The following is a 55,225-nucleotide window of genomic DNA, read 5'->3' on the forward strand; positions in this document are numbered from 1 at the left end:
GCAATTATTTATTTTTTTTTTTGAATTTTTTATCTTTTAATATTATTTTTTTATTCAATATTTAAAAAAAATAATGATATTTTTATGTTTTTCTTGAAATATTTGATTGGAAATACCAAATAAATTATATAGGTATTTTTTTTTATTTTTTAGATATAATATCATATATAATTATACAATTGTAATAATTTTTAAAAATTTTAAAAATAAAAAAAAATATGCAGGTTAGCCCGCGGGTTGGCGGGCTAACCCGCCGCGGGTTGCGGGCCTGACGGTGCAAGTTGGAAAGATTCGTTTACTGGTGAGTTGGCTAAAAAGCCAACCCTAACCCGTTATTTTTGGCGGGTTGGCGGGTTGAACCCGCAGGTTCAACCCATATTACCAGCTCTATGTACCACCTCTAATCCTATTTATAAAACCTTATTTATAATTTATAATGAGATTTTATAAATAAGACAGGAGGTAATATGAATTAAAAGACAGGATACGCCTTCTAGTTTTATAAATAAAAAAATTATTTAGAGATGATATATTTTTATCTTTAAAGAAGTATCGGGAGAGACACAGGGCAGTGCATGGGAAGAAACGGAGACATAGGTCACATGAGGAGGTTTTCATTGGTTCCTTGAATCTCCTCTCCCGTATTAAATATGGCTAAATTACAACGGACCTTAGAACTTATGAGCTCGTGATAAGGATGTAAGGATGCAAACTTGTAAAAATTTATTAGTTTAGTTTTATCATTAAATAGTTATTTAAAGTATATGATTAAATTATTAAAATAAAAAATGGCAACAATTTAGTTTAAATATATTTCAAATTGAATTTATTGAAATGTTTTTTAATAACAATCAATCATATTATAAAGTAGAAAAATAAAATATTCATAATGAAAGTATAATAGATTCCTTTGAATAATAGAGAAAAATTATGGAAAAATATCAAAACATTGAAATTAAACCCATCAATATTAATAATTATTATACTCAACATAGCAATTTACATTGAATTCAAAAGTTGTACTAATAATATTAGTTCTTGTCTTTTAATTTGTATTTTCCCTTGAATTGGACATTCCTAAACATTATATAAACTAAGTTCTACCCGGCACATGTTTGACATGCTCAACTCGTAAAGATAGTAAATTTGGAGAGTTAATTGGTTAGTTTAGCTGAGTTTACAGCTAATATTAGCTCAAAAACGAATTGATGACCCGGTTTTGTCTCGTAGAAATGCAGAAATATTAAACATGAACTATATCTTTTTAGAAATTTTACAAAATTTAAAATAAATATATAAGAAGAATTTTGTTTTGATTGCATAAAAATATGTTTTAAAAGATAACCACACACCACCTTGCTTTAAGGGTGTGTTTGGGTCAAAACCACACACCACCTTGCTTTTGTAAAATAAATCACTCAAACACCCACCCAAAAACCAAAACCATGGTTTTGGGTCAAAACTATGGTTTTGGAAAAAGTAAAAATTTTTTGCTTTTAGAGAAAAAAGGGAGAGTGTGAGAGCTTATAGGATATGTATTTTATTATTTTTTTATAAACATATTTAGTCTTATATTTTATAAATATATATACATATTAATTATTTATTAATTATATTATCTTATGTATTATTAATTATGTTGGTAAAAAATATATTATTAATAATTTTATTCCTTCAAATTAAAATATATCATAAAATCTATTTTTTCTGTAATTATCATATTAATTTATGTTTTTTTTAGTAATTGTTATATATAAAAAGTGCTTCTGATAACAACTATCCAAACACTCTCACTTCTCAGAATCACTTTTTTACAAAATCTATTCTTCACAGAATCTACTCTCCAGAATCACTTTTCCAAACCACAGTTTGGTTTCATCCAAACACACCCTTAATTAACTCTTGGCTCGATGCGCAAAACGATTCAAGCTTGGGTGATAATTTCAAATCGAGCATGAGTTTGTGACAACGGATGATTGTATTTCAACGATAAGTAGTCCATCCAAGTCAAGTCAACAATTACGGAAAAAGCTACTACCTCCGGTCCTTAATATAAGATCCTGTTTGACTTTTAGTTTGGTCTTAATTATAAGACCCCAATCTATTTTGTCTCTCATATTTATGTATTTTTTCCAAGATAATCCTTCTAATAATGATAGTTTTAGCCAATACACTTAATTAGCAAGGATATTTTAGGAATGACAACACTTATTTATTACAAATAACTAACCTAACTTACTTCCTTAATCTCCTCAAATTAGTCAACTGGGTCTTATAATTAGGACCGGAGGTAGTATTTTATTAGTAAAAAATTATTTAAGTAATTATTTTAACATTTTTTGCATCTGCAAATGAATAATTACTGTGTATGACCGAGGGGGTATTTGGGAGCCATTAGAACTTAGAAGCACTTTAAATGAGCACGTTCGTGTATAAACTGAGACAAAACTATTCTTTCATATTTATCTTAAATTTTATAAAATTATTATTTCTATTTCTAAATATAAGAGCTAATTAATTAATTTAAATGGATTAAGAAAATAAGTTAAATTTATTATTTGTAATAAATATGTATTGTTTTTCTTAAAATATTCTTGCTACTCAAATTTATTAGTTAAAAATATCATTATTTAAAAGACTATCTTTAAAAAAATAACTAAATATAAGAGACAAAATATATTGAGATTTTATATTTAGGAGTAAAACAAAAACCAAATAAAATTGTATATATTAAGAAGTGGTGATCTTATTAACACGATAGAATAACTAAATTATTCTAGTTTATTATGAAGTCGCTCTCTCTCGTAACAGGCATCGATATACATGTGTATGTGCGGTGTGTAGTGAAAATTGTGATCCGTTGAAGCTTGTTAGTGCGCTGCCTTTTGATTCCGCCCATAAGCCATGGCTGCTTCTTCTTCTTCTTCTCCCAGTTCTTCCTGGACTTACCATGTGTACTTGAGTTATAGAATCGAAGACACTCATCGCGGTTTCACTAGTCATCTTTATAACGCTCTGAAACAGAGAGGAATCCATTCTTTCACGAAAGGTGTAGCCGTTGAGAAGGGAGATGATATCTCTGCTAAATCATTTTTCCAGGCAATTGAAGCATCACAAATTGTGTTAGTAATTTTGTCTCGAAATTATGCTTCTTCCCGATATTGTCTGAATGAACTGGTAAAGATAATGGAGTGTCGAAGAAGGCTAGCCCAGCTGGTTATGCCCATATTCTATAAAGTAGATTCGTCTGATGTTCGTCATCTGCAAGGCACATATGGCGAAGCAATGAAACGACACGAGCTAAGGTTGGAATCGGGGAATGACAAGGCGTTGCGGTGGAGCGAGGCACTCCGGGAAATTGCTAACGTTACCGGCTTTCATTTAACAACAGATCGGTAATATATTCTAATTTAAACCAGCTCTCGTTTAAAAAGAAAAAAAAGAAGAAGGAGGAAATGATGATTGGTCGAACTCAAATCAAAATACCTTGCCATACGGACTCAAGTGCCATGAGAAATTGGATATAGCCATATAGGTTGTTGGATTAACCCCTTTCTATTTCATAGTAATTCTCTGCTTTTTGGAACTACTTGGGACATGTTTGCTTGCATAAATTCTTCATTTTTTTGTAACGTTCTACTTGGGAACATCGTACTTAATGTCGCTTTGAGATGGTCTTTTCGGTTCCGTCTTAATTCCAGGTTCGTCCTTCATGCTTAATTATGCCTGGGTATTCTTAGAATTGCGGTCGAGAGAGAAAGTAGCGTCTCCTGTGTGTGTTAGGTCTGGGGTTTCTCCTAGGGGTGTTGAAGCGTCTTCTTCGTTGGTTCGTTTTCATGGCAAATCGTTCTGTGATGGGAGAAGGGGCTTCGGTTGTTCTTTGCATCAGATAACGATTGATGACGGAAGGAGGGTGTTCGGCGATGGGGCTTTAGGGATTTGGGACGTATTGTTCGAGGATCTGAAATAGGAAGTGAGTGCTGTCTTTCCTCTGTGCTTGGGGCTTCGACTTTGTGTATCATAATCTCTGTGAGCGAAGGAGAAGGAAGTCGAGATTTCAAAGCTGTTGATGGAAGACATGGGTTTCGCTGGGTTCTTTTCTCTGAAAATTTTGAAGATGAATGGGCTAATCTCTTGTTTGATATGAGTTTAGGGAAGATGGAAGATGCACATAGCTAGTCTACTGTTTTGGGCGGTCCTCCTATGACTTTTTCTTAGGGGGTTCTGTGGTTTTGCATCTAGATTTTTGGTTGCCCCTGTTTGTTTTCGGTGTCTTGTTTTATGTTTCTCTTATTGTTGGAGTCTGTGGGTTGTTGCCTCTCTTTGTGGGATTTTATTTGTGATGGATGCTGGTTTCTTTCTACCATGATTATTGGTTTGCTGGAGTTTATTCCCTTGTTTCTTTACCCTTCTTGTTTGAAAGGTGTTTTGGGAGCTGCTCTTTTTTTTTTTTTTTTTTTAATTTTTTTATAGCATTGACATCAAAGGGAATGGGTTCGGGAGAGCGCGTCTTAAGGACAACCACCCCTTATTGCTTCTTTGTTTGATCATGGTGAAATGAAAGTTGGCTTCCTCACCTTCAATCTACAGGGTTTGGATTCTCAAAATTTTTCTTTCTCTTTTTCTTATCAGAATCTCATCTCTACTGTTGGATCAAATAATAGATAGTTTAGATTTAATAAGGAAAAAGAAGAATTTTGAGAGGATCCAAACCCCTATCTACAAGTTTTAGGCTTCCGTTGTCCTGGCTTTTGTTCTTCTCTTGGTTTGCTTATGGTATTTGCTCTCTGTTCTATTGGTTTTTCTCTTTGGGTCTTTTTAGTATCTGTATTTTGTTTGTTTAGTTGGAATTATCCTTTTAGTGAAAAAAAAAAAAGATAATTATGCTTGGGTATCTTTAAATTTGCCTCAGCTTTTACTCTTTTGGAACTATTGATAAGGTAGAGGGAGATTTTTTTATTATTTAAAGTCACCTTATTAAATTTTAAATATAAATATATTATTTTATTCTTGATTTATTATAGTATAGATGATTATTTTTTTAAAAGGTGTATATATTAAATAGGAGTAAAGTTGAAAAGTTATTATATTTAAAAAAATAATTAATACAATTTAAGATTTTTCTTCTTTATATGAAATATATTGAAAGTGTATGAGTAGATCACTAAACTGCCACCTTTGAAGCTTCTTTTTTTTTTTTTTTTTACCAGAGAACCTTTGAAACTTCAAAGTCCCATCGGCTTTCGAGATTTATAAAAGAATATTAAAATATGAGCCCATCCAATTATTTTTAAAAAAATTAGAAGTTGATCTTTCTTTCCGATACATCAAACACCCGGATCTTTTTTATGGTACTTCAAACATCCTGATTTTATTTTTTTAGTATATCTAACACCTTGATATTATTATTTTAGGGTGCTGGAAAAAGACCAAGATATTAGACGCATCTACTTTTTTTTTTTTTTTTAATTTTTGCTTGCAAGAAACAAATATAAGCACAAAATTATACAGTTAGCAGTGTACAACCAAACGCTACAGCTATAAATTCGGGCACTGAAAAATGTTGAAGAAATCAGGATTTAAAATAAAAAAAATATATAGACAATAATATAGGACAAATAATTACTTGAGTCTTAATCCTGTATTTATACTACCTCCGGTCCTAATTATAAGACCGAGTCCACAAACTGGGTCTTATAATAATGAGGACAGAAGGTAGTATTTAATGGTCCCATAAACTTCTCCTGTTTGAAAATAAGGGTGTGTTTGGATAGAAACCAAACCATAGTTTCAGAAGTGATTTTACGGATTACGAAGTAAATATGTGGAGGAGATTATCTCGTTTTGCGGAAAAGTGCTTCTGAAACCACGGTTTTAGGATACCCAAACAGGCCCTTATTTGCTGGTTTATTTCTAGTAATGATGCGTGCTAATTGTGGTTTCCCGGATGTTTGATTTAATGTTGACATCAGGTCTGAAAGTGAGCTGCTTGAGAAAATTGTTGAGGAAGTTTCAAGAGTATTATCGTTGGTCGAGGAGCATCCAATGAGAATAGAGCCACAAGTTCATGAACCAAAAGTTGATGAATGGTTCAATTATGATGTGTTCTTGAGTTTTAGAGGTGAAGACACACGTCAGGGTTTCACTTCTCATCTTTATAGGGCTCTAAGACGGTCAGGAATCCATGCCTTCATGGACGATTCAGGGCTTGAAAGGGGAGAACAGGTCTCTGCCTCATTAATGCAAGCAATTGAAAGATCAAAAATTGCGTTGGTAATATTTTCTCCAAAGTATGCTGCTTCCAGGTGGTGTCTGGATGAACTGGTGAAGATAATGGAGTGTCGAAGAAGTCTAATAATTGAGGTGGCTATCCCCATATTCTATGAAGTAGATCCGTCTGATGTTCGTCATCAGAGAGGCAGCTATGGTAAAGCAATGAAACGACACGGAAAAAGGTTGGGAAGGGAGAATGATGGGGTGATGCGGTGGAGGGAGGCACTCAAGGAAGCTGCCAACATTTCCGGCCTTAAATCTTCAGCATATCGGTAATACTCTAATTAAACCAACTCTCATTTAAGAAAAAAAGAAATGATTATTTGTCAAACTCAAAATACATTCCCCTGTGGCTTCAAGTTGTGTGTAAAAATTTCCCCAGTTGCTGCAAAATAAGGACCGGATAGTAGTTGTATTTACCCTAAATAACTATGTTCTCCGACATTTTGCTTGCATAGATAATACAATCACGTGGGTGATGAGAAATTTTAGTTTTATTTTTTTAAACAAAAATTCTGAATGCAGGAGAGAATGTAATATGTTTGGGTAGAGACAATATAATATTTTAAATTTTATATTTTGATATTTGCTTCTCCTAAATAATTACAATTCTTACAAGCTACTTCCCCAATAAACACGATTCTTCCCAAGTCTTTCTGGCTAATTTTCTCATGATAATTTATCATTAAGGTGATGATGATGATGATTATTATATTAATAAGTTCGAGCAAGCAATAACATATAACAAGGTGTCTGGAAGTTGTTGGAAGGAAGTTTATGCGATACAAAACTGATTTTATGTGATTGAGTTAACGCATATTACGTGTTTGTTAAATGAAGGATGGTATTGAGTTGAGTTGTGCTGTAATACTAAAAAAATTTCTTGGATATAACTTCCCATTATTATTGATTTTGATGGAAAGCATTGGTTTGAATGATTGACTGGGAATACCATTTCAAGCCTAAGTGCATGCTACCTGCTGCCTATCATTAATAATTGAACAATTGATGTTTACTTCTCATGTTTACATACATGCTTGAAACATGGTGCTACTTTGTGTATATGCAAATGCATGAGAAACATGAAGTTATAATAGAAGTTGATAACAAACTGTCGTAACTGAAATTTTCATATGAATATTGATTTTCTTTTAATTGAATATCCTTGTTCTATATACGTATCTTTAAATGATGTGAGTATAAATTTAATGAAAGGAGTTTTGAGATATGGATTATGAATATTTTGCAAATCTATAATAAGATTGAATTTTTATAATATACATGAGTAGTTTTCATTTATTGAGATAAATGATTTCTTATAAGACTCTGAAACCTTTTATCAGAGGAACTAGACACAATGCTTGTCAGTCTTAGCGTACAGCCCTTGTTATTCATGACCTCTGTGCCATGCTTGTTATTCGTGGTCTCCATGGCACCTGTATGTGTTGTGCTTGTTCTTCATCGCATATGGACTTTTTCTTCGTGGCATTTGTGCTGCGCCTAATATTCATAACGATGTGCTTGTTATTCGTGGCCTTTACGCTGTATTTGTTATTTGTGGCTTTTGAGTTGCATTTGTTATTTGTTTTGTCTTGGTTCCTCTAATGAAACAAATTTTCAGAGAAAAAATGTTTTCAACATTATTTTGTATTATTGAAAATAAATACTTTTATTAAATTTTTTATTATTTAAATTATACTTGTGACTATTTTCTTTGGTTCCTAATTTTGTTTAATATAAGCGTAGTTATAAAAAGTTTGAAAACAAGGTTTATACAAGCAATAATAAAAAAAATTTATCTCTTTCATATTTTGAAATTTGTGTCAATCACAAACTTGCATTCACACATATATATTTCTAGTGTTTAATAGATTTGAATTATCAAAGTATGGCTCTTAATTAATTGTGATTCATTATTTATATACATGCTCTTAGATTATTTTATTAATAAGTTGTGCATCGGGACTACATTTACTTGCCTTGTTAATTGTAATTCAGATAGTATAAATATCACCTACTTGCTGGATAATTGTATTAGTGGTTATGATAAAGTTGATTTTATGATAACACTGATTTATTCTTTTGTTGTGTATAAAATTTGCTCCACAAAATTTACAGATATGATGTCCCCTTCCTTGTTTGTTTATTTACATATGCCTAAATTAAGGGAAAGGTTCTCATATCTTGTTTAAAAAAAAAGAATTTGTTGATTGATTGCTGCAGATATGTTTGAGAAGCCCAGCGTATAAAGATATCTATGATATTTTATTAATAATGTAGATCTTACTAATTGTAAGTTGAAATTATTAAATTAGACGAACTTACAAAGAAACTGAGCAATGTTAACATACAGCTCCAACACCCATTGGCCTTCTTTTGAAGCCCTCCCTCATTCGGTCCCAGCAATTAATGCCCACTCATTTATCCAATACTTGAAAGTTTTCCTATGATGCCTATAAATATTTAGTAGCTAAGTTGGTCCATCTCCTACTCTCAAAGGTCCACTAACATCTCCTATTTAAAAATAAGTCTTGTGGGTTTTATTTTTGACAGTAATGTTATTTATGTGGTTGATTATATTGTTTTATTGATATTTAATGTTGACAGGTCTGAAAGTGAGTTGATTGAGACTATTGTTGAGGATGTTTCTAAAAGAGTAGACCAGGGACAATTATTTGTTGCTGAGCATCCAGTGGGAATAGAATCACGGATTCATAAATACACAATTGAATGGTTAGAAAAGAGATCTCAAAAACCTCTTATCATAGGCCTCTGGGGGATGGGAGGCATCGGCAAAACAACTGTTGCCAAAGGCATCTACAATACAATTGGTCGTAAGTTTAAAAGAGCAAGAAGTTTTCTTGCAGATATAAGAGAAAATTCAAAAGATGCTAATGGCTTAGTTGGTTTGCAAAAGCAATTAATTTCTGATATCATTAAGACAGATTTTTTTAAGATACCTAATATTGATAGAGGGAAAAGAATAATTCAGGAAAGATTTCCCACCATAAAAGTGTTTGTTGTATTGGATGATGTGGATAGTGTCAATCAACTGAACACATTTTGCGGGAGTATTGACTGGTTTTGTCCTGGGAGTATAATATTCATAACAACTAGAAATCTACGTTTGCTTGATGCTATTAATGCTGACCATAAGTATCAAGTGACAGAAATGAGCGGAATGGAGTCTCTTGTGCTTTTCAGTTGGCATGCCTTTAAGCAACCACAACCCTCTAAAGACTTTTTAAAATTTTCTAAAGAGGTAGTTGCCTACTGTGATGGACTTCCACTGGCTCTTGAAGTCCTTGGTTCTTATCTCTATAAGAGAGAAATTACACAATGGGAGGTTGCATTGTCCAAACTACAAAGGATTCCTAAGGAAGATGTACACAAAAAGTTAAAAATAAGTTATGATGGATTGGACGACCATACAGAAAAGGATATTTTCCTTGACATATGTTGCTTTTTTATCAACAAGGACAGCAACTATGTTACACAGATATTAGATGGTTGTGAACTTCATGCAAAAAATGGATTACAGATCCTCATAGAGCGGAGCCTGGTGAAAGTAGGTAGATATGAAAAGCTTGAAATGCATGCTTTATTACAAGAAATGGGAAAAGAAATCATCCGTGGAAGCCCACCTAAAGATCCTGAGAAACGTAGCAGACTATGGTCTCAAGAAGATGTGCTTGATGTGTTAACAAATCATGCAGTAAGAATTTTCTTAATATACTGATTTATTTTTCAAGTTTTGATGTCAAGGGATGCATTATCTTTTTCTAAAATACAATTACCATCTTCGTTTTTCATTGCCACATCATACGTGTTGCATAGCCTTTGTCATAGCAATCTTGTACATAAAAAGCAAGATCAAGAGATATATACGTATTGGCTATTGATTGGCTTTCTCTCAACATTTATCATATGTTCTTCTTTGCTTATAACTTTTTTTCTCTCCTAAATATTTACAGGGAACTAAAGCTATTGAGGGTATCTCTCTGATGGTACCAAAAAACCATAGAGATCCCATCGATTCTAAGGCATTTAAGAAGATGATGAAACTCAGATTGCTCCAACTAGACTATGTCAATCTTAAAGGAGATTATAAACATCTTTCCAAAAAGCTGAAGTGGGTTCGGTGGCATGGATTTCCATCAAAATACACTCCAAACAACTTTTACCAAGAAAAACTAGTTGCTATTGACTTCAAATATAGCAATCTCAAAGTAGTTTGGAAAGAGTCCAAGGTATATATGTCTGTTGTTACGATCTATGAAGACAATCAACAACACTCACAATATAATTCTTCTTGTCTAAAGTTTCTAATTCTTCACATGCATGTTTTGTAGAAGTTGCCAATGTTGAAGACACTCAATCTCAGTCATTCATCTTCCTTGATACAAACTCCTGATTTTACATATCTACCAAACCTTGAAAAGCTTATGATGAAAGATTGTAAGAGCTTGATTTTAATTCACGAGAGCATTGGGGATCTAAAAACTCTCCTTCATCTTAATCTAAAAGGTTGCAAGAGTCTCAAAGATCTTCCTAGAAGCATCTACAAGTTGAAATCATTGAAGATTTTCATTATTTCTGGGTGTTCATTGATTGACCATTTAGAAGAAGATATTGAGCAAATGGAGTCCTTGACGACTCTTATGGCAGATAACATTTCCATAACACAACTACCCAAGTCATTAGCAAGATTGGAAGGGCTTAAGCGTGGAGATGTATCTTTCGCTGGTCATGAAGGAAAAGGGCAAGATATATTTCCTTCTCTCATATGGTCTTGGATGTCACCTCATGATTTTCCTCCATCCCGTATTGAAGAATCTGTGCAAGGCGTATCATCTATAGTTGCCTCAATTGGATGGAATAGTGGCTTGCGTGGTCTATGTCAATTTCTGGGCGATCTTGTGAAGCTTCCAGGTACGTGGGAGCAATGTCGATCACAGTTTCGATTTAATCAGAGAATGGCAAAACTTTTGGATGCATTGTGTGAGAAAAATTTTATGGAATTTAAATCAACTCAGGATACACCCGAGATCTTAATAATGGAAGCTTCTGCGTCATCTAAGGGCCATGATGACCAAGTTCACAGTGCAAGGTCAGCAGATTCCGTCAATTCTCTTTTACTTCAACTGGGAGAGTGCGACAAAGCAGAGTTGCTAAAAGAGGAAATTTCACAGGTTTGTCTCTTTTTCTTTTTCTTTTGTTTTTTTCCAAGCTATACTTAGCGTGTGTGTGTGTGTTTTATGTGTTGATATAAGGATGAAAAGGCTTCACTTTCGTTTACGGACAATAATAAACAGAAACATGAACAATTACTTCCCTCATGCTCTAATAAAGATTTCTGCTCTTTTCTTTTCGTTTTTGGGCACATTATTATTTAGTTACTGTGTTGATGCAATATAGGGATGGAAGTATGGTGGGTGGGATGATTCTCACCTACCTGGTGATCAGGATTCTGATTGGTTCGTCTTCAAGGGTGAAGGCTGCTCCGTAATTTTGAAGGTGCCACAAGTCATAGGTTGTCAGTTGAAAGCGGTGCTTCTCAATGTTGGGTATTCTTGTATGGATGACACAAGGCCTCAATTTCTCATAAATGTTCTAATCATTAACCACACAAAGGATGCGATTAAACTACTGAAGGGGGACCCAGCAACTTTCCCTGAAGATGCAGAATGGCAGAGTATCATTTCAAGTTTTCAACTTGGTGATATCGTGCAGCTTATTATAAGTATTGGGCCTCAATTTCATGTGAAGAAGATTGCAGCGTACGTGATTTATGACGGTTCTAAGCGTCGCAGGTTATTGAAATAATTGTTGCACAAATTGATCCCGGTTTGTAATATAGCCTCGGTACTTCTGTGGTAGGCTGTAATTTTTAGAAAGGGAAAATAACGATTACGGGCTTTTTAAGCAAGATAATGACAATTGATGAGCCCAAAATTTGAAACTGCCAATTGCCACAGATTTCAGCCAAGATTTTTACAAGTCAGCTGGGGCAATTTGGTTCTTAGAATTTTCCTAATCAGTAAATGACCTTGATCTTCAATTGGCATTTTCAAGTTTTAGGGTCATTAACTGTCATTATCCTGCTAAAGCTGATCCTAACAGTCATTTCCCTTTCAAAATCTGTCGTGATATGTTCGACAATGTTGTGTGTTTGACTGCTTGTGTGTGAAGACTCAGATGGGTGAATTGGACTTTGAAAAGATTATTGTTGTTTTTTAAGTTATCTATTGACCGATAAAAGCTTTCCATTCCGACATCGTGATTTGAAGATCAACTCTCTTAATACAATATGAATGTTGGAAGTTCAGATTTTTAAATTGTCAAAGTAACCAATTTGAAATCTACCACAAACATGGAATATAAAATCTGAGATCAATCCATAAATTTCAAGAAACACGTTTCTGAACAGCAGTTATCATCCTTTAAACAGTTTTTTTCAAGAAAAGCACAGTAGAATCAGAAACCTTGACCTTGCACCACTAATTTCAAGTACGTTGCAGTTTAAATGCAAATGCAATGAGGTGGCTTCACATGTTGGGGGCCTTGTCAAGAAGATAAAAGAATAATGCAGGCGTTTTTATTTTGTTATAACAAGGGAACCTGAATTTATATTTGAATATCATAATCAAACGATAAGTAAAATTCCATTTTGGTCCTTCGAGGTAACTCCTGTATCAAATAACTTCATCAATGACTTCTTGTTTCACTTTACTACTTTGACAGGTTGACTTTATTTCAATCTTTGTTCTGCAAAAATTTACACAGGATACTGAAAGGGTAATGTTAAAACAAATATTACACCTTGGAATGGCCCATGTATAAAAGGATCACAAAGATAGATAGATATGCACAGAGTTTGCTCTGTTTTAGTTAGTTTTCTGATGGATCACAAGGGCAGCCATGGGCATAATAAAAGTACTGCTGTGCTATTTGTTTAAATATAGGCGTGGTCAGAGTCCCTTGCAAATTAGCAACCTACATAAAGAATACCAATATACTAACGCGGCAAAGTCAAATGGTTCTTTATTCTCCAACATTAATTTCTTATTCCCATATCAGACTCTCCTGCATCCTATTTTCACCAGTGAACAAGTAAACTATATTAATTAAATTTGTTTTGCATATATATGTCTCTACGATTTAACTGGATGAGATTTTTCACTTGGATGTCTTCGAGCTTTATTAATATGGATTATTATCCTCTGAAATTAAAGATTTTTACCTTTCAATAGCTGGAAACAAAAGACTTTCCCCCAAGAGCTGCAAGCAGGATTTCAACAAGATATTGGTCTGCTAGCTTTCTTTCACTACCAGCATAGTCACTTATAAACATTTTGCTACCTGATGTTCTCATTTCTATTCCAATGCTGTACTTTTTACATTGTAAGCCTTTTTTTATTATTATTAATGTCATATAATTTTTTTTTAATTTGCAAGATATGATTTATTATTGTAAATATACTAAAATTTAGAAATTTAATTTAATTTTTTTAATAAATTTATTAATTTAACTACAGCTGGCTGCTCTATGATGGTGAAGGGAGTAAGACTCATTTACAAGAGTCCGAGAAGGAAAATCTACCTATACACTACAAAGGTTTAAAAAAAAAAAAAAAGGCCACCCACGTCTTATAAAGCAAAAATTATTCACTCAAATACCATACTTAAAATCATCTAGGTCAAGATCTGCCATTATTTTCTCACACTCACCTCGTCACCTTTCCCGCATTCACGCTGCAATGTCCTCATCATTCTTTATCGGCATGCGCAAAAAATTTGACTGGATAGAGTTAGAGGTAGGGGCAAAAGGAACGTATAATTATTAATTATTATTATTATTATATTTTATATCTTATCTAAATATTTTTTAAAAAATACTTATTATCTATTTGGCGTTTTTAATCAAATATTTGAAAAAAAATTATTATATTTTATTTATATTGTATAAAAAATATTGGGAAAACCATATTGGAGGTACCTATACTTTTTTTCAATTTTCAATTTGGTACCTATGTGTTTTTTATTCTTAATTAAATCTTTATTTTTCCTCTATTAACATCATTAATCCTTATGTAGAGACTAAAAATATCAATAGAACAAAGTTATAAGAGCTAATATTGCTAAAAAGATAAAATTAAATGTTTAATTAAAGGGAAAAAAATACATAGGTACCAAATTAAAAATAAAGAGAAAGTATAGGTACCTTCAATATGGTTTTCCCAAAAATATTTAAAATTAATTTTTTTAAAAAAAGTATATAATAGTTAGTAGGTTGACAAGTCAATCTGTCAATTCATTATATTGGGTTATGATTGGCTATAGAAGACAATCGGTCATCACACAAGTCTTTTTAACTCAATATTGCCTAGTCCTAACCCGTCCCAGTTGCAGGTTACCTCATATTATTGAGTGAATGAGAAAACACTAAAGATACGATATGAGTGAATAATTATATATGTCTAGAAAATAAAAGTAAAATTTATGCATTTAAAAAAAATCAAATGCAGTTTGTATAATTTATTTTTATTTTTAGAATAAATTTATGTGAGTTTTAAAAGCTATCGCTATAAATTCATTGTGCACTTGAAAATGTTGGAGTAATTATTATAATTGTGTTGCCTGTTTTGCTCTTGCAGCCACGGACAAATACTTAATTCTAATATTTTGGACAAATAACTTTTTTTCATAAGGTGGAAACAATTTTTGGACAAATAACTAATTGTAATGTAATTCTGTAATTCTGTGCTAAATATGAGCAGACAATTAAAAATATATGCAGAGCTAAAAACTGAGTGTTAACAGAGCTCCAATAGCCCTGTTGTGCCATTGGCCTTCTTTTGAAGCCCTCTCCTTTCCCGTTCCAGCAGTTAATGCCCACTCATTTATCCAACACTCGAAAGTTTTCCGACGATGCTTATACATATTTAATAGCTAAATTGGTCCATCTCTTATTCTTCATGGCGCACTAAAATTCTTCTGTTTAAAAGCAAGTCTCGTTGGTTTTATTTCTGATAACGGTGCTATTTATGTGGCTGATTATATTGTTTCACAGACATTCATTATTGACATGTCTGAAGCTAAGCTGATTGATACCCGTGTGAAGGATGTTTTAGAGAAAGTAGATATTGGACAATTGTTTGTTGCTGAGCATCCAGTGGGAATAGAGCCTCGATTTTAGAAAGTGGCAAGTAAATCGTCCAAAAAGAGATTCCAAAAAGCTCTTGTCAACAGGATTTGGGGGATGGGAGGCGTTGGCAAAATTACAGTTGCCAAAGCCTTTTACAAATACAATTGGTTATAAGTTACTAATAAGAGCAAGAAGCTTTCTTGCAAGTATAAGAGAAAATTCAAAACATTTTAATAACCTAATTAATTTGCAAAAGCAACTCATTTTTTATATCATTAAAATAGAAGTTTTCAAGATACCTAACATTGACTGAGAGAAAAGAATAATTCAAGAAAGATTTCCCAACATAAAAGCATTTGTTGTATTGCATAATGTGGATAGCGTCAATCAACTGAACGCATTATGTGGAAGTCCTGAATGGTTTAGTCATAACAACCAAAGATCTGCATCGACTTAGTGTCATTAGAGTTGAACACAAGTATAGAATGAGAACAATGAATGAAATTGAGTCTCTCAAGCTTTTCAGTTGGCATGCCTTTAAGCAAGAAGCTCCCCTTGAAAGCTTCATAGAACTTTCTAAAAATGTAGTTGCTTACTATAGTGGACTTCCTCCGGCTCTCGAAGTGCTTGGTTCTTATTTGTTTGACATAAAAATTGAAGCATGGGAGGATGTGTTGTCTAAACTACGAAGGATTCCGAATGATGAGATACAAGCAAAGTTAAAAGTAAGTCTTGATGGTTTAAAGGATGATGCGGAGAAGAATATATTTCTTGACATACGTTGCTTTTTTATTAACATGAATAGAAACTATGCGGCCCATATATTAAATGGATGTGGATTTAATGCAAAAATTAGAATAACAACTCTCATTGAGCTAGCCTAATAAATGTTAATAGGAGCAATAACAAGCTTGAAATGCATGACTTATTATATGACATGGGAAGAGAAATCATTTAGAGAAGCCCACGAAAGGATCCTAAAGATCACAGTTGATTGTGGTTTCAAGAGGATGTAACTAAAGTGTTAATGCAAAATACGGTAAAAATTTCTTTCATGTCCTATTTTCTTTTGCAGGCTTTGATGTCAGGAAATATGCATTGGTTTTTATGCCAAGAAACAAAAGTTATGTACTTCGTTCCTTTTTGTTGCTCCAATTTACGAGTTCCATATACCCTTTGTCATAAACATCATATATAATTTATGCATTGTATTTCTCTTAGTAAATAGGGAATGCCTTTTCTTTTCATAAAGTTTTTATCTTATGTTTTAATAGGAAACAAAACTTATTGAGGGCATATCCCTAAAGAAGCCCCATGAAGTGTGTGAGATTGATTCTGAGGCATTCAAGGCAATGAGAAAACTTAGATTGCTCCAATTAGAGTATGTAAATCTTAAAGGAGATTATAGGCGTATCTTTCCAATAAGCTAAGGCTGCTTTATTGGTATGGATTTCCTTTAAAATCCATACTTGCCTGTTTGTACCTGAAAAACTTAGTTGCTATTGACTTCAATTACAGCAACCTCAGGGTAGTTTGGAGGAAGCCCTAAGTATGAATTTGTCTTTCCTGCCTTTTCAAATGTTTAAGCCGTCAATATTATAGTTTGGGTTAATTTTTCACATTGAACTTCATTTTTTGTAGTTGTTGCAGTGTTTGACAATCCTCATTCTTAGTCATTCACCTTACCTGAGATAAACTCCTGATTTTATAAGCATACCAAACATTGAAAAGCTAGTGCTTAAAGCTTGCCTGAGCTTGAAGATAGTTCACCAAAGCATTGGAGATCTAAAAAAAAATTATTTTGGTAAATCTAAAAGACTGCAAATGCCTAAGGGTTCTTCCTAGAAGCATCTACAAATTGAAATCATTAAAAAATCTCATTCTTTTTGGTTGTTTATTGACTGACCTTTTAGAAGAAGATATGAAGCAGATGGAATCCATGACAGTACTAAAGGCAGATAATACTGCCATAACAGTAGTACCTAAGTCATTAGCAAGATTGGAAGCGCTTAAGCATGGATATGTATCTTTCCCAAGCCTTGCAGGAAGAGCACAAGATATATTTCCTTCTCTCATATGGTCTTGGATGTCACCCACTGATATTCCCCAGTCCGGTAGTGAAGCCTTTTTGCTAAGCATATCTTCTCTAGTTTTATCTTTTGTACAGAATGGCAGCTTTCATGGCCTCTCTCCATTTCTGGGCGATCTTGCCAAGCTTTGAGGGACGTGGGAGGAATGCCGATCACAGTCTCCATTCAATGGAGAAATGGAAAGACTTCTGGATGCCTTGTATGGGACAAATTTCATGGAATCGGAATCCACGCCAAGCACATCACAATTCTCATATGTGGAAGCTTCCGCATCATCTGTCGGTCAGGATCAAGTTAACAATGCAAGACCAGCAGATTCCTTCAATTCTCTTTTAATTCAAATGGGAGAGAGTGGCAAAGTAGACATATTGAAAGACAAAATACTACAGGCTTGTCTCTGTTCTCTTTTCTATCCCCATCATGTTTGGAAATATGAGTTATCTGAAGAACGTGACTCACATCAATATTTCTTACATGCATGAAAAATTTGTAGTTTCATTAACAGACGGTATTACCTGACAGATGCACTATTACTTCCCACAAGTCTAATGAGTATGTGAAAATGAAGGGAGTCGATATTTTATTTTCCCTTTTTTGGGCCATATCGTTTTATAAGTACTTAAATACAAGCTTCTGATTCCTGTGTTGATGCAATATATAGAGATGGAATAATGGTGGGTGGGATGATTCTCACCTAGCTGGTGATCAGTATCCTGATTGGTTCATCTACGAGAGTGAAGGACGCTCGGTAATCTTTAAGGTGCCTGTAGTCATAGGTTGTCACTCGGAGGCGATGCTTCTCAATGTTGTGTATTCTCCTTCCACGGATATCACAATGCATTTCTCATAAATGTTCTGATCATTAACCACGCGAAGGCTACTGTTAAATAGCTTAAGGGAGACTCGGCAACTTTCCATGAAGATGAAGAATGGCAGAGCATCATTTCAAAGTGTCCAACCTGGTGATCTGGTGGAGCTTGTTTTACCTGTGACGAAGATTGCGGCATACCTGATTAAAGGTAAAAGAAACAATCATGGAACTTTTCATTAAAGACAATGAATACTTGAAGACCAGAAAATTTAAAACTGCCGATTGGCACAGACTCCAACCAAGAATTTTGCTAGCCAGCTAGAGCATTTTGATTCATAAAATTTTCCTAATCTGTACATGACCTTGGTGTTTCGTTGGTATTTTCAAATTTTAGGGTCATTAACTGTCATTATCCTGCTAAAATTGATCTCGTCATTTTCCCTTTTAAAATTTGTCGCATATGTTGGATGCATGGGTGCTTGTCTCTGAGTAGTCTTGGATGCATGGGTGAAGTGGACATTCAAAAGTTTATTGTTGTTTCTAAGATATCTTCGGATTGACTGATATAAGCTTTCCATTCCAACAATGATATCTGGAGATCAACTCTCTTAATACAATGTGGATGTTGAAGTCCAGATTTTTCAATCTTCGGAGAAACCAATTTGAAGTCTCTTTTCACCAAAAGCAAGAACAATAAAAGCAGAGATTAAGAATTTTTACCTCAGGAAAAAACAGAGATTAAAAAAAAAAAAAGAAGTAATTCTTTAAGAAAAGTCAGCTTCCCAAATCTGCATGTGACAAGACATACCATCTTCAAATTCACAAAACAGAGTAGAATAAGAAACCTTGACTTGCACCACAAGACACAAATTCCAAATAAGTTTCAATTTAAATGCAATTGTAATTTTTTATAATACTCTGTGAAACAACTTCCTTGAATAACAATCACAAATGACAATCAGATTGGTTCAGTAATCTGTGCGTACTGTGTTAGGACTAAGAATCTCACGCACTACATCCATTAAGATCCAAAGAAAAATATTGATTGCTGTGAAAATAAAAAAGGACAAATAATTCCCTAGCTGAATCATAACTGAGAACATGGCTTTCACTATCTTTGAAATTCAACAAGCATATAACGAAAATAAAATTGAGGTGATAATAAATTCAACTACTGAATTATTTCTGCTTACAAAAAAACATTTCTGCCTAAAAGATGCCATTTGAGGTGGCTTCATATCTTGGGGGCCCTGTCAAGAATATAAAAGAATGACGCAGGCTTCATTATTTAGTTATAAAAGAATTTATATTTGAAGATTAGAGTTATAAAAGAATTTATATTTAAAGTTTATAGTCAAGCAATAACTCAAATTCCATTAGGTTCTCCAAGATACCTGTATCAAATAACTTCTTGAACGACTTCTTGGTTCACTTTACTAATCCGATAGGTTGGCTTTATTTCAATATTCATTCTGCAAAAACTATCCAGAACATTGGAAGGATAATGTTATAACAAATATTACACTCAAGAATGTCCCATGCATTCAAGGATCACAAAGATGGATAGATGTGTATAGGGTTTGCTCTGTTTTAGTTTCTGATGGATCATAAAGGCAGCCATAGCCATAAGCTACATAAAGAATACCAATTAGGCCATGCATGCTAATGCGGCACAGTCGAATGCATCTTCATTCTCCAACATATTGCTTTCTTCTTTCCATATTAGACTTTCTGCATCCTAATTTTCCCGCACATGACACTTACAATCCGATGACTAACATCAACTCTCCTTTTTAAGGGAAATGTAAACTAAAACTCTATCAGACCGTTCAGCAAAAAGTTTTTATTAGAGGAGTATCCCTTATGGATTTATGAAGAATTGAAAAGCTCTTTCAAGCTAGTAGTATTTGTTTATTGGTTTGATTATTTTTATTACTGCATTATGAGGATTAGCCTGTGAAATAAAGCACATGCTCCATATAGTTACTTGTATGCAGGGTCTTATATTACTTGCATTCCCTTCACTTCTGGACAAAGAAGATAGTGTCAATGAACTAAGAAAGTACAAAAAAGGAGGACAAAACATACTGCTACAAAATCTAGAACTGACTTTTCTTATCAGTAGCCCGTATGATTGGTAAAACTAGTACTCCTTACTATTCTTATTATAAACTTAAAATAACTAAAAAATTTTAAAAAAACACTTTGGGTCATTAAATTTACCAAATTTCTAATTAAGTCACATAATTCAAAGAGGAATTTTAAAATTTTAGGAAATAATAATTATGCCTTTTTTTTTATTAGAAGCCAAAAGAAAATTCTCAATTAACATATTCCATTTTATAGTTCACATGTTTTAATTTTAGGGTTAAGGTAAGTCCAGCACCTTAAAGTATTTTGTCAGGTGTGCCCAACATCTTATAGTATTTTGTGGTGCGCTTAGCATTCTGAAGTATTTTTTTCAGGTACATCCAATACCCGAAAATATTTTGTGGTACAATTTTATTCTTAAAGTATTAATTTTTTTTGTCAGAAATGAAGGTGTGTTTTTAAAGTATTGTTTCATGAAGAGTTTTAATTTCATTATTAACTCCTCAAAAGGTCCGTTAAATAAATATATATCAAGCACTATAAAGTATAAAGTATTTTTTAAAATATTTTTAGAGTGTTGGATGTGCCTAAAAGAATATTTCAAGATGCTAGGTACATCACAAAATACTTAAGGTACTGGACACATCTAATAAAATACTTTAGGTTGCTAGATACACCTTAACCCTTACTTATAACTTAACAACTTTATGTCTTCATAATACACTTGTAATAAGCCTTTGAATAAAACTTGATCACAATATAACTTTTAAAATTAAGATGTTTCATTTTGCAGTTAACACATCTCAATTCTAAATTAACAACTTTCTGTCTCCATAACACTTACAATAAATTTTTGCATAAAACTCGATAACAATATAATCTTGACAATTAATAAGTTCCATTTCACAATTAAAATGTTTCAATTTTAAATTAACAATTTTATGTCTCTATAACACACTTACATTAAGTCTTTGAATAAAATTTTATTATAAACCTTCAAAATTATATTGTTCTATTTCGTAGTTAACACATATCAATTTTAAATTAATAATTTTCTTTTTCTATAACACATTTACAAGATTAAAGTAGGAATATTAAATATAAAAACCAACCCACCGTTGTCTCCTTGATTGATTTTCTGACTTTGCAATATAGACGCCGAGTTTTACTCAATAAGAGCACTTACGCAATATGAAAATGATAAAAAATTCTGATATCTCTAAGCTTCTCGTTTCATAAAATTTTAGAATCTTTCTTTGGGTCCTGTGACCTCATTAAGGCTTTAACAAATGCGACAACTCAAATAAGAATTTGGGCTATTTAAATATCTTTTTAAGATATTTTTCCGAGTTAAAAATATTTATAAGCAATAAATGAAAAAAATAATGAAAGAGAATATATGATGGTTGAGAAAATGCAATAAGAGAGTGTGACAAAAAAGAGAAAACAATAATTAAGGACGAAAATAGAAAAAATATATTAAATATTGGGACAAATCTAAACTAAAGCTTATAACACTGCTTCCTAAATTTAAAGCTCATAGATAGAGATGGAGGGAGTATTTATTACAATAACCCTGAACCAGAAATTGTTCCATGCATGAATGATTTTCCTTTCATGTGAACATTTATTTTTTCAATAAAAGAAAAAAATGGAATGATTAGCGGAACGAACGCTTATATTTTAGCAATACAGATCTAATACTTAACACTGGCTGCCCCAGGTACCCCAATACCCCAGATTTTTTATGCCTCCATACCTCTCACCATCTTTTCCCCCCCTTTTCCGTTTTATCATTTTTCCTTTCCATTTTTTGTTTGTTATTAATTCCCTAAAATTATTCTAATTTGATGAACTATTTTATATTTATTTTTCATCTTGCCTGATAAAAGGAATGATATATAATTAAGATAAAAGGAAGGGTTAATCAACTTTTTAATCCTTGATATGAATGATATAATATAAACAGTGTCAAATTATAAAGAAAGAAGTTGACATAACTTATAACCAAAAAAAAAAAAAAAAACTGGTTTAGGAACTAAATTGATTGAGGTAATAATTCAAAGGTTAGTTAGTCGGACTGGGATCAACTAGAGATCAAACAAGTCATATTAAAATAATATAATTTAATTAAAAAAATAACAAAATATAACAACATTAATAATTACTAACAACAAAATACAAGAAAATATAATAATTGTTTGATTGTGCCAATAATAAAGTACAACGACATTGATAATTTTGATCTTTATTATTCATTTATAACTAAAATTAATAATTATTGATAGGAAAATCATCATTAAAATTTATTCAAATTAATAGTGACTGAGATATTAGGAGCTGAACAAGATAAAAAAAGAACAAATAGCAACATAATCATTCAAATCAGTTCATCATTGATTCATACCAGTTTTCAACAGTGCACCCTAGTGTAATCGGTTCGATACCAGTTCAATTCCTGCCCAGTTCAACAACCAAATCAAATCAAACCAAACTATTGACTAATTCACCAGTTTATTTTTGTCCTAAACATAAAATCTTAATTACTTTGCTTTGTAAATTTATATTTTTTTAGCTAAAGTATTTCTATTAAGAGTCAGTATAATCTTTGATCTCTTAAGTTGGTCCTCATTTTAGTTTTGGTTCCTCAAGTTTTGAATCATAGGTTTTGGTCCCTCAAAAAACAAAATGATTCAAGTTTTTATTGGATGATAGGAACCAATATTTTAAATCAAAAAAACTTGAAAACCAAAACCTATGATTTGAAACTTGAGAGACCAAAATCAAAATGAGGACAAATTTAATGAACCAAAAATTGTATTAACTTGTCTGTGAACTACATTTTTTTTTAGCCAAGCCTATTAGTTATATATACTAACGGGTTCTTAATCAAAGAATAGTTCTAATATATATGATTATAAAAGTAGTTTAGAAAAATAAAAACACATTTATTACTTATTTTAATTATTATATTAAAAACAGGAGATATTACTCTTTACGGCATTTGCGAGGAAGATGGGAAGTGGCTTGAGGGTCAATGAAAAAGGCAAAGTAGTGTACGAATACCTAAATAAAGAAGAGTCTTGCAGCTCCCTTCTGGATTACCATAACAGAGGTGAGGTAAGGGTGTTCAAAACCAGTCTGTCCTGGTCCAAGCTTTACTGAGACGGGACGAGGTTGTCCCATCTTGGTCTTTTTTTTTTTCATTTTTTATTATATTTATATAATACATGTTATCATTTTTTTTCATATTTTTTAAAGATTTGAGACTATTATATAGAACTATAGATCTATTTATTTAGAGCTTTTATATTTGCTGATGATTTGAAACTATTAATGATTAGAATTTCCAGTAAGTTTTGATTGTGTTAAAAGCTTTCAGGGTCAAGATGCAAAAATACCTATAACCTCATACCAAAGGTGCACCCATCACCATAGGAACGCGTTTCCCTGCTCAGCGGGAGATGAGCACCGATAGCTCATCTTCCACTCCGCACTGTTTATATAAAATAAGAAGCAATTTTCTTTTTATTTTAAGCTGAAAACTCTGTTTTAATTAGCTAATCTCATTCATCATTTTCCCTCCCCATCTCATATCCCTAAATCGTAAATTTCTTCCTCACCTGTTTTTGACTTTTAGCCCCTCCATAGCCTCCGGCATTGGCCTCTTCTAGTCGTTGACCTCACACACTTTGCAAATGTCTGAAATTCGACACCTTCTTTAATCACAAAGGATGGTAGAAAGTCAAACACCTCATTCTTCAATCTAAAATTTTTTTCTGCACTGAAATTTCAGCTTTTTTTTCAATTTTCAATGGGAGAAAGTTAAAAACTCCTTTCTCTCCAAAGTTGGCGCCGAGTGTGTCAATTATTGTCTCTCATGAGGGCTGAATGGTGCGACAAAAATTTTTCCTTAGAAAGTAGAAACAGAGCAGAGACAACGTCGTTTTTTAGTAAGTTTAAACACATCTCCTGCTTGTTTTAAATAAAACGATATGCAGTGAGAGATGAGCTATTAGTGCTCATCTCCCGCTGAGCAGGGAAACTGATTCCATCACCATAACCTTTTTTGAAGTGCAAAAGTACTTATAAACTTGCGAAATCAAAGCAAAAATGACACTGGGGTTAAATTTGACAAACAACCATTATTTTTTGTAGTGGGGCCACACTAATGTTATGAAAGTGTCAAAATGCCCTTAACGTAGGAAAACAAAAAAGGATGAAGGTGCATAAATACTTATACACTTTTAGTAAAAGTGCGCCAGATACCATATATTTTTTCACAAGTGTAAAAGTACCAATGACCATGCAAATAAATTGTTTCTTTTAGTTTTAGCGAAAAAAAGAACTCTATTAAATTTTATTATATTATTGTAATACTAATAATTTTATGGTTAATATATATCTTTGGTCTTCTCAATTTACATAAAGTTTTAATTTAGCTCCTTAAATTTACAAAGTGTATCTTTAATTCCTTTAGTGTCAACACCGTTGGTTTCATTAACAATCAAGGTTGATCTAGCAAATTTAAATGGTAACTTTGTAATTAAATATTAAAATATTAATCTTTAGTTTAAAATTTGTAAGTTGAAAAATATTTAAAATAAAACCTAATAAAGATGCAGTCTGATTTTTAACATCAACAATCATCTTTCAATATATAAAAATATTAATGGACTAAAAATAAACTTTATAATTTTAAGAGGTTAAAATAAAACTTGATGCAAATTTAGAGGTTCAAAAGTATAATAGTATGATACTTTTTTAAAAAAATGAAATAATCAATTTTTACACGTTAACGGGTACTTCAACAAAGTTATCGTTTAAATTCATTGAGTTAGTATTTTCTATTAATGAGACTAATGGTGTTAATATTTAGTAACTCAAAATATATTCTATATGTTTAAGAAACTAAGTTAAAACTTGATAAACTTAGAAGACTAAACGTAACAATAAAATTATTAGTATTATAATAGTATGATAAAATTTAATAAAGTTTTTTTTTGTTAAAACTGAAAGAATTAATTTATTTTCACTATCATTGGTACTTTTGCAGCTGTGGAAAAACATATGGTATTTAGTGTACTTTGACTAAAAGTTTATGAATATTTTTGCACCTTGTCTTTTTTCTTCTTCTTTTATTTAGGGGGATTTCAGTACTTTGATAATATTAGCATGGGCTCTACTATGAAAAATAATGATCATTAGTCAAATTTAGTGACGATGTCATTTTTGTTCTAATTTTACAAGTTTATGGGTATTTTTGCACCTCAAAAAAGGATACAGTGGTGGTTGCATTTTTGGTATAAATTTATGGGTATTTTTGCACCTTGACCCAAGCTTTTATTTAGAGTTTTTAATGACTATTATATGTAATATTTTGGGTTTTTATTTAAAGTGCCCAAAGAAAATTTAAAAAAAAAACAAAAAGATCTTTTTACGAGGGCTAAGCCCAAAAAACTACAATCAGAAAAAAAAAAAGATTTTATTGCAACAGGTCTAACAACTCAAAAAATATTAAAACAAAATCATATCAGGTAGGGGTGGAAACAGGCCAGGCAGCCTGTCAGGGGCCTACAGCCTGGCCTGTATTTGGCCTGGCCTAGCCTGGCCTGTTTTCCAAAAGAGACAAGCTCAGGCCTGTTTGAAGGGCTGTTTAAGTTAATAGGCCAGGCTTAGGCTCTCTAAAAGGCCTGTTAAGCCTGTTAGGCCGGCCTGAGCCTGTTAGAAACTTATAATTATAATATATAAAAAAATTAGTTAATGATATTGTTAATGTGTACTTTTAATTTATTTTTTAATTTTAATATATAGTTAATAGCTTAGTTTTTCCTTAGATTTTGAAGTTTAGTTGACAAGTAAAAATAAAAATATAATTTAAAATAAAAATATCAATAAATAATATGATCTTTAAATCTTAAAAATATAAATAAAATAGGAAAGAAAATTTTTGTTCCAAGAATGATAGATTAATTAACTTATGTATTATATTAATTAAATTATGATACTCTCTTTATTCATTGTAAAATTAATAGTTTTTTTTATTTATTTGTCTTAATTTTTTTGGTACTTAAACATAGTTTTGTCCCAAATTTTAACATATAATTTGAATTAGTTTTCAATAATATCCTTATAAATTGTAATTAAGATTTAAAACAGTACCTATGATACTAAAATTTAAATAAAAGACAAAACTAAAAAAATTAATTATTATATATACTTTTTTTATTTTAGCTTTTTTCTAAAAAAATATTGTAATTTGAATTTTTTTAAAAAACAGGCTTTTAACAGGCTTCAGGCCAGGCCAGGCCAGGCCTTTATACAGGCCAGGCTCAGGCTGAAAAATAAGCCTGTAACAGGCCACAGGCCAGGCTCAGGCCTATAGGCTACAAAACAGGCCTGGCCTGTTAAGAGTAAAACCTGGCCTGGCCTAGCCTGTTTCCACCCTTAATATCAGGGCGTCTCGGTCTTGTCCCGACTAGAGTCTAATCGGGACAATACTGGGATGTCTCGGTTCTAATCTGTCTTGTAAACAGCCCTAGACAGAGGATAAGACTAGGGGAAAGGAGAATTTATGGTGGAGAAAAAAAAACGTGAGAATGTGGAAATTTGCGCTTATAATTAGGGGTGGAAACAGGCCAGGCAGCCTGGCCTGTATTTGGCCTGGCCTAGCCTGGCCTGTTTTCCAAAAGAGACAAGCTCAGGCCTGTTTGAAGGCCTGTTTAAGTTAATAGGCCAGGCTTAGGCTCTCTAAAAGGCCTGTTAAGCCTGTTAGGCCGGCCTGAGCCTGTTAGAAACTTATGATTATAATATATAAAAAAATTAGTTAATGATATTGTTAATGTGTACTTTTAATTTATTTTTTAATTTTAATATATAGTTAATAGCTTAGTTTTTCCTTAGATTTTGAAGTTTAGTTGACAAGTAAAAATAAAAATATAATTTAAAATAAAAATATCAATAAATAATATGATCTTTAAATCTTAAAAATATAAATAAAATAGGAAAGAAAATTTTTGTTCCAAGAATGATAGATTAATTAACTTATGTATTATATTAATTAAATTATGATACTCTCTTTATTCATTGGAAAAAAAAGAAGTAATTTTTTCGTTCCGCTTCTGAAGCGCTACCTAATCATTAGGTAGCACTGATATATGTAGCGCTTGATAAATGCTACCTATTAGAAATTTTAAGCGCTAGCGCTCAACTTTTATGCAGCAGTAAATGGACTCAAAATAAACTTTATAATTTTAAGAGGTTAAAATAAAACTTGATGCAAATTTAGAGATTCAAAAGTATAATAGTATAATACTTTTTTCAAAAAGTCAAATAATCAATTCTTACACGTTCATGGGTACTTCAACAAAGTTACCATTTAAATTCATTGAGTTAGTATTTTCTATTAATGAGACTAATGGTGTTAACATTTAGTAACTCAAAATATACTTTATATATTTAAGAAACTAAGAGAACTAAACGTATAAGCTAACAATAAAATTATTAGTATTATAATAGTATGATAAAATTTAATAGAGTTTTTTTGTTTTGCTAAAACTGAAAGAATTAATTTATTTTCACTATCATTGGTACTTTTATGCAAAAACATATGGTATTTAGTGTACTTTGACTAAAAGCTTATGGCGATGTCATTTTTGCTATAATTTTATAAGTTTATGGGTATTTCTGTACCTCAAAAAAGTTATGGTGGTGGTTGCACTCTTGGTATAAATTTATGGGTATTTTTGCACCTTGACCCAAACTTTTATTTAGAGTTTTTAATGACTATTATATATAATATTTTGGGTTTTTGTGTAAGGGTGCCCAAAGAAAATTTAAAAAAAAAAAGATGTTTTTACAAGGGCTAAGCCCAAAAAACTACAATTAGAAAAAAAATCAGATTTTATTGCAATAGGTCTAATAACTCAAAAGACATTAAAACAAAATCACATCGAGATGTCTCAGTCCCGTCCCAACCAAAATCAGGACAACACCAGGATGGAATGAGACATAGGATAGTTTTTCTATTCCGTTACTGTTCATCAGGAAAAAATCAGGATGAACCAGTCTCGATTTATCCCATAAATAGCCCTAGACAAAGGACAAGACTAGGGGAAAGGAGAATTTATGGAGGAGGAAAAAAACGTGAGAATGTGGAAATTTGAAAATCATAAAAGTTTTCCACTCACGTCTTCCATTTCAGAAGTTCAAACACTGTCCCCACCAATATTGAATTTTCATTGCAGGTGGGTGGATTTCTTCATATTCCATTTTATTTTCTACTTCATTGATTTTCAATCAATGTTGGCATCGCCTGCCATTTTGTCCCAATCAGAACAATGAGGAACATATTCCAGCCATGATGAGCTTACTTGGAAGCCACGTGAGTATATTTTTCATAGTGTCAACAACCCTTTGTGCCATGTAGGATGAGTCATGTGTAAGAACGGTTACTTTATTAAGCGAGATAGAAATTAAAGAGAGTTTTAACCCAGTTAAAAATTCAAGAATCAAGTTATACCGAGTCATAATTAAAAGACTGAGTTACTAAGTTAAAAGTTGAATGACTAAAAGATTAATTTTTTTTCAGATTTTTTTAACTTTTAAAGTGACTTTTGACCCAAAAAAATCAGCAGCCTTCAAATCCATATCAAAAGTATTTTTTCATTCGACTACCTTTTTTTTTTTTTAATCCCAAGTGGCTTTTGAGGCTGTCCGGAACAATCCCAATAATTCCCAAACAAGCTCTTAGATTAACTTAAAATAAATGTTTTTTAACATTAGTTTTTTCAGTACAAACTGCTCTGATCCGCTCAGACAGGGTGAGAATTACGATTAAATTAAGATGAATTGGTGATAATATAATTAAGAATTTCTTAACTTTCACGGCGGCCAAAAATAAAATATCGAACAGGACTACCGAGTGATTGACTAATGATTATGATAAGCAACAGACTAGCTACGTACAGTCATAGACGAGCGAATTCGGCTTTTTTACTAATATACTGCAATAAAACATATTACCAAAATCCTGAAAATTATTTGGGAAAACCATATTGGAGGTACCTGTACTTTTTTTCAATTTTCAATTTGGTACCTATGTGTTTTTTGTTCTTAACTAAATATTTATTTTTTCTTTATTAACATCATTAATCCTTATGTAGAGACTAAAAATATCAATAGAACAAAGTTATAAGAGCTAATCTTGCTAAAAAGATAAAATTAAATGTTTAATTAAAGGGAAAAAACACATAGGTACCAAATTAAAAATAAAAAGAAAGTATAGGTACCTTCAATATGGTTTTCCCAAATTATTTACCAGAATACTATACTTAAAATCGTTCATGTAATGCGAAGATAAATTTTACCTTTGCTATTTGTCCTATTGTCCTAACAAGTCTAACACATAAATTATTTTGAATAAAAAAGTAAACTTCATCACGCATAGATCGACTTTGCCTTCCTCTCTCCTCTCTCTTCTCTCCTGCCACCGCATCAAACGGAATATTTGAAAAATTGATGAGTAAGAAATAGTTTGAAAAAACACACGGTGATGGCTATTTGGGGGAGGAAAAAAATGATTGATAGAGTTAATGTACAAATTATGGGATGGAGTAAAATAGGAAAATCAAGTATACATTCAGTTAATTCTTAATGTAAGATCTATTTATCTAATTTAAATAAATTAAAGAAACTAAATTAATTACTTGATTATGAATATGAAAAATAAGATAGATAAATGACTTACACTTAGGATCAAAATTTACCCTCAGACTAAGTCCTACATTCAGGACAGGAGGAGTATATATACTCCTGAGGGTAAGTCATTTATTATCTTATTTCTCATATTCATAATCAAGTAATTAATTTAGTTTCTTTAATTTATTTAAATTAGATAAATAGATTTTACATTAAGAATTAACTGAGTGTATGCTTGATTTTCCTATTTTACTCCATCCCATAATTTGTATATTAACTCTATCAATCATTTTTTTCCTCCCCCAAATAGCCATCACCGTGTGTTTTTTCAAACTATTCCTTACTCATCAATTTTTCAAATATTCCGTTTGATGCGGTGGCAGGAGAGAAGAGAGAGGAGAGGGGAAGGCAAAGTGGCAGGAGAGAAGAGAGAGGAGAGGGGAAGGCAAAGTCGATCTATACGTGATGAAGTTTACTTTTTTTATTCAAAATAATGTATGTGTTAGACTTGTTAGGACAATGGGACAAATAGCAAAGGTAAAATTCATTTTCGCATGAACGACTTCCTTACAATCTTAAACTCGTTCTTTACATGAACGATTTTAAGTATAGTATTCTGGTAAATAAGCAGTATATTAGTAAAAAAGCCAGCGAATTCTGAGTATTTGTGGTTTAGATATCTCGACCAAGCATAAAATTATAGATGATTACACTACTGTTTAATTTTGGGTAGTTGATTTGCAAAGAAAGGCTAAACAAAGACTGATTTATACGCCCTTTTTTTTCTATAAGATCCAAATAATTAAATTATGTAAATTAAAAAGCTAGTTAAAAGTGATTAAATGTAATAATATGTAAGAAAAAAATGTAACTTATTTTTCAAAAGCCCACTTATCTGTGAAAAAGGTAGATGTGATAGTACAGGTTGAAACCCCTGCACTGTCAAAATCACAACCTCGCGGGTAATTGGTATTCAATTTTTTTTTCAATTTTATCAATTATTATAATTATATTACTATATTTTATATCCTATATAAAATTTTGAAAAAAAAAACTTATATCATGTTTTCAATCATTATGATAATTCACCTGTACTGTCAAACTCATTATTATCACAGCTTTTTTTTTAAAAAAAAAACCAGTATTGCCTAATCTTAAGCCACCATCATTGTCAATGGTCCCGTATTCCCTGCCCTTTAAAAATATCAATGGGAGAGATAAGCGAAATAGGAAAGATACGATACGGTAAACCTGACTCCTGGGGACCAAAAACAGTAATAATTGACTGACTTGTTTGTGCGAAAAATATTCAGACGTGGGTGATTAATAAAGGAATCAATTATGAAGTCACACTCCTGTGATGAATTGTGATCGATCCGTTGAAGCGTTTTATTGATTGGCCTCCTGCCTGATTCCCTCAATAAGCCATGGCTTCTTCTTCTTCTGGTTCTTCCTGGACTTACGACTTGTTCTTGAGTTTTAGAGGCGAAGACACCCGTGACGGTTTTACTTCTGAGCTTTATAGCGCTCTAGGGCGGTCAGGGATCCATGCTTTCATGGACGATGAAGGAGTTGAGAGGGGAGAAGAGATCTCTGCCTCACTATTGCAAGCAATTGAACGATCACGAATTGCGTTGGTAATTTTGTCTCCAGATTATGCATCTTCCAGATGGTGTCTGGATGAACTGGTGAACATAATGGAGTGTCGAAGATCTGCAGCTCAGGTGGTTATTCCCATATTCTATAACACAGATCCGTCTCATGTTCGTAAACAGACAGGTACATATGGTGGAGCGATGAAACGACACGAGCAAAGGTTGGGAGGGGGCGGTGATCGCCGGGTGCTGCGGTGGAGGCAGGCACTCACGGAAATCAGCAACCTTTCCGGGTTTGATTCCGGAACATTTCGGTAACGAATTCCAAACCAGCTCTCATTAAAGACAAAAAAAAAAAAAAGGAAAGAAAAGGAAATTACGATGTGTCAAACTCAGAATGCTTCCATAATTTTATTTTAAGGTTAATATAATTTTTTTGTCTCTCGACTTCTTCAAATTTCAAATAACAGGTTTTAATTTCTCAAAAGGTAAAATAGTCTATTTTTTTTTAAAAAAATTTAAACCCATTTTGTATAATTTATTTTTATTTTAGAGTAACTTTGTGTGAGCTTTAAAAGTTATATCTATAAATTCATCGCATGGTTGAAAATGTTTTGAGTAATTATTATACTTGCGTTTTCTGTTCTGCTCTTGGCCTTCTTTTGAAGCCTCCTCCTGTCCGGCTCCAATAGCTTCCTTGTGCCCTTGGCCTTCTTTTGAAGCCTTCTCCTGTTCGGGTCCAGAAATTAATGCCCCCGATTTATCCTACACTTGAAAGTTTTCCTGTGATGCATATACATATTTAATGGCTAAATTGGTCCATCTCTTATCCTTAATGGCCCGCTAAAATTCTTCCTGTTTAAAAGCAAGTCTTGTCGGTTCTATTTCTGATAATGATGCTATTTATGTGGCTGATTGTATTGTTTCACGGACATTTATTAATGACAGGTCTGAAGTTGAGCTGATTGATACCATTGTGAAGGATGTTTTAGAGAAAGTAGATGCTGGACAATTGTTTGTTGCTGAGCATCCAGTGGGAATAGAGTCTCGAGTTCAGCAACTGGCAAGTAAATTGTCAAAAAAGAGATTTAGAAAAGTTCATATTATCGGCCTCTGGGGGATGGGAGGCGTTGGTAAAACTACTGTTGCCAAAGCCTTTTACAATACAATTGGTCATACGTTTAGAAGAGCAAGAAGTTTTCTTGCGAAGATAAGAGAAAATTCAAAGCATTCTAATGACGTAGTTAATTTGCAAAAGCAACTCATTTCTGATATCATTAATACAGAAGTTTTCAAGGTACCTAATATTGATAGAGGGAAAAGAATAATTCAAGAAAGATTTCCCAACATAAAAGCATTTGTTGTATTGGATGATGTGGATAGTGTCAATCAGCTGAATACATTATGTGGAAGTCTTGAATGGTTTTGTCCTGAGAGTATAATAGTCATAACAACTAGAGATCTCCATCTGCTTAGTGTCATTAGAGCTGACTACAAGTATAGAATGAGAACGATGGATGAAATTGAGTCACTCGAGCTTTTTAGTTGGCATGCTTTTAAGCAAGAAGCTCCCCTTGAAAACTTCATAGAACTTTCTAAAAATGTAGTTGCTTACTGTGGTGGACTTCCTCTAGCTCTTGAAGTGCTTGGTTCTTATTTGTTTGACAGAAAAATTGAAGAATGGGAGGATGTCTTGTCCAAATTAGAAAGGATTCCGAATGATGAGATACAAGCAAAGTTAAAAATAAGTTTTGATGGTTTAAAGGATGATATGGAGAAGAATATATTTCTTGATATTTGTTGCTTCTTTTTCAATAAGGATAGAAACTATGCCACGCACATATTAAATGGATGTGGATTTAATGCAAAAATAGGTATAACAACTCTCATTGAGCGAAGCCTGATAAATGTTAATAGGAACAACAACAAGCTTGAAATGCATGACTTATTACGTGATATGGGAAGAGAAATCATTTGTGGAAACCCACGAAAGGACCCTGAGGATCGCAGTAGATTGTGGTTTCAAGAGGATGTAACTGAAGTGTTAATGCAAAATACAGTAAGAATTTCTTTCATGTCTTATTTTCTTTTGCAGGCTTTGATGTCAAAGAATATACATTCGTTTTTCCACCAAAGTTATGTAGTTTCTTCTTTTTTGTTGCTCCAACTTACGAGTTTCATACCCTTTTCTTAAAATTTTTATGGTAATGGGACTTCAATTCTTTCCGTAACATTTTTACATATGTTTTAACAGGGAACAAAAGTTATTGAGGGCATATCCCTGAAAAAGCCCCATGAAGTGTGTGAGATTGATTCTGAGGCATTCAAGGCAATGAGAAAACTCAGATTGCTCCAACTAGAGTATGTAAATCTTGAAGGAGATTATAGGCATCTTTCAAATAAGCTAAGGTGGCTTTGTTGGCGTGGATTTCCTTTAAAATCCATACCTGACAGCTTGTACCAGAAAAACTTAGTTGCTATTGACTTTAGATACAGCAAGCTCAGGCTAGTTTGGAAGAAACCCCAAGTATCAATTTGTCCTTCCCCCCTTTTTAAATGCTTTAAGCTGTCAATATTATAATTTGGCTAATTTTTCACATGGAACTTCATTTTTGCAGTTGTTGCAGTGTTTGACAATTCTCATTCTAAGCCATTCACCTCACTTGAGACAAACTCCTGATTTTACAAACCTACCAAACCTTGAAAAGTTAGTACTGAAAGATTGTCCGAGCCTAGTGTTAATTCACCAGAGCATTGGAGATCTGAAAAAAATTATTTTGGTAAATCTAAAAGACTGCAAATGCCTGAGGATTCTTCCTAGAAGCATCTACAAGTTGAAATCATTAAAAACTCTCATTCTTTCTGGTTGTTCATTGATTGACCATTTAGAAGAAGATATTGAGCAGATGGAATCCATGACAGTACTAAAGGCAGATCATACTGCCATAACAGTAATACCCAAGTCATTAGCAAGATTGGAAGCACTTAAGCATGGATATGTATCTTTCCTAGGCCTTGAAGGAAGAGCACGAGATGTATTTCCTTCTCTCATATGGTCTTGGATGTCACCCGCCGATATTCCCCAGTCCAGCAGTGAAGAATTTTTGCTGAGCATGTCATCTCTAGTTTTTTCTGTCATACAGAATGGCAGATTTCATGGCCTATCTCCATTTTTGGGCGATCTTGCCAAGCTTCGAGGTGTGTGGGAAGAATGCCGATCACAGTCTCGATTCGATGGAGAAATGGCGAGACTTTTGGATGCCTTGTATGGGACAAACTTCATGGAATTGGAATCCACACCAAGCAGATCCGTGGAAGCTTCTACATCATTTGACGGTCATGATCAAGTTCAGAATGCAACATCGGTAGATTCCCTCAATTCTCTTTTAATTCAAATGGCAGGGAGCTGCAAAGTAGACTTATTGAAAGACAAAATACTACAGGTTTGTCTCTGTTTTCTTTTCTACCACCATCATGTTTGGAAACATTGGTTTTCTGGAGTACCAGACTCATATCAATATTGCATGCATGAGAAATCCATAGTTTCATTAACAAACAGTGATTACCTTACGGATGCAATATTGCTTCCCACAAGTCTAATGAGCATGTTATAATGAAGGGAGTCGTATTTTATTTTCCCTTTTCCGGGCCACATTGTTGTTTTTATAAGTACTTAAATATGAGCTTTTGATTCCTGTGTTGATGCCATCAATAGGGATGGAATGCTGGCGGGTGGAATGATTCTAACCTACCTGGTGATCAGTATCCCGACTGGTTTATCTACAAGGGCGAAGGACGCTCAGTAAATTTTAAGGCACCTCAAGTCATAGGTTGTCACTTGAAAGCGATGCTTCTGAATGTTGTGTATTCTTCTTCCATGGATAACACAAGGCCTGAATTTCTCATAAATGTTCTGATAATTAACTACACGAAGGCTTATGTTAAACAATGTAAGGGAGACTCGGCAACTTTCCATGAAGATGCAAAATGGCAAAGTATCATTTCAAGAGTTCAACCTGGTGATCAAGTGGAGCTTATTTTAAGTATTGGGCCTCAATTCCCTGTGAAGAAGATTGCAGCATACCTGATCTATGATGGTTCTAAGCGTCGCAGGTTATTGAAATAATTGTCGCAAAAACTGATTTCGGTTTGTAATATAGCCTCAGTATTTCTGATGCAGCGGCAACTTTTAGATATGGAAAATGACAATTACGACCTTCTTAGGCAAGATAATGATACTTGAGGACCCAAATTTAAAGCTGCCAATTGCTACAGACTTGAAACAAGATTTTTACAAGTCAACTAGAGCTTTCTGGTTCATAGAATTTTCCCAATTAATATATGACCTTGGCATTTAATTGGCATTTTCAAGTTCTAGGGTTATTATCTGTCATTATTCTGCAAAACTTGACACTAACTCTCCTTTTGCTCTTTAAAATCTATCGTTACATGTTGGACGATAGAGAGTGTCCGACTGTTTGGTACGAAGAGTCTTGGATGGTGAGCTAGACTGTCAAAAGATTATTGTTGTTTTTAAGTTTTTTTTCCCCAGTAAAAAGCGTTCCATTCCGACAATGTTATGTGAGGACCATTTTTCTTAATTAATTACAATGTAAATGTTGGGAGTCCAGATTCTTTAATTTTCAGTGAAACCAATTTGAAGTCTTTGTTTTCACCATGAACATGGAAAATAAAAACAGAGTAATTCTTTAAGAAAAGTCAGCTTCCTAAAACTGCAAGTGATAAGCCATAAAACTCAAGAAACATGTTTCTGAACAAGACTTATCATCTTCAAAGCAGGTTTTTCAGAAAACAGAGTAGAATAAGAAACCTTGACCTTGCATCACAAATTCCAAATAATTTTCAGTTTAAATGCAAATATAGTTTTTATATGCTGACTTGTGAAACAGCCTCCCAGAATAACAATCTCAAATAACAGTCAGATTGATTCTGTAATCTGCACGTACTGTGTGAGGACTAAGGATCTCGTGCAATGCATCCATTAAGATACAAGGACTTTTGATTGCTATCAGGAAAATTGACAAACAATTCCCTAAATCATAACTGGGAACATGGTTATCTCTGAAATTCAACTAGCATATAAAGAAAATAAAATTGTGGAGATAACAAATTCAACTATTGAATTTCTGCTTACAAAAATTATTTCCACCTAGTGATGCCAGTTGATAAGGTCGTACAAAAATCACTGTTGAAGCTTTGATGGATGAAGGAAAGTGGTAGCTTCATATATTGGGGGCCCTGTCAAGACGATAAGACAATGATGCAGGTGTCCTTATTTAGTCGTAAAAAAAGGAACCTAAGTTTATATTTGAAGATTATAATCAAACAATAAATAAAATTCCACTTTGGTCCTCCTGGATAACTCCTATATCAGATAACTTCCTTAGTGACTTCATGTTTCACTGTACTACTCCGACAGGTTGACTTTATTTCAACATTTGTTCTGCAAAAATTTACACAGAACACTGAAAGGATAATAATAAAACAAATACTGCACCTAGGAATGGCCCGTACATAACAAGATCACAAAGATAGATAGATAGATAGATACGTATGGCGTTTACTCTCTGCTTCAGTTTCTGATGGATCACAAAGGCAGCCGTAGCTATAATTAAAGTACTGCTGTTCTATTTGTTCCTTCCGCTCAAATGTAAATGTAGATCATAGCATGAGTTTATGTAAATTACTTAAAGTGTATCTTAATATCCTTTAGCAATGTAAATTAAAAATTTACTAACAAATTGTTGGTTGAGATAATAAGTGGTCTCACCCTTATAAGGAGAAGAACACAAGTTCGAATTTTGAAAAATGCATTTGTTAGGAGATCTTTAACTTTAATGCTTCTGACTTGACAGAGATTAGTCTCAAATCCAAGTGACTTAAGTATACTCTTGAGTTACACAAAACAGAATAAAATAAAAATTTGAAGTGAATGCCTGACTACCTATCATATCATCCTCCTAGCTGGTAAATTTTTCTTTGTTGTATGATGTCTCTACTCATGCAATGTGATGGGGGCACGATTTAGTTGCCGTAGAAAGGAATTCGATAATTCATCAGCTTTGGTTGATTGGTAAATTGACGAGGAAGACTTCATCAATGGTGCTTGGAATGATAACATCGCAAGGGAAGTGGCAGATCTGAAAAATAAAATCAATTAGCTTTGGGGTAAGACTGTGAAGTTGAGGACTGATGATGGTTGGAGGCACTAGAAGAGGAAAGTGCAAAGGCTTTTGAAGATTTTTATGGAAGACTTCTCAGCTCATCAAGTAACACAGATTTTTCTGAAGTTTTGGAGGGTGTGGATAAGCTATAACTCCAGAAATCATCAATGAATGGTTTATGAGAGAGGTGTCTATTGGTGAAGTTAAGGCTGCTGTTCATGAAGTGGGAGGAAACTAAAGCGCCTGGATCAGATGGCTTCACGGGCAGCTTCTACGAAAATAGCTGGGTGATAATAGGGGATCAGGTATACTGGCAAGTTAAAAGTTTCTTTTCAAATGGTTTTAAGCTCAATTCAATTAATGAACTGATCGATGTGGTGCCAATCCGAAAAGTAAAAAGTCCAGTCATAGTCAACGAGTTTTGACCTATAAGCATTTTTCTTATAAAATCATTTCAAAAGTTATGGTGAATAAGTCTAAACCGTGGCTAGATAGCTGCATTTCTGAATAAGAGGGAACCTTTGTGATGAGTCATAATCAAGATAATATTATCATCGTGCATGAGACTTTCCATTATTTGTGTCATAAAAAGAGTGGTCTTCTAGAATTGGCTTTCATGAACAAAGCCTAGGACAGACTTTTGGACTTCTTGTACCATGTTCTGCTTAAAATGGGATAAGAAGCGGGCAAATAGAATAATGCTTGTGGGGGCTTGATCCGGAACACTGAAAGGGAGTTCATAAAAGGCTTCATCCACCATATCAACGACGGTGACACTCTCTCAGCTGAAATTTGGCCTTGCCTACGCAGTTAAGGTTGCCTGTCATGAAAGTTCTAGGCGAGTTATCCTATAGAGTCGGACTCGACGCATGTAATTGAGCTTATTATTATTTGCAGCCAGGAGGATAACCATGCAGATTGTGATGTGATTAGAGAAGTGAAGTCTCTGTTAAAGCGGGAATGGGATGTTCACATTAACTATATTGATAGTAGCTGCAATAATGAGACCGCTGACTGCCTTGGTAAGAAGGGTCTTAAAGCACCGCCTGGTTTTCACGTGGTCTTTGATCCGCTGGTGGAGCTTATTAACATTCTGAGGAAAGACTGTTTAGTTGGCCCCCCTAGGCGTATGATTATCAGTTAAAGTGTGTTTTTCTTAATTAAAAAAAAAGAAGAAGTGGGCAGAATGATGAGTTCCTTGGTTTGTAAAGTCTATGAACTTCAAGCTGTATGGTAAAAGAGTATCTTCTGTTAATCAAGTTTTTCAAGTCTCTTCATCAACGATACTTATAGGATAATTATATATTCAATCATTTAAATTTATATCAGGTTTCAGTTTAATTCTTTAAATTTAAAAATTACAATGTCAGTTTCTTAAACTTGAAAAAGTTAACTTCAGTAATAAAAATATAATAAAAGTAAACTTATCAGAAGTCTACAGTGTAACCTACTTGAGTCTAACCTAACTTATTTGGTAAATAGGACAGTTCGGGTTCATGTCTATGGCAAGTCCTCCCTAAATAAATAAGACAGACCTATTTTCACAAGGGCTGGCCTATAAGCCTACAAGTCTAGCTTATTTAGTTGATTAATTTATGCGGGTTTCCAAAAGCTAAGAATCTAGGGAGGTATTTGGGTACCCAAGGTAGTGGAAGGGAGGAACTCAAAACAGACATTTAGTTTTCTGATTGACAAAGTGCAGAAGAAGTTGAGTGGTTGGAAAAGGAATTGATTATCTTTGGCTGGTAGGTTAACCTTGGTACAATCGGTCACACGCCAAATTCCGGTGGATCACACGTTGCATGAAAATACACCTAGAGGGGTGTGTCAGCAAATAGAGAAATTGCAGAGGGAATTTATTTAGTGGCAGGAGAATGGTAGACGGAAGATCCGTCTGATGGGTTAGAAGAGATTGTGTTTGCTGAGGGAAGTTGGTGGATGTGGTCTGAGGGATTTGACAGTGATGAATGATGCAATTGTGCAAAGTGGGATGCGAAATGATAGAGAAACCAGAGAAGCTTGTGTCAAAAGTGCTGAATGCCAAGTAGGGGAGGAAAGCGAAATTAACAAGGTCTTGTAGTGTCAAGCAGAGTGATTCAGTTGTGTGGAAGAGGCTGGGAAAACTATAAGACAGAATGGCGGCAAATGGTGGTTGGGAAGTTGGAAATGGAAGGAGGGTCAGGTTTTGAGAAGATAGATGGGCTGGGACTAAGAAGGTTTCGAAGGAGAAATGTAGGACCACACGGAGGGATAAGATGGGAGGAATGTCAGTAAGGGATTCTATGAATGAATGGGGAGAGTGGAACTTGGATATGTTAAAGGACCTACCGCCAGACGAGAGTGTGGAGAGAGTTCAAGCTATAGTGCCACCAACCACAGATGATAGCTGTGATAAGATAAAGGGGATAAATAGTTCGACTGGTAAGTTCTCTGTTGCCAAAATGGATAAACTTTTGAAAGGTTTTGTTGGGTTGAGGGGTGATAAATTGCGAAATCAATCTGGGAGTGGAGGGGTCCTAGGTGTATACAGGTTTTTTGGTGGTTGGCTGCAAATGGTGTCTTGCTTACTTCTGCTAAAAGATCTAAAACCTTAAAGAGATCTCCAGAGTGTCTAGTTTATGGGGCAGAGGTCGAAGACACTCATCATGTGTTGCGTGGTTATGTAGTAGCAAGGCAAGTATGGAATGGGGAGACTTTTTTGAGCTGAATCTTTATGAATGGTTTCTGCAGTCTGTCTAAGTCAAAGGGCAGATGGAATGAATGGAATCAGATATTTGCAGTGTGCAGTTGGGTGCTCTGGCCATGGAGAAATGGCTACTGTTTTGATCCAACATTGCTAAACTCCACTATTCACTTATAAAACACATGACCTCCTCTGTGGAGGCATCGGTGCCAATTAAGTTACAACCTCTTGGACAAAAAAAAAAAAAAACACACACACACACACACACATATTTGTAATTTGGATATGCATTCAAAGATTAAGTATTATATTTTTCATAATTAATATATGAATATTTTTTTATATTTTAATTATATTATATTATTTTAATTATTACTGGTCTTATTTGAGTTAATCTCGATCTAACCTGATGACTTTTGAATCACTATCTCAATTAGTTCAATAACCGATCTAGTTTTTAACACCAATATGTATCATTATGTGATGTTCTAAAAAAGGTTAATATAATCTTTAATTCGTTTTGATTTTGGTTTTTGCAATTTAAAACTAGTATTTTTTTTCCCTTGAAATTTACTCCACCTATAAATGTTAGTCCCCATAATTTTTTTTTTCTGGTTTCATAATGTTTAGGTGAATTGGGTAAGGGTAATACATTGATGTCAAGGTATGCTTCTAAGTTCAAAAAGTATATATAGTAGTACTTATAGATTGTCTATCAATAAGATCTTCATTTTAGTAGTAGGATTCAAACCATATTAAACATTATTGATCTAGCATAAATATAATATCCTTAACTTTAAGGATTAAATATTGGATTAATCCTTCTAAAAATTAGTGCATTTTTTTATTTTAATCCCTAATTAATATATTGACTGTGTCTAAAAAAGAATTGACTCTGATAAAAGAATAGCGGGGTCCAATTTCATTATCTCTTAGAATGAAAATTTTCATCGTAAAAAATGGGCATGAATGAAACGGCAGGGAAGCGAATGACATGGCAGAACTATAACTAAATTATAGTAATTGACTGACTTCTGGCCGCCCCAAAAAATTAAAAAATTTGTAATTGACCGACTGTTGTTTCTTTCAAGCCTGGCTTGTTGAAGTCACTTTCTTGTGGAAATTGTGATCCATCAGAGACGAAGCCATGCTTTCACAGACAATCCAGGGACTTGGATGGGAGGAAATATCCCTGAATCATTATTTCAAGCAATTGAATGATCACGCATTGCGTTAGTAATTTTGGCCCCAGATTATGCTTTTTCCAGTTTCTGTCTGGATGAACTGGTGAAGATAATGGAGTGTAAGAGAAGTCAAGCTCAGATGGTTATTCCCATATTCTATCGGGTAGATCCGTCTCATGTTCGTCATCAAATAGGCACATATGGTAAAGCAATACAACAGCACGAGGAAATGTTGGGAAAGGGCAGTGATCGGGTCTTGCGGTGGAGGGAGGAACTCACAGCAGCCGCCACCCTTGCCGGCTTTAGCTTTTCAGATTCAGAATATTGGAACCGCAGGTTGTTGGATTAACCCCCTTCTGCTTCATAAATATATACTCCTCCCGTCCTTATTATAAGACCCCATTTGACTTTTTATTTGGTCCTAATTATAAGACCCCAATTCATTTTGTCTCTTATATTTATATATTTTTTTCAAGATAATCCTTCTAATAATGATAGTTTTAGCCAATATAATTAATTAGCAAGGATATTTTAGGAATGACAACACTTATTTATTATAAATAACCAACTTAACTTACTTCCTTAATCTCTTCAAATAAGTCAATTGGGTCTTATAATTAGGACCGGAGGAGTAATTCTATACTTTTTGGAACTTCTTGGACATGGTCCTCACCCAGAGCATCAAGTGAAACCCCGTCCCTTAAATTTTGAAGTTAATAAAACTGAAATTATATATCTGTATATTTTTATCAAGAATTAAAAGTAAAGTTTACGCTTCAATAATTTGTTACTAATTAACATCGATGATGATGAAGATGATTGTTATTGTTGATTATTCATTTGGCTGACTCTATTTCATGGTCTTTCTGCTTTATTCTACGTTCCTTTCGATTTTCATTTTAGTTTTAGATCCAAATGAAACAGAACCGTTGACCAAAAAAAAAAAAAACGAAACAGAACCGAACGCCCGGCCTTTCCAAAAATTAGGATTTATATGGTCTTTGTGGTTTCATCTTAATTCAGCTTCGTCCTTCATGCCTATGCTTAGGCACCGAAAAATGTTGACGTAATTATGATTCAAAATAATAAAAAATTATATATAATAATATAGGACAAACAATAACTTGAGTCTTAATCCTATATTTATAACTTCAAAAAAATTATAATTGTGTTTCCTGTTCTATTCTTGCACTTGGGCACGAACAAAAAATAATTATGGGCTCAGTAAAATTAAGCTATAAAATAGGACTTACATTTCCGATTGAAAGAGTACATATTTAGTGGCTAAATTACTCCATCATCTCTTATTCTTAATGGTTCAATAAAATTCTTCTGTGCAAAAACAAGTCTTGTTACTTTATTGGGTTAAGATGCAATTTTAACCCTGATCTTATTTTTTAGGTATAGTTTTGTCCTTGATCTTTTTAGTGGTGCAATTTTGACCCCAATCTTTATTTTTTGGTGCAATTTTACCCCTCAAGGTCAAAATTGCACTCAAAGATTAGAGGCAAATTAAAATTGTACTTGAGAAAAAAAAATCAGGGGTAAAATTACACCTGAGAAATAAGATCAAGAATAAAATTGCACTACTAAAATATTAGAAACAAAATTACACTTTAATCCTAGTTTATTTCTAATAATGATGATAATTATTGTTTCACGGATGTTGAATTCAATGTTGACAGCTGCTCTGAAAGTGAGCTGGTGGAGAAAATTGTTGAGAAAGATTCAACAGAATTAGGCGTTGGAGAATCACCTTTTTTCGCTGAGCATCCAATGAGAATAGAGCCACAAGTTGATAGATGGTTCCATTACGACGTGTTCTTGAGTTTCAACGGCGCAGACACTCGTCGCAGTTTCACTTCTCATCTTTATAATGCACTAAAACAGAGACGAATCCGCTCTTTCATGGACGAACCGGGGATTGAAAGGGGAGAAGATGTCTCTGGCTCGTTAGTGCAAGCAATTGAAAGATCACAAAATGCTTTGGTAATTTTGTCTCCACATTATGCTTCTTCCAAACGGTGTCTGAATGAACTGGTGAAGATAATGGAGTGTCAAAGAAGTCAAGCTCAGGTGGTTATGCCCTTATCCTATGAAGTAAATTCGTCTCATTTTCTTCATCAGAGAGCCACATATGGTGAAGCAATTGAACGACATGAAGAAAGGTTGAGAAGGGAGAATGATGGGGTGATGCGGTGGAGGATGGCACTCGCAGTGGCTACCAACATTTCCGGCTCTAGTTCTTCAGCATATCGGTATTATTCTAATTTCTTCAGCATATCGATAATATTCTAATTAAATCAACTCTCATTTAAATAAAAAAAAAACAAAGAAAAGGACACGAGTATTGGTCAAACGCATAACACATTCCCATACGATATTGTATGTTTGGACATGACGAAAAACTGGGCAATGTTAACATACAGCGCCAATAGCCTCCATGTGCCACTGGCCTTCTTTTGAAGCTTCTCCTAATCGGTTCCAGCAATTAATGCTCACTCATACTTGAAAGTTTTCCTGTGATGCATATACATATTTAGTAGCTAAATTGGTCCATCTCTTATTCTTGATGGCCCCGCTAAAATTCTTCCGTTTAAAAATACAGTCATGTTGGTCTTATTTCTGATAATTATGGTACTTATGTGGCTGATTATATTGCTTCACTGATATTTAATATTGACAAGATTGAAAGTGATCAGTTGATTGAGACTATTGTTGAGAATGCTTAAGAAAAAGTAGACACTGGACAATTGTCTGTTGCTAAGCATCCCGTTGGCGTAGAATCACGAGTTCATGCATTGACAATTGAATGGGCAGAAAAGAGATCCCCAAAACCTCTTATCATAAGCCTCTGGGGGATGGGAAGTGTCAGTAAAACAACTGTTGCCAAAGCCATTTACAATACAATTAGTTGTAAGTTTGGAAAAGCAAGAAGTTTTCTTGCAAATATAAGAGAAAATTCAGAATATGCTAATGACCAAGTTAATTTGCTAAGCAACTCATTTCTGATATCATTAAAACAGAAGTTTTCTTAGTGGAATATGAAGACTGGAATGAAGAATCAGGAGGTTTCGGGTATGAGAGAAGATTAAGGGCAGGAAGATTTTTCTGGTTTTTAGGGTGGTTTTTGAAGCGGGAAAGAATGGAGAACATAGAATTAGAAAGCGTATCCATGAATAGATGAGAAATGAAGAAGAGAGCGGCAGAGAAAGGATAAAACTCGACTCTTGCATGTTGGATCAACACCGCTTAATCCTCCTTGGAGTATTACTGTTGACCGTCGCAGTTGCAGTATCCCCTTGTCTTCGCTCTTCAACAGTTTTTTTTTTTTTTCCATTTTTGTGACAGTATCAATTAATTTGAGAATTCACCATAAAAATGTATTTCTTTTTTGGGCCAAAAGCATTAATTCGTTTGTTTTAGTTAGTTCGGTGTTTTGTGATCTCTCCTAAAATATTTTGATTATAATCGAATAACTAAAAATTACTGGGAGAAAAATATTTTTTTGTCTTTTTCATTTTTCTCCCTATTTTCTTTTTATTCCCCTCTCTGAAGCCCTTAATCTCACGGCTTCCTTCTCCTTTCTCCTTCTTCGCGGTCAATCCGTCACAACTCACACGCAGCTTAGCCGTCAGTCGCCAGTCCATCTCCTCCCTCCTTGGTCATTGCATTCCAGTCGCAGTGCCCTGTTCTCTCGCCTTCGGTCTTCATTATTATGAGATAATACTTGGACTTGGCTCCAAACTATATGCGAGCCCTCTAGGCTAGTCTGATGTTTGGCTTTTCATTCTCATCAACAACAATGTTTATATATCAATTAAAAGAAAGGTAAGAGGATAATACGCCTTCTGTTTCTAATAAATAAGGAATTTATTTAGAGATGATCTGTTTTTATCTATAAGAAGTATAAGGAGAGACACAGGGCAGTGTATGGGAAGAAAAGGAGACATAGGTCACATGAGGAGGTTTTCATTAGTTCCTTGAATCTCCTATCCCATATTAAATATGACTAAATTATAATTGGGATTAAAACTTACGAACTCATAGCAAGAATATGAACTTATATCGCAGACTGGTAAAAGTTTATTAGTTTAGTTTTATCAATAAATAGTTATTAAAAGTATATGATTAAATTATTAAAATAAAAAGTGGCAACAATTTAGTTTAAATATATTTCAAATTTAATTCATTGAAATATTTTTTAATAAAAGTCAATCATATTATAAACTAGAAAAATAAAATATTCATAATGAAAGTATAATAGAAGAGTCCCATGGAAAGATTCCTTTTAATAATTAAAAAATACTATGGAAAAATATTAAATCATTGAAATTACATCCATCAATATTAATAATTATTATACTCAACATAGCAATTTATATTGCATTCAAAAGTTGTACTAATAATATTAGTTCTTGTTTTTTAATTTGTATTTTTCCTTGAATTGGACATTTCTAAACATTATATAAATTAAGTTCTACCCAGTACTTGTTTGACTGGCTCAACTTGTAAAAATAGTAAATTTGGAGAGTTAATTGGTTAGTTTAGCTGAGTTTATAATTAGTACTAGTTTAAGAACGAATTGATGACACGATTTTTTGTCTAGTACAAACGCAAAAATGTTAAACTGAAGCTGTAGCTTTTTGAAAATGATTTTACGGAATTTGAAAAAAGTATGTGAGAAGAATTTTGTCTCGATTTGTATGAAAATATCTTCTTTTTTTTAAAGATAACCAAACACCACCTACCGTGCTTATTTTAATCAACTCTTGGCTCGATATACAAAACGATTCAAACTTGGGTGACTAATGAATTAATTAATTATAAAGCCACTTCCGCGTAGATTCCAAAGCAGCCCAACTCTTGGCTTTTTATATTTGTATACTTACTTGTTTAAGAAACTGACCTTACCCTAATTATGAGATCATTAAAATTATGCATTCAAGGATTAAGTTATTGTGGTTAAGAAGCATGGATCCATATCACGTACAATCAACGTATAGAATCGTATATTATACCAGTGTTTTGGATAGTTGATTTGCAGGAGAATTTCATTAATTTTTCATTCGAAATTATATAAAATGATGATTTTATAATAAATAATTTACAAATATGAAAACTAAGGTGAGTAATCGATCAGATATTAATACGGGGGCTGAAAGACGGTGATTTGCGCCATTTTCTGGCTTTTTGCTTCTATTGTGAGTGCCCAGACCTGGACCGTACCTTTCAATTCTGAAGAGTTTTGAAGTCTAATATTAAAGTTAAAGGTGCCTCAGAAAACTGAGTTTTTCCTCCACAGAATTCTTACAAATGCAATTCCAACATGCTAATTTCTCAAGAAAAGAGGAAATGACGCCACAGATGTGTTTTGTTTGCAATAACAATGCTGAAACTCTTGATCATCTTTTCCTTCCGCGCGTTTTGGTTAAAATTAATACAAATTATTCATTTGTAGCAGCTGAAAATTTCGAAGCAAAATCTGCTTAGATGGGAGATTCATGTTTGACTATGGATTTTACTAATCTTCGTATTAGATAAATCGTTTTGCAAACGTTATTGGATTCTGAATTTCAAGTCGAGCATGAGTTTGTGACAACGGATGATTCTTTATCTATGCGCCGGACTTGTTTTTCCACTTTCTTGTATTTCTTTCAATGATATTCAAGTCAACAATTCCGGGAAAAAGCTACTTTATTGGTAAAAATTATTTAAGTGATAAAGACAGTCATACTCTTTCTCTTTCCTGTTCAGATTGCTTTAAATAAATATTTTATCATTTTTGGGGTCTGAAAATGAATAATAACTGCGTATGACTTCAAAGGGTATTTGGGAGCTCAACGGTACTTTCATGTATAAGTTGAAACAAAACTATTCTCATATATTATATTAAATTCTGTAAAATTACTTTAAAAATTCTGATTTAATTTTTATCTAAACATTTCCTAAAACAGGATAAGAAAATACTCCCTCCGTCCTTATTATAAGAGACATTTGATGCTAATGGCATGTTCCTATATATAAGAGACACTTAAAAGTTGTCTCTACTTTTTTATGTTGATTTCCTATTTTACCCGTATTTATTGTCTTCAACTCACACTCTCTCTTCTTCCCACTTCTCTTTCTTTTAATAATTTACCATTGTTCTCTCTCCTTATTAATGAGGGCATTTTTGGAGAAAAAAAATTATACTTTTTACACATTGATTGTTCTTAACTAATTTTAACTGTTTTTTTTATCAACGTAATTCGGTTATTCGTCTCTTATAATAAGGAACGGAGGGAGTAATATAGTAGAACAATAACTAAATTATTCTAGTTTATTATAAAGTGGCTTTCTCTCATAGCTGGCATCGATACATATACATATATATATATGTATATATGTATGTGCGTACGTCGTGGAAACTGTGATCCGTTGAAGCGTGTTATTATTGCGCTGTCGTCTGATTCCGTCCATGAGCCATGGCTGCTTCTTCTTCTTCCACTTCTTCCTGGACTTACGATGTGTACTTGAGTTTTAGAGGCCAAGACACTCGTCACGGTTTCACTACCCATCTTTATAACGCTCTGAAACAGAGAGGAATCCATGTTTACGTGGACGATGCGGAGGTTGAGAAGGGAGATGATATCTCTGCTGAATCATTTTTGCAGGCAATTGAAGCATCACAAATTGTGTTAGTAATTTTCTCTCCAAATTATGCTTATTCCCGAAATTGTCTGGATGAACTGGTAAAGATAATGGAGTGTCAAAGAAGGCTAGCTCAGGTGGTTGTGCCCATATTCTATAAAGTAGATCCGTTTGATGTTCGTTATCTGCAAGGCACATATGGTGAAGCAATCAAACGACACGAGCTAAGGTTGGAATCGGGGAATGACAAGGCGTTGCGGTGGAGCGAGGCACTCCGGGAAATTGCCAGCGTTTCCGGCTTTCATTTAACAACACATCGGTAATATATTCTAATTTAAATCAGCTCTCGTTTAAAAAAGGAAAAAAAAAAATAGAAGGAAATGATGATGGGTCGAACTCAAATCAAAATACTTTGCCATACGGCCTCAAGTGCCATGAGAAATTGGATATAGCCATATATAGGTTGTTGGACTAACCCCTTTCTATTTCATAGTAATTCTCTGCTTTTTGGAACTACTTGGGACATGTTTGCTTGCATAAATTGTTCATTTTTTTGGTTGACTTTTTACTTGGGACGCCGTACTTAATGTCGCTTTGAGATGGTCTTTTTGGTTCCATCTTAATTCAGCTTCGTCGTTCATGCTTAATTGTACTCGGGTATTCTTAGAATTGCGGTCGAGCGAGAAAGTAACGTCTCCTCTGTGTGTTAGGTCTGGGGTTTCTCCTAGGGGTGTTGAAGCGTCTTCTTCTTTGGGTCGTTTTCATGGCAAATCGTTTTGTGATGGGAGAAAGGGGCTTCTGTTGCTCTTTGCATCAGGTAACGATGGATGAAGGAAGGAGGGTGTTCGGCGATGGTGATTTAGGGGTTTGTGACGTGTTGTTCGAGGATCTGAAATAGGAAGTGAGTGCTGTCTTTCCTCTGTGCTTGGGGCTTCGACTCTGTGGATCTGAAATAGGAAGGAGAAGGAAGTTGAGATTTCAAAGCTGCTGATGGAAGATATGGGTTTGGCTGGTTCTTTTCTCTGAAAATTTTGAAGATGAATGGGCTGAATCTCTTGTTTGATATGAGTCTAGGGAAGATGGAAGATGCACATAGCTAGTGTGCTGTTTTGGGGAGTCCTCCTATGACTTTTTCTTAGGGGTTTGGTGGCTGGCCTGCAGTCACCCAGGCGCCATGAGGAAACTTTTTTGGCCTGCAATCACCCTCTCACATTAATATTATTTTCATATATTCTCTTTCATCATTCTTCCATTTATTGATTCTTATTTGTTCTCTTAATAAATAACAGTAAATTTGGGAAAAAAAGATACATGTTTGACATGTTTATTATTTTTAACTAATTTTAATTGTTAATTCATTAAACGTGATTCAGTTATTTGAAATCTATATACAAGACTGGAGGGAGTAAGTCTGTATTGCTGGTTTATTTCTAGTAATGATGCGTGCTAATTATGGTTTCCCGGATGTTTAATTTAATTTTGACAGCTGGTCCGAAAGTGAGCTGCTTAAGAAAATTGTTGAGGAAGTTTCAAGAGTATTATCATTGGCTGAGGAGCATTCAATGAGAATAGAGCCACAAGTTCATGAACCAAAAGTTGATGAATGGTTCAATTATGACGTTTTCTTGAGTTTTAGAGGTGAAGACACTCGCCACGGTTTCACTTCTCATCTTTGTAGGGCTCTAAGACAGTCAGGAATCCACACTTTCATGGATGATTCAGGGCTTGAAAGGGGAGAACAGGTCTCCGCCTCATTACTGCAAGCAATTGAAAGGTCACAAACTGCATTGGTAATATTTTCTCCAGATTATGCTGCTTCCACGTGGTGTCTGGATGAACTGGTGAAGATAATGGAGTGTCGAACAAGTCTAGCTCAGGTGGCTATTCCCATATTTTATGATGTAGATCCCTCTGAAGTCCGTCACCAGAGAGGCACCTATGGTGAAGCAATGAAACGACATGAGCAAACGTTGGGAAGTGAGAATGATGGGGTGATGCGGTGGAGGGAGGCACTCAAGGCAGCTGCCAACATTTCCGGCTTTAGTTCTTCAGCTTATCGGTAATACTCTAATCAAACCACCTCTCATTTAAGAAACAAAAGAAATGATTATTGGTCAAACTCAAAATACATTCCCATGCGGCCTCAGGTGTTGTGTGAAAATTTCCCCAATTGCTGCAAAATGATACCCCACTCAATAATTAATTTAGTCCACTTTAATTCACTTCATCTTCTATATTCATCGATCTACAATTAATACTTATAGTGCATGTTTAGGAGTCTCCATCAAAAGTTAGTTCTAAGACATATAATTAATAAGAATATTTTAGAAAAAAAAATAATTATTATTTATTACAAATAAACTAGCTTTTGTATTAAGGACTGCATAGTAGTTAGATTAACCCTTTTTATTTCATAAATAATTCCGTTCTCCGACATTTTGCTTGCATAAATAATACAATCACGTGGGTGATGAGAGATTTTAGTTTTATTTTTAATAAAAATTCTGAATGTAGGAGAGAATGTAGTATGTCTGGTTAGAGACAATTTAATCTTTTAAAATTTATATTTTGATATTTGTTTCTGCTAAATAATTACAATTCTTACAATCCCCTTCCCCAATAAATAAATATTATCCTTCGCAAGTCTTTCCAGCTAATTTTCTCATAATAATTTGTCATTAAGATTATTATTATATTAATGAGATATGGATTATGAATATTTTGCAAATCTCTTATAAGATTGAATTTTCATAATATACATGAGTAATTTTCATCTATTGAGATAATGATTTCTTATAAGATTGTGAACCCTTTTATCAGAAGAATTCGACACAAAGTCCTTGTTATTCATAGCGTACATGCCATGCTTGTTCTTCATGACTTCTGTGCCATGCTTGTTATTCGTGGTCTCTATGCAGCCCTTGCTATTTTATTATTCATGGCCTCTGTATGTGTTGTGCTTGTTATTCATGGCCTCCACACTGCATTTGTTATTTGTGGCTTTTGAGTTGCATTTGTTACTTGTTCTGTCTTGGTTTCTCTAATGAAACAAATTTTTAGAGGAAAAATGTTTTCAATGTTATTTTGTATCATTGAAAATAAATTCTTTTATTAAATTTTTTATTATTTGAATTGTACTTGTGATTATTTTCTTTGGTTCCTAATTTTGTTTAATATAAGCTTAGTTATAAAAAGTTTGAAAACAAGGTTTATACATGCAATAATTAAAAAAAGATTATCTCTTTCATTTGAAATTTGCATCAATAACAAACTTGCATTCACACATATTTATTTCTAGTGTTTAATAGATTTGAATTATCAAAGTACGGCTCTCAATTCATTGTGCTTCAATATTTATTCACAGGCTCTTATATTATTTTAGTAATAAATTGTGCATTGAGACTCCATTTACTTGCCTAGTTAATTGTAGTCCAGATAGTATAAACATCACCTTCTTGTTGGATAATTGTATTATTGCTTACCATAAAGTTGATTTTATGATAATTCTGATTTATTCTTTTGCTGTGTATAAAAGTTGCTCCAACAAAATTTATAGATATGATGCCCCCTTCCTTGTTGGTTTATTTATATATGCCTAAATTAAGGGAAAGGGTCTCATATCTTGTTAAAAAGAGAATTTGTTGATTGATTGTTGCAGATATGTTTAAGAAGTCAAATGTATAAAGAGATCTATGTTGAGTATTTATACATAAGTTCGTGAATGAATAAATGTATTCATATGATATTTTATTAATAATGTAGATCTTACTAATTGTAAGTTGAAAATATTAAATTAAATCAACTTATAAAGTGAGGTTACCCTACACTTCGTACTGATCGAGCTGTTGTAAGTTAGGCGTGACCAAAAAAAAAAAAAAAAAATGAGTGCCATTGGCCTTCTTTTGAAGCCCTTCTTATTCGGTTCCATCAATTAATGCCCACTCATTTATCCGATATTGGAAGTTTTCCTATGATGCATATAAATATTTAGTAGCAAAATTGGTCCATCTCTTAAGTCTTAATCTCAAAGGTCCGCTAACATCTTTCTATTTAAAATAAGTCTTGTGGGTTTTATTTTTGATAATAATGGTATATATGTGGTGATTATATTGTTTCATATTGTTTCACCGATATTTAATATTGACAGGTTTGAAAGTGAGTTGATTGAGACCATTGTTGAGAGTGTTTCTAAAAAAGTAGACAATGGACAATTATTTGTTGCCGAGCATCCAGTGGGAATAGAATCACGGATTCATGAATTGACAATTGAATGGTCAGGAAAGAGATCCCAAAAGCCTCTTATCATAGGCCTCTGGGGGATGGGAGGCATCGGCAAAACAACTGTTGCCAAAGCCGTCTACAATACAATTGGTCGTAAGTTTAGAAGAGCAAGAAGTTTTCTTGCAAATATAAGAGAAAATTCAAAACATGCTACTGGGTTAGTTAATTTGCAAAAGCAATTAATTTCTGATATCATAAAGATAGATTTTTTCAAAATACCTAATATTGATAGAGGAAAAAAAATAATTCAGGAAAGATTTCCCACCATAAAAGTGCTTGTTGTATTGGATGATGTGGATAGTGTTAATCAACTAAACACATTCTGTGGGAGTATTGAATGGTTTTGTCCTGGGAGTATAATATTCATAACAACTAGAGATCAACATTTGCTTGATGTCATTAATGTTGATCATAAGTATAGAATGAGAGAAATGAATGGAATGGAGCCTATTGTGCTTTTCAATTGGCATGCCTTTAAGCAAGCACAACCCTCTGAAAACTTCATAGAATTATCTAAAGAGGTAGTTGCTTATTGTGATGGACTTCCACTCGCTCTTGAAGTCCTTGGTTCTTGTTTGCGTGGGAGAACAATTAAACAATGGAAGGTGTATTGTCCAAACTACAGAGGATTCCTAATAAAGATGTATACAAAAGGTTAAAAATAAGTTATGATGGATTGGATGACCATACAGAGAAGGACATTTTCCTTGACATATGCTGCTTTTTTATCAACAGGATAGGAACTATGTCACACAAATATTAGATGGTTGTGAATTTTATGCAGAAGATGGACTACAAATCCTCATAGAGCGGAGCCTAGTAAAAGTTGGTAGGAATAATAAACTTGAAATGCACGATTTATTACAAGAAATGGGGAAAGAAATCATTCGTGGAAGCCCACCGAAACATCCTAAGGAACGTAGCAGGCTATGGTTTCACAAAGATGTGCTTGATGTGTTAACAAAACATTCGGTAAGGATTTTCTCGGCATATTTTTTCTTTTCCAAGGGATGCGTTATCTTTTTCCAACAAGTTTGTTATAGCAATCCTGTACATGAGAAGCAAGATCAAGAGATATATAAATGTTATTTGTTAATTGGCTTTCTCTCAACATTTATCGTAAATGTTTCCCTCACTCAACATTTTTTCTCCCACATATTTGTAGGGACTGAAGCTATTAAGGGTATATCTCTGAAAGCACCAGAAACCCATAGAGAGCGTGTCATTGATTCTGAGGCATTTAAGGAGATGAAGAAACTTAGATTGCTTCAACTAGATTATGTAAATCTTAAAGGAGATTATCAACATCTTTCTAAAGAGCTCAGGTGGCTTTGTTGGCACAGATTTCCATTAAAATGCATTCCAAAAAACTTTTACCAACAAAATTTAGTTGCTATTAACTTCAAATATAGCAGCCTCAAAGTTGTTTGGAAGAAGCCCCAGGTGTATATATTTATATTATTACTATTTATGAAGATAATCAATATTTTTTATCATATAATTCTACTAGTATGAAGTTTCTAATTATTTTAATTGAAACTTGCATGTTTTTGCAGCTACTGGATATGTTGAAGACACTCAATCTCAGTCATTCGTCTTATTTGACACAAACTCCTGATTTTACAAAACTACCAAACCTTGAAAGACTACTGATGAAAGATTGTCCAAGCTTGATTTATATTCATGAGAGCATTGGGCACCCAAAAAATCTTCTTCATGTAAATCTAAAAGATTGCAAAAGTCTCAGATATCTTCCTAGAAACATCTACAAGTTGAAATCTGTCAAAACTCTTATTCTTTCTGGTTGTTCATTGATTGACCATTTAGAAGAAGATATTGAGCAGATGGAGTCCTTGACAACTCTGATGGCGGATAAAACTGCCATAACACAAGTACCCTTTTCATTAGCAAGACTGGAAGGGCTTAAGCACGGATACGTATCTTTCCTTGGTCATGAAGGAAGAGCAAAAGACATATTTCCTTCTCTCATATGGACTTGGATGTCACCTAACAATATTCCCCACTCTCCTATTGAAGAATTTGTGCAAAGCATATCAGCCATCGATATCTCAGTTAGACGGAATAGTAGCTTTTGTGGCCTATCTCCATTTCTGGGCGATCTTGTGAAGCTGCGACATATGTGGGAGGAATGTCGACCTCAGTTTCGATTTTATGAAAGAATGGCAAGACTTTTGGATGCCTTGTATGAGACAAATTTTGTGGGATTGGAAGCAACTCAAGATATACCCCAGATCTCATATGCGGAAGCTTCTGCATCATCTGAGGCCCATGACCAACTTCAGATTTCAAGGCCAGCAGATTCCTTGAAATCTCTTTTACTTCAACTTGGAGTGTTAGACAAGATAGACTTGTTCAGAGAGGAAATTTCTCAGGTTCGTCTCTTTTTTGATTTTAAACCTGATGAGCTTTTGAAATAACCAAATCTTGTTAGTGCGTGTGTTTTTATGTGTAATATAACGATGAAAAGGCTTCGGTGTTGTTTTTCAACAATATTTAACAGAAACATGAACAATTATTATTTGATCCTTGCT

The 55,225-nt window shown here is 33.5% G+C and overlaps 5 protein-coding genes across 5 annotated transcripts; all 5 read left to right on the forward strand.

Annotated features, from left to right (window-relative positions):
- The first annotated feature begins 2,904 nt into the window (after positions 1-2,904).
- On the forward strand, positions 2,905-3,399 carry LOC114723357 (TMV resistance protein N-like). Its single transcript, XM_028909553.1, has one exon. It carries the CDS (start codon positions 2,905-2,907, stop codon positions 3,397-3,399), a length of 495 nt encoding a protein of 164 aa, XP_028765386.1.
- A 2,580-nt stretch (positions 3,400-5,979) lies between these two features.
- LOC114723358 (TMV resistance protein N-like) lies at positions 5,980-15,472 on the forward strand. The gene is made up of 8 exons (XM_028909554.1): positions 5,980-6,545; positions 8,881-9,988; positions 10,248-10,523; positions 10,626-11,465; positions 11,692-12,086; positions 12,355-12,439; positions 13,018-13,071; positions 15,347-15,472. Exons 1-8 carry the CDS (start codon positions 6,046-6,048, stop codon positions 15,470-15,472), a joined length of 3,384 nt encoding a protein of 1,127 aa, XP_028765387.1. The 5' UTR covers positions 5,980-6,045.
- A 443-nt stretch (positions 15,473-15,915) lies between these two features.
- LOC114723360 (uncharacterized) lies at positions 15,916-18,361 on the forward strand. Its single transcript, XM_028909555.1, has 3 exons — positions 15,916-16,146; positions 16,696-16,770; positions 18,173-18,361. Exons 1-3 carry the CDS (start codon positions 15,916-15,918, stop codon positions 18,359-18,361), a joined length of 495 nt encoding a protein of 164 aa, XP_028765388.1.
- Positions 18,362-31,539: 13,178 nt separating this feature from the next.
- LOC114723361 (TMV resistance protein N-like) lies at positions 31,540-34,311 on the forward strand. Its single transcript, XM_028909556.1, has 3 exons — positions 31,540-32,021; positions 32,656-33,766; positions 33,962-34,311. The coding sequence occupies exons 1-3, from the start codon at positions 31,540-31,542 to the stop codon at positions 34,286-34,288; spliced, it is 1,920 nt and encodes a 639-aa protein (XP_028765389.1). The 3' UTR covers positions 34,289-34,311.
- On the forward strand, positions 33,171-35,371 carry LOC114723372 (uncharacterized). Its single transcript, XM_028909564.1, has 2 exons — positions 33,171-33,182; positions 34,517-35,371. The coding sequence occupies exon 2, from the start codon at positions 34,614-34,616 to the stop codon at positions 35,319-35,321; it is 708 nt and encodes a 235-aa protein (XP_028765397.1). The 5' UTR covers positions 33,171-33,182; positions 34,517-34,613; the 3' UTR covers positions 35,322-35,371.
- Positions 35,372-55,225: the final 19,854 nt, after the last annotated feature.

Source organism: Neltuma alba, unplaced genomic scaffold, assembly GCF_004799145.2.
Source record: "Neltuma alba isolate B1F8T4 unplaced genomic scaffold, ASM479914v2 tig00012135_pilon, whole genome shotgun sequence".
Classification (NCBI taxonomy): domain Eukaryota; kingdom Viridiplantae; phylum Streptophyta; class Magnoliopsida; order Fabales; family Fabaceae; genus Neltuma; species Neltuma alba.

Excerpts from the sequence above, each read along its gene's own strand:
- LOC114723372 (XM_028909564.1), top strand. The coding sequence starts at position 34,614 with ATGGAATCCATGACAGTACTAAAGGCAGATCATACTGCCATAACAGTA.
- LOC114723358 (XM_028909554.1), top strand. The coding sequence starts at position 6,046 with ATGAGAATAGAGCCACAAGTTCATGAACCAAAAGTTGATGAATGGTTC. Across the intron at positions 6,546-8,880 it reads CTTAAATCTTCAGCATATCG|GTCTGAAAGTGAGTTGATTG; the intron begins GTAATACTCTAA and ends TAATGTTGACAG. Across the intron at positions 12,440-13,017 it reads GTGATATGTTCGACAATGTT|GTTGACTTTATTTCAATCTT; the intron begins GTGTGTTTGACT and ends CTACTTTGACAG.
- LOC114723357 (XM_028909553.1), top strand. The coding sequence starts at position 2,905 with ATGGCTGCTTCTTCTTCTTCTTCTCCCAGTTCTTCCTGGACTTACCAT.
- LOC114723360 (XM_028909555.1), top strand. The coding sequence starts at position 15,916 with ATGAATGAAATTGAGTCTCTCAAGCTTTTCAGTTGGCATGCCTTTAAG. Across the intron at positions 16,147-16,695 it reads AGATACAAGCAAAGTTAAAA|GAAACAAAACTTATTGAGGG; the intron begins GTAAGTCTTGAT and ends ATGTTTTAATAG. Across the intron at positions 16,771-18,172 it reads TTGATTCTGAGGCATTCAAG|AGATGGAATAATGGTGGGTG; the intron begins GCAATGAGAAAA and ends TGCAATATATAG.
- LOC114723361 (XM_028909556.1), top strand. The coding sequence starts at position 31,540 with ATGGCTTCTTCTTCTTCTGGTTCTTCCTGGACTTACGACTTGTTCTTG. Across the intron at positions 32,022-32,655 it reads TTTGATTCCGGAACATTTCG|GTCTGAAGTTGAGCTGATTG; the intron begins GTAACGAATTCC and ends TATTAATGACAG. Across the intron at positions 33,767-33,961 it reads AAGTGTTAATGCAAAATACA|GGAACAAAAGTTATTGAGGG; the intron begins GTAAGAATTTCT and ends ATGTTTTAACAG.